At 35.6% G+C, this 72,089-nt stretch overlaps 1 long non-coding RNA gene across 8 annotated transcripts; it reads left to right on the top strand.

The window, feature by feature from the left end:
* The first annotated feature begins 16,292 nt into the window (after positions 1 to 16,292).
* LOC140626454 (uncharacterized) lies at positions 16,293 to 52,386 on the top strand. 8 transcript variants are annotated; one of them, XR_012025605.1, is made up of 9 exons: positions 16,302 to 16,377; positions 19,815 to 19,994; positions 21,138 to 21,196; positions 23,579 to 23,731; positions 24,535 to 24,689; positions 29,974 to 30,114; positions 32,496 to 32,656; positions 46,538 to 46,623; positions 49,060 to 49,375. It is a non-coding gene; the product is annotated as an uncharacterized lncRNA (long non-coding RNA). The 8 variants fall into 8 exon arrangements; XR_012025602.1 differs by lacking the exons at positions 21,138 to 21,196; positions 49,060 to 49,375 and adding an exon at positions 51,890 to 52,386; XR_012025603.1 differs by lacking the exons at positions 21,138 to 21,196; positions 49,060 to 49,375 and adding an exon at positions 49,602 to 49,715.
* Positions 52,387 to 72,089: the final 19,703 nt, after the last annotated feature.

Here is a 72,089-nt window from a genome sequence, read left to right as displayed (position 1 = left end):
GAGACTAGTTCTAAATGTCCAAGAGATACCCTGGGCCCTGAAACAGAAAAGCAACAGGAATATGCAAGATACTGGTGGATTCGATGTTTATCTCATCAAGATCTCAGAAATTGGTGCACTTCCCAGAAGAGTTCTCTTATGATAGGAATGACTCTCCAAACTTTAGGCCCTGACTGCTCTCTTTTAAAATATCTAGAATTTTTTTTTTTACCCTTTCCTGCCTTTCTAAGCATGTATCCAACAGGACAAATAGTCTTTATATTCTCACTGCTTAGGGAAACCCCAATACATACTCCAGTGTCTATCTTTTACAGGTGGCCACTTCTGCTCAGGAAGACTTTTATAAGGATTTATTTTTATGATTGATATTCAAAACTTTACATTTTGTTTTGTATTTGTCTTAAATATAGTGATTAACATGATATTTCGAAGTGCTCTTGATTCCAATTCCTGAGGCTTGCCTTGATGGTTCAGAATCTAGGAGTGTGAATTTGCATCACCTTCTACAACCCCTATTTCTTCTTGTTAACTTTTGATTTGATGGGAAAGATGAGGCAAGTTTGCAGCTTCTAAGTGATTTTTAAGTTTTAAAAATAGGCTACACTCAACTCAGGCTACTGAGCTTTTCAGAGGCTGATTGTAAAAATACCTATCTGGGCAAATAAGGTGAAAACAGAAACTTTTGTTCGGGTTAAGTCAGGTGAAAGAAGCTTGCCATAGATGCTAAGTTCCCTCCTTTTGCCTCCTTCCTGCACATTTCTCTGTCAGTCCCCAAACTGTCAATCCCACACAGTAATTTTGCTAGAATAATCCAGCCCTTTCCAAAGTGTCTTGCACCAAATACATTAATACAGTCCTGAAGAAAGAGGCTTCCTGGTCAACTAAGGAATAAGGAGGTCAGTGAAGGAATGAACAAGAACAAAGAGATAGCCTGATAAACCACTGAATGTCAACAAAAATCAGCGGGCTTATTTACTTCTGGTTTCCTCTCTGGCTTTGGCCAATTTTTCTTTACTGTGACTCTTCTTAGGGTAAGTATGGGGAGACAGATAATCCATATAAATTTTTTTCAAATTTAATTGGACATAGAACTTTTTTTTTCAAGATACATTGTACAGATGCAGTGCTGTGCTGGTTATTTTTGCGAAAACTTTAACCAACCCCTGCGTCACCCAGCATCTTATTTTGATTCCTCTACTAACACCTTACAGGTGTGTATTTTATTTCCCTTTTTTTTTCTCTTAAAGATTTTATTTATTTATTCATGAGAAACACAGAAAGAGAAGCAGAGACATCAGCAGAGGGAGAAGCAGGCACCCTGCAGGGAGCTGATGTGGGACTTGATCCTAGGACCCCGGGATCACGCCCTGAGCCAAAGACAGATGCTCAACCACTGAGCCACCCAGGTGCCCATATTTGATTTTCTTCTCTTTTTGTTCAGTAGCTTCTCTTAAGGGTAAGTGATGACTTGGCTCTCATTTTTACATACCTCTGGAATGATATATAGTGATTGCTGTCTGAGAATTCTAAATGGTATCAAAGAACAAGGTATGCCCACAGTTGACAACCTCTTAAGCCTGATTTACACAAGCACAGTATAGTGGATTACCAATATGGAGCTAAATCATTCATCCCATCCCTTTCCCTAAACCAAGATATGCAATTGATAGTGTTTCATTCTATTAAGAGACCATCACAATGTATTCACATGCATGCGCATAATTCACTTTTGTAGATCACTGGACTACTACTCATAATACCCCACTGGATAATCGTGCTAAAATCCATGATTGAAAAGCCTGGCTTATTTGTTAAGTGTTGATAAATTTAAAAAAATGCTATACTCCTTTTAAACGAACTAGAGAAAAATTATTATTTTTTTTTAAAGATTTTTATTTATTTATTCATGATAGTCACAGAGAGAGAGAGAGAGAGAGAGAGAGAGGCAGAGACACAGGCAGAGGGAGAAGCAGGCTCCATGCACCGGGAGCCCGATGTGGGATTCGATCCCGGGTCTCCAGGATCGCGCCCTGGGCCAAAGGCAGGCGCCAAACCGCTGCGCCACCCAGGGATCCCCTAGAGAAAAATTAGAGTTGACTTTCTTTTGCTTAATACTCAAGAAAATCAATCTTACTATCAAATTTGATACTATCTTATCAAATGCAAGGTCCTTTTGATCCGGTATTTCTCACTACATGGAAATCCGCTGGCCAGTGCTTACACTGGGGGAGTAGCTGTCTCTACCATTTCTTTGCTTAAAATAAGCATGTATGTGTAAGTACCTCATTTAAATGTATTTAAAGGAAACAAACTAACATGTTGCATTAATGGGAGGAGTTGGAGTTCTATCGCTAAGGAAGGGTGATAGGACCCAAGATGATAATGCTTATAAATCTTCACTTTATTGCAGGTTTAGGATACACTGGAGCTGCCAGGTTACACAAGGACGTGCATTAGAGCCAAAGACTGCCCCACAGCCAGGGGCAGGAAAAATCACCCAAACCTCCCATTGTCTTCCCCCTGTGACAGCGTTAGCAGAGGAGTGCGTTCCCTCTGGGATCACCAACCGCTGACCTGTGCATGGGATGTCTTGGAACCAAAAGGAAATTTTGGCCAGAGATTCTAATATCCTGCTCATCACACATACATCTTCTTTTTTTTTTTTTTGCATAATCAGGCCCAACAGCTGAACTCTCTGGGGATCTCACCGAGCCCAGCTGCAAATCATCAATCTTACTGTTATCAATAAACACTGCTGACAAGCTCACACAAACCACCCCTTGGACCCAGGCTTCCAAAGTGACACTATGAGTTAGTACTTTTCTTTCCTGAAGGGGAAGCGCCATGCCGGGACATGGGCAAAATAACTCAAGCCGAGTCTAGACCTGTTAGAATTAACCCTTGCAGAGAACACTTTTTGAAAACTTCTCATTTAGAGATATTCTGGTGTGGTGACATATGATTTGATATTCCTGTTGTTGTTGTTGTTGTTGTTTTTCATTTGCTTAATGAATTGGTTTTTAAAAACCACCTTATTTAGCACTTGCAGTATACCAATCACTGTTCTTAGGACTTTCCAAATATTGTCTCATTTCACATTCTCAGGTCACAAACCTAAATGATACGGCAGTGAAATGAAAGAATGAAGATTTTTTTTCAACATTATATTATCAATATTTCAAACATACAACCAAGTTGAAAGCTAATACACTTATATGTGCCACATGGTTTCTAACCAGTAACGGTTTACTGGAGCCATTCATCATGTACATAACAGTCTATCTCCCCACTGAACCATCACATTTTGATGCATTTCAAACTAAATTGTGGAAAGCATCCTCTTCAATATTCAACATATATTAAGTAAAGTTCAATATTTGTATACCATTTTAATGTTTTGATATAAATTTCCTAAAGTAAAATAAGGAAATCTTAGGTATATAGTCACTGACTTCTCACAACATCCTGAATAAGGCTCTGTAAGCCAAATCCTATCAATGAATACACTGAATCAGCCCCTGTCCCTTCATTTCAATTCTGTCCTCATCCCCTCAGTGGCAAGTGCCGTTCTGACTTTTGACAGCCACAGATCATTTTTGTCTACTTCATAACTTTATAGGAAAGGAATATACAACATGTGCTATTTATGTAAAGCTTCTTTTGTTCAGCATGTTTTTGAGACTAATAAATGTTTTACAGATTAATAAATTGCTTCTTTTTGTTGATAAGTGATATTTCATTGTATGAATATACAGAGGTCTATATTCGTTATTCTGCTGATGGACACCTATCTCTGTTCTAGTTTTTGTCTACGAGAAGTAAAGCTGCAATGGGCATTTTTTTACAAGTTGCTTTGCAAAGAATAATAGAATTTCTCTTGAGTCAATGAAATGGCCATGTCGCACAATGGTAGATTTGTGTTTAACATTCTAACTTCCAAACACTTTAGCAACATAACTGTACCATTTTACATTCTCACCACCCCACGTGTTAGAATCCTTTTTCCTTCAAATCCTCACCAACTCTGGATATTACTAATAATTTTAGTTTTAGCTCTGCTAGTGGCTTTGGAGAGGTATCTCATTGTGCTTTTCACTCTGATTTTCCTGATAAATAAGGAGTTCTCTCTTTTTCATATACTTAATGTTCATGTATTTGTTCAAGTATCTTGGGATTTTTTTATTGGGTCATTTGCTTTTAAAAAAATATTTTATTATTTATTTTACTGAAAGAGCATAAGCTGAGGGAGCAGCAGGCACAGGGAGAGAGAAGCAGACTGCCCAGTGAGCAGGGAGCCCAATGACTTGGGGATCCCAGGATCAAGACCTGGGCTGAAAGCAGACGCTTAACCGACTGAGCCACCCAGGTGCCTGGGTCATTTGCTTTTATTATTGAGTTGTTCAAGTTCTTCATATATCTTAGATGCCAGGCCTTTGTTAAAAATGTAATATGAAAATATTTCCTTCTGAGCCTCGGTGTCCATCGAAAGATGAGTGGATAAAGAAGATGTGGTTTATGTATACAATGGAATATTCCTCAGCTATTAGAAATGACAAATACCCACCATTTGCTTCAACGTGGATGGAACTGGAGGGTGTTATGCTGAGTGAAGTAAGTCAGTCGGAGAAGGACAAACATTATATGTTCTCATTCATTTGGGGAATATAAATAATAGTGTATGGGAATATAAGGGAAGGGAGAAGAAATGTGTGGGAAATATCAGAAAGGGAGACAGAACGTAAAGACTGCTAACTCTGGGAAACGAACTAGGGGTGGTGAAAGGGGAGGAGGGCGGGGGGTGGGAGTGAATGGGTGACGGGCACTGGGGGTTATTCTGTATGTTAGTAAATTGAACACCAATAAAAAATTAAAAAAAAATAAATAAAGACTTTGTTTACAGACCCCCCCCCAAAAAAAAAGAAAAAAGAAAATATTTCCTTCTGGTTGCTGATTTATCTATTTTTCAACAATATCTTTGATGAGCAGAAGTTTTAATTTTAATATAGTCTAATTTGTTAAATATTTAATCTTATGTTTTGCTTTCTGTAATCTGTCAAAGAAACATTTGGTTATCCCTAGGTCATGAAGATATTCTTCAGTGTTTTTCTTTTAAACTTTATGATTTCAGCTTTTATGTTTAAGTTGATGATCCACCTCATTTGAATATTTATGTATTGTGTGAAGTCGGAGTTGCTAATTTTAAAATATGGATTTTAGTAATCCAGCATGGCTTTTGGAAAAAATTCTGTTTATCCATTAAATTGTTGTGATATCCTCATTGAAAATCAAATGACTGCACATATTTTGATCTATTTCTGGGCTTCTCATTCTCATTTGTTAATTTAGTTTTTGCTACATAGGCCATTTCCACACCATCTTGTGTAGCAGTTTTATAGAAAATCTTGAAATCAGATAATATAATTCCTCTAACTTTGTTCTTCATTTTCAAGATTCTCTGGCTACTCCAGGTCTTCTGAATTTCCATATTAACTTTAAAATTAATTTATCAATTTCTAGAAAAATCTTTCTAAAAATTAAAAAAGTACATATATGTGATAAGGATTTCATTCAATCTATATAGATCAAGTAGTGTAAAATCGATATTTTAGTAATACTGATAATTTTAGTTCATGAACATAGAATGTGTCTTCATTTATTTTGGCTTTTATAATTTGTTCTCTGCAATATTTTATAGTTTTCATTAAGAATCCTTGCATGTGCCTTGTTTCAGTTATTCCTAAATATTTTATGAATTTGACTTCATTGTGAATATACTTTTTATATTTTCATTTTCTAAATATTTGCTGCTGGTATATATCAATATAGTATATATTTACTTACTGACCTTATGGTCTATGATATATTAATTCCTTGATTAACTTTTAAAGCTAATTTATAGATTCTTTAGAATTTTTCTACATAAACAATCATGTCATCAACAAATCGACTTTTATTTCTTCTGCTATCATCTTTATGCCTTTAGCTTATTTATTTACAATGGCTAGGATATTTAATTAAATGTTGGATGAAAATTATTATTATACTTTCCTTATTCCCAGGTTTACAGGAAATTTGTTTAATAATTCACTAGTAGGTTAAATATCACCAGAGGTTTTTTTATATAAGTTTTTTGTCAAATTAAAGAAATTACCTTTTATTTCTATTTTATGGAGAATTTCAAACACGGATTGTCGTAAGTTGACATTTGTTAAATTTTTATACTGATAATATGATGAACCATGTTGATTACTTTTATTTATTTATTTATTTACTTTTGGGATTACTTTCAAAGGTTAATTCTACCTAACATTTCTGAAATCAACTCCATTTGATCATGATGTACTATCATAGATGGATTCTATTTGATGACATTTCATTAGGGGACAAGTTTCTGAGGGTCATTGGCTACAATTTTGTTTTCTTGTAATGTCTTTTTCAAGTTTTGGTATTAGGCTTATTCCTTTTTCACAAAAACGTTTGGGAAATAATTGATCATTTTCAGTTGTTTGAAAGGGTTTGTTTAAGACTCATACTCTTTTAATGTTTAATAGAATTCACCAGTGAGAGAATCAGGTTCTCTGCAGTGTGTGATGCATGTGGAAGTGTGTGTGTGCCTGTGTCTGTGGAGATTTCATAAAGTTTTTCAAAATATTGCTTTATAATTATTTAATATTATTTATGTCATAAATACTACTTTATTTACAATTGCTTATTTATATTTTTTTTATAAAATATAATATCTTAGGATATATAATGAGAAACTCCTCTTTTATATCTAATGTTGATCAGCTATGCCTTCTCCTTTTTATTTCTCAAACAATTTGCTAGGTAGTTATAACTTTTGTTGATTTTTTTTTTTTAAAGCACCACTTTTGTCTTTCTTAGTTTCATCCTTGTTTGATTTTCTATTTTATTGACTTCTACTCTTATCTATATAACTTAGAATTTACTTTGCTCTTCTTTTTCCAGCTACTTAAAATGAAATTTAGGTCACGAATTTGTAGCTTTTTTTTCTTATCTATTATATGAATTTCAACCTATAAATCTTCTAAACATTACTTTAACCACATCCCATAAATGTTGATATGCCATATTTTCAGTGCTATTTAATTAAAAATGGTTCTGATTTATTTTTTGTCTTTAACCGTGGATTATTGAGAATTTTGCCATTTAATATCCAAATATTTAGAGTTTTATAGGTGTCTTGTTATTGGCTTTTGGTATTTCACTGTTAGAAAATAAACTTTTTGTGATTTCAATTGTTTTAATTATGTCCAGGTTTGTTTTATGGTCTAGCCTGTGATCTATCTCCATGAATATACTATGGGCATTTGAAAAGTCAAAGTTGTTGCTCTAGATCAGATTACTTATGTTTTATCTTTTTAGATTTTATTTTATTATATAGAAAAATAATAAAGATATTGTCTTTGTTTATTTTTCTTTAACCTGACTATTCTATCAACTGCTGAGAAAGAAGTGTTAAAAATCTTCAGCTCTGATTGTGAAATTGTTTACATCTCTTTTTAATTGAGTCTGTTTTTGCTTCAAGTATTTTGAACTCAGTGTTAGGCATTGAAGATTTGACACTTTTATTATTATATCTCATTTTATCTTTTATAACACTTTTACTTCAAGTTGCTATTAACTGATAATAATACTAATAAGGACAGTAACAGTTTTCTTTTTTTACCATTTGCTTGGTCTAACATTTCCATCCATACACTTTCAACCTGTCTGTTTTTCTTTATCAGTGGAATTTTTGTAGATGGTATGTTGTTGGAACATACTTTCTACCTATTATAATAATTTCCACCTTTTAATTAAAGAATTTTTACATTAATACTTAATATATTTTGAATTTAAGGTTAGATTTTTCTGTATGTCCCCTCTGTTTTTGTTCTTCTGTTTCTCTTTTCTTCTGACTTCTTTTAGATTTTTTGAATACTCTCTCTCTCTCTCTCTTTTTTTTTTTTTTTCTTTTTTTGAGATAGAGAGTGAGCATATGCTTGGGGGAAGGAGCAGAGGGAGAGACTGAATCTCAAGCAGGCTCCGTATTCAGTGCAGAGCCTATCATGGGGCTCGATCTCACGATCCTGAGATCATGACCTGAACTGAAATCAAAAGTTGAAAGCTTAATCAACTGAGTCGCCAGAAGCTCCTATTTGAATACTTTTAGAAATCCATTTTATATTATCTAATAGATATTGGGATATGACTCAGTATTATTTTTATCATGGCTAACACAGGCATTGCAATATACAACTTAACTTCTCATGCGTTTTTTAGAGTTAGCAGTGCGCTACTTCACACAGGCTGTAGTAAACCTGCAGCTGTACAGGTGCATCAAGCCACTCCTTGCCCCCTTATTTATGCTATAGTTGTCTTAAGTACTATACTTACAATCATTATGGACTCTGAGATACAATTATATCCACTATTTACATAAATTGAGAAGAAAATGTGTTTTAAATTGAACCAGATACATCATCTGACATTGGCTTTTCCTTCATGTAGATTTGAGTTTCAGGCTGGTATGATTTCTCTTCAGCATAAAGAACTTACTTTAGCATTTCTTAGGGTGCAAGTTTCTTAGCATCTAATTATCTTAGTTTTATTTATGTGCAAATGTCTTTAACTCATTGTCACTTTTGAAGGATAATTTCACTTGGTATAAAATTCTGGTTTTATTTCTCTTTTATTCCTCATGCTTTAAGATGTTGTACTACTGTCTTTTGGCCTCTATATTTTAAATTAGTAGTTGATAATATTTTGAACTACTGTTTATTTGTATGTAATGCCTTGCTATTTTCTATTTCCAAGATTTTAGTTTTAGTTTCTTAATATTTAATTTGTGATGTGCTTAGTGGTGGTTTTCAATATTTATCTTGAAATTTGCTGAGATTCTTGAATCTGTAAATCTAGGTTTTTCTTCACGTTGGGCAAATTCTCTTTCTAATTGCATTATCTGAGCATATTAGGATTTATATTCACTGATGAATCTTTCTCTTAAGAATTGGTTTTGCTTGGGGTGCCTGGGTGGCTCAGATGGTTAAGCATCTGCCTTCAGCTCAGGTCATGACCCCTGGGTCCTGGATCAAGCCCCACATCATCGGGCTTCCTGCTCAACGGAGAGTCTGCTTCTCCCTCTTTCTCAATGTATGTGTTCTCTCTCTCTCTCAAATAAATAAAATCTCTAAAAAGAGAGAGAGAGAAAAAAAAGGATTTCCTCTTCTTAGATAATTTTAAACTGTATCCTATCGTACCCTAGGCATTGTAATATACTGTATACATTTTAAATTTTTTATATTTCTCCAAAGGCTGCTTGCTTGTTTTTTATTTTTGTTTGTTTGTTTGTTTTAAACAAGCATTTTACTTATTTGGATTCAAACTGCAAAATCTCTTTTTTTTTCCCCTTTCTTTTTTGGTATGCCCTATGTTGGACTGACTGTGTCTGATAGTTCAAAGCTGTCAAAATGGAAAACTCAGCCTATGTTTCTTCCTTCTTCCATATGTTGACTCTCATCCAGAATCTGTACCCCTCCCCCACCTTTTTCACTATCCCATGCTTTTAGGTAGTTGGTTTTTCCTTTTTTCATATTTTTTCCTTGGGTTTATTATTATAATCTGTATTAAGGCCTTTTCATTAGGTGCATATTTGGATATACTGTAAAAAAAAAATTTCTGATCATAGATTTTTGACTTCAGAAGTATCTGAATTCAAATCTCATCCCTGCATTGTAGTTGAGTGCCCTGAGTAAGGAAGCTACTGAATGTTCCAGTTTTCTTATCTGCAAAATGAGAATATTCTTGTTTATTCCAATATTTGTGGTGAACATAAAATAATGTGCCTAAAGAAAGGCATGTAAACTTATGTCTGCTATATAATGGGTCCTCAACAATCAGTAGTTTTATCATCGTTACTATAGCTGATGGCTCTTTTGAAATAACTCTCCATTCTAAGTGTTGTCCTCGAAGCATTATTTCTTTTAATCAGTCCCGATCCTGTTTCAGAGTTGTATACTGTAAATACTGCAGACCTTCCACTTTCATTGCATTGGTATCTGTCTTCAACTAGAACTTCTCTCTTAGAATTTGACAAACGATAGTTTTCCACCTGGTTGGTTTTAATGAATATTCCAATGAACTTAGATATATGTCTCTCCCACCCTCCATTCTCCTTTATTTTATTACTTTTGGGAGAAGAACATTAGGAGACATGAAGGAATATCTTTGAAGTGTGGAGGATAGACACAATAGAGGTTCTGGTGTCAGGACAATTGACTATCATATCTTTAAAATGTACTCTTTTGCGATAATGTTCATTTCTTCTGAAAAAGCTTCAGTCCTATGTATGTAATTTATTCCCTATTTTTCCCAATAGGAGAGTCATTATACTGAGACACATAGTGGGGCACACATTTAATTCATTTTCTAAGAGCAAAAAGTATCCATTTTTGTGCTTAAAAATAGAAGTAGTTTGTCTTTCTGCACTGTATAACATAGTATTACAGTTGAAAAGATGTTAAGAATAATGATTAACTTATTCATTTGCTCATTTAAGAAGAATGTATATCAAAATATATTTTGTAAAATTCTTTACCAAGAGATACTTTGTAATATTTATTGAACACTTAGATAGACTGTTTCAGTCACTGGGGATACAATTATTTATAATGTAGTAATAAAAAGAAAAAAAAAACAAAAGCTATAATTACAGCCTTTCAATATGCATCTTGCATAATGTTTGGCTTGCTCTATCTACATATTTATATATCTATGTATCTATCTGCCCACGATTTTCTATGTCTACATACCCCATGTTTCTCATACTCAAAACCCTTGAGGTAAGTAATTTTTTATCCAAATTTTAATAATGAGAAAACTGACATAAAGAAGCTCATAAACTAGATGAAGCTCACACAACTAGAAGTGGCAGTACTGAGATTTAAACCTCAAAAATCTATAATTCTGATAAATTTGATAAATTGAAGTTTATGATTTTATGTCATAAAACTGAGATATATATTTTAAATCTTTGATGTTAATTACCCTAGAAGCCTTTTCATGTGAGTTTTTCATAGGGGTTTTCTATGTTATGCTGCTGAGAAATGAAAATTGCTTCCTAATGTGCAAAAAAAAAAAAAAGAAGAAGAAGAAGAAGAAAAAAAAGAAGAAATAGACAAAGCATCCTGGAATGTTCTTAAACAAAATGGTAGAGTCTCTCATATTCTCTTTTTATGCTAACCATACTATATGGTATTTATGTGATTATATTTCAGGAAAATGAACATCATAACACATAATAGGGTTCATAATAATGAAATCTCTTATAATAGATTTTGTTCTGTGTGTGTGTGTGTGTGTGAGAGAGAGAGAGAGAGAGAAGTGAGGCAAGAAAGAAAGAACAAGCCTTGAAAATTCCTCTAAACATAAATAAAATTTCTAAATTTGCTTTCTGATATTCCTATGATATTATGTTATAGTAATGCATATAGGTTCTTTTGTATTTTGACCATAAGTCATATGCTGAGAATACATTAGTACCTAGCATGGATCTAGATTCCATTTTTCTAAAACTAAGAAAGTTTCTATTAAAAACAGGCACTGGGAATAAGATCTATATATTTTAAGTAGTTGATTCTTAATCTTACTTAACTATAACCAAGAAAAAGAACTGGTGTAGTGATAAATATAGGGAATGCCAGATACTTATGAAATCTCTTCTCCTACACAATATATCTGATTTTACTTTAACTAAAGGAAGATATCTAAATCTTTAAAAAAATTTTCCCCACTTGACATTTCCTTTTCAATCTGAAACAGGAACATGATTGAAGCAATATTATAATTTGGAACGGATTTCTGTAACACTTTGTTCTTATGCAAAGAACATAAAACTGGCTCAATGTTTTCCAAGGTAAATACGTTTTAAATCTAGCAAAGCTCATGGGAACACAAATTATAATTGAAATTTGTCTAGGTCTAGTTGATTTTTCCAACTATATTAAATAAAGTGATTTTAAAAACCAGTTTCCTCTCTGCTCTTTAAAATAATAATTCAAAAACAAAATGAGAACTGATCTTAGAAACTTTAAGGGAAAGTGAGTTTCCAGTTTTCCACAATTAATCAAAGTTAACGAAGAGTAGCCATTTAGAGTTTCTAGAATCTGTTCCTGATCTTATAAGCCTAAAAATAGGGTAGGACTTGAGTAATATGAACCAAAATCACCTTCAGTTCTAAAATGCAATTATAATAGAAAATCATAAACTTTTCTGACATTTTAAATTCCCTTCTCCATGAATTTATGTATCCTGTATGAAACATGTCCATGGGTGGAGGAGGTCATACTAAGTATTTCAAAGAATTTCCACAGGTATTGATGACAAGATATTGGTAGATATTGAGAGGTAGCTAAGACCTTTCACTCTGAAAGAATTCCTGAGATGGACCTAGGAAAGTGGAATATTTAATAATATGATGAATATATCTATAAGCATTATATTTTCCCTAACCATCATTACACTTTTCCACAGGAGGAACCTGTGCTTTGGAAGATAGTTGGGAGCACTCAATGGGTATCTGAGCTTTGGGGTACACATTCCTTGCAATTTAGGCAATAAAGTTTGCACGTTCTTAGAGGAGCTATCAAGTTAGGTGTCTCACTTTTCCAAAAAGGCAATTTTAACTACTGGTGAAGATTTTCTCCATTGATTTTTAAATAGCTATATAACAACTCCATAATAATAATTTTTTGTGGTTTGCTCCAGTTATTATATTACTTTACTGTGTGTCTCATCTGTAAGTTCACCCTTCAGTACTGGCTCTATGTTAGTATATTAGACTATAGCATCCTACGTAAAACTTGGTCAGAAGAGGGCACAGTAGGGACATAGGAGGAAGAGGATTTCTCCCCCACCCCGGGGAAAAGTGAGCTTTGTTCTAGTGAGCTTTGTTCTGCTGCTACAGGACATGTGGGTGTGACATCAAGTAGTGCACTGCCCCGTCTATACACCCAGAGGGGCAGTCACTCAGGGATTTCATAACCTTGGCCTGGGCTTGGAAATGGCCTTGCTTTTAATCCCTCACCCCCCAGTACAGACACCTGGTGTTCCTGGTGCTCTGCTTGAGCGGTAGGCTGACTCCCATGAGAAACCTCCCACAAACCTTGACTTGCCACACCCCTGAGAGTTGTAGCAGCTTGTGCTCAGCTGCAATCCACAAATTGGTGTTTTATATCTCCTAGAATGGATGTCGAGTACTCTTGGTATCACATTCTCAACAGCACCCCAACTATGTTGGCATGCCTTCCCACAAGCTCAGCTTGCTTACATCCTATTTTCTTCCAGCTTTTAAATGACTGTGGATCAGCTCTGGCCTGGGAATACCAGTAAACTTCTCTACCAGCCATTGGACAGAAATCACACTTTCCCCAGTAAGACCTAAACCTCAGCCTAGGGAGGCAGCTCCACTTTCAACTTTGCCATCCGTGGGTACTCTTTCTCATCCCTAGAAGCCCTTTAGAGTTCTCTTCATATCTTTGTCGTAACTCTTCTTAATTCAATAATTCTTCATTTAACTTCCTCATTTCAAATTACTGAGTGATCTCTCTATCTCTTGATTAGGCCCTGACTAATAATGTTCTAAAAAAGATCTCTAGCTCCTATTCCTTAGAGGGGCACCATATTGTAGTGGAAATATCTCCTACATTGCCATTCACAACTCATACATTGGATCTATCACTTACCAGGAGAACCACCACTCATGGCCTCTCATGAACCTCTAGTACCCTCATTCTTACAATCTACAAAGGAGAGAAGACTGAACAATTTCATGCATGTACATGTCAGTGCAGTAATTATTATATGGTATGTGCTAAATGAATGATAGATAATATATTAGCTAAAGTTGAAAGAAATAAAATTCTAATGAGGTCTTTATACCATAAAGTTTGCTGTTGAGTCATATCTATAAGCATTATATTTTCCCTAACCATCATAGCTACTATGGATATGGGATTTCTTTTAAATTACAAACTCACTACAATTTATTAAGGCATTTTACAGATGCCAACAGAGACTAAATTGAAAAGCAAATGAGGGTAGCCCCAGTGGTGCAGCGGTTTAGTGCCACCTGCAGCCCAGGGCATGATCCTGGAGACCCTGGATTGAGTCCCACATCAGGCTCCCTGCATGGAGCTTGCTTCTCTCCCTCTGCCTGTGTCTCTGCCTCTCTCTCACTCTCTCTCTGCATCTCTATGAATAAATAAATAAAATCTTAAAAAAAAAAGCAAATGATTCTTAAATTTTCTTTTAACCATGGTAAGGATACTTATAGTAAAAACAGAATAATATCAACAGATAGTATCATTTAAAAAATAGATGGTTCTGGGAATTTTATGCTTTCCTTTGAATGAAGCCTGAAAATAATTTTTGGGCAATATTGAATGAAAATGACTATTACAGGGATCCCTGGGTGGTTCAGCAGTTGAGTGTCTGCCTTTGGCCCAGGGTGTGATCCTAGAGTCCTGGGATCAAGTCCCACATCGGGCTCCCTGCGTGGAGCCTGCTTCTCCCTCTGCTTATGTCTCTACCTCTCTCTTGCTCTGTCATGAATAAATAAATAAAATCTTTAAATAAAAGAAAAAAATGATGATCGCAAACAAAAATATCCTACAAACATAACTGACCAAACCTTGAAGAAGTCTCACAACTATTTATTGAAATATCTGAAATAAGACTGTTGCTTTTCTGAATCCAATTCAATTTGTTTTTAGACAGACTTGACATAGAGTGGTTATGAAATAGTGTTCCCTATTAAGGATAATTATAATGGGGCAGCCTGGGTGGCTCAGCGGTTTAGCGCTGCCTTCAGCCCAAGGTGTGATCCCGGAGTCCCGGGATTGAGTCCCACGTCGGGCTCCCTGCATGGAGCCTGTTTCTCCCTCTGCCTGTGTCTCTGTCTCTCTGTGTCTCTCATGAATAAATAAATAAAATACTTTAAAAAAATGATTATAATGTAAACTTCCACTTGGATCCTCCCATTTTTAAGAAGATTTTATGTATTTATTTGAGTGAGAGAGAGAAAGCATGAGCGAGGTTAGGGACAGAGGGACAAGCCAACTCCAGACTGAGCTTGGAGCCCAATGTGGGGCTTGATTACAGGACCCTGAGATCATTACCTGAGCCAAAGTCAAACACTTAACCAACTGAGCCACCCAGGATCCCTTTAGATCCTCTTTTTGAATAAATGACATTATTGTTTTAAACAATAAGTTATAGCTGAATTCATATCTAGATAAAGATACTAAAATATCAAGGTCCAAGAAAATGAAGATTCTACTTTAAAAAAAAAAAAACGTTTTATTGGGTATAACTAAAAGTGACTTCATATAATTCAGAAATGTGGATTATGAAACATATGACCAAATTAAATTTGGATAATTAGCCAGCTACCTAGTTGAAATATACTTGTTTATTCTACTGCCAACATTTCTGGCTCTAGGATCTATTGATTCTGAATATAGTGGTGGTTTTGTTCAATATTATTCTATATTTTCTGATTTTCTTACTCTATCTCCCAACTATGCTGCCCTGAATGACTATACTAAATATAAAAAGAGGTATTATAGAACTTAAAATTTTAGTGTAATAATTTTTCTATGCAAAGAAGCAGAGAAATGAAATGGTAAAAATAAAAACTACTGACTAGTTAAAAAACTTCCAATTCATTAATACATGTTTAATGTGAGAACATTTTATCCAATGAAAGATTTTAAATAAGACTGAGAAAAATACCAGGAAAAAATTAAAGAAGTAAACCTGCATGGACAAGAAGACAGACTGGGTGATTCTCCTTTGATTGATATCCCTGAAAGTAAAATTATGTAAATAAAGGAAAAGAACTTTGGGATGAAGGCCAACTACTCTTCATAGTCATTAAATCAACATAGTGAGTACTATGTGAGTGGCAGTTTGAAATAGTAAAAAGAACAGAGACTTTACAATAAGAAATGTCTGGGTTCATCCTCTTACTTGCTGAATCTTGTTGTTTTCCATCTGTGCAATGGGGGTAATACAAGCAATGTAAGTTTTCTGAAGGTTAAATGAAATAACATGTTCAAATTCTCTACTACTTCTTCTGCCCATGGCTCATATGCAAGACATTGTAACTACTAAATAAAAAAGAATAGTCAACAGTGTCCATCGAAAGATGAATGGATAAAGAAGATGTGGTTTATGTATATTACTCATAATGGAATATGAGTATTCCATTCCATATATTACTCCATAATGGAATATTACTCAGCCATTAGAAACGACAAATACCCACCATTTGCTTCAACATGGATGGAACTGGAGGGTATTATGCTGAGTGAAGTAAGTCAATTCGAGGACAAACATTATATGTTCTCATTCATTTGGGAAATATAAATAATAGTGAAAGGGAAAATAAGGGAAGGGAAAAGAAATGTGTGGGAAATATCAGAAAGGGAGACAGAACATAAAGACTCCTAACTCTGGGAAATGAACTAGGGGTGGTGGAAGGGGAGGAGGGTGGGGGGTGGGGGTGAGTGGGTGACGGGCACTGAGGGGGGCACTTGACGGGATGAGCACTAGGTGTTATTCTGTATGTTGGTAAATTGAACACCAATAAAAAATAAATTTATTAAAAAAAGAATAGTCAATAAATATAGAGTAGAATACCAAATCTAATACATTTTACGGGTTTCCAGATCAGAAGAAAAAAATAAAAGGCAGAATTACTATGATTAGAAACATTTGTCTCTACAACAAACATATCTGAATTTACTTTTTAAGTTGTCAAGTGCTAGAAAATGTTAGCTCTCATTATGAAGATATTTTATTGTCTTGTAGAATGTCCCCGTCAGAAGTCACCTGAAAATCCAAGTAAAATGGTGAAATACCCATTACTTTCATCTATCTGTGGCTTTAAAAAATAATGGAACTGCATGAGTATGACATGAGTCACAGTTCTCTCACAGAGAGGACTAGATTTGTTTAGAAATAAGTAAATAAATATGTCATGACTATCATTTCTTTTCTTTGAGTAGTTTTGGAATCATTTGAATTTTGACAGGTACATAATATGGTAGAGACAGAAGAAATCAAATGATGTTAATAACTCCTCTTCCCCAAATCCTAAAGCTCTTTCCAGCATTTGCTTGATAAGACTCCAAAATTATGCCTCAAATAGGGAATCTATGGCTTACAAAAAAAAACCTAGATTCATTCATTCATTCATTCATTCATTCATTTCAATAAACATTTATTAACTCTCCACCTTGTACTATAGATTGGAGATACATCGCTGGTAAAAGTCAAGCCCTTACCAAATAGAGCTTGCATTCCGGAGCTGGGGGTAAGGGGAGAAGATGGAGAGTGGGACAGAAAGTCCAGGATAAAACTCTCTCAAGCTTATGAACACTAATAGGAGAAGATATTGAGCAGCATTTTTCACTTGATCAGAAGCAACTGAATGAAATAAAATCTCTTTAAACCTCTAAGAACAGAGAAAACACTGGTGCATCTTCATTCCATCGCTTACCCTTATTAAGTCCAAGGCATGTATTTAGAGTTGAAAACCTCTTTACTATACAGTCTTTCTAACCTTTCAGCCCAGCTCAGTCAGGCTTTTTCTTTTTCTTTCTAAGATTTTATTTATTTATTCATGAGACATAGGCAGAAGGAGAAAAAGGCTCCCAGCTGTGAACCTGATGTAGGACTCGATCCCAGGACCCTGGGATCATGACCTGAGCCAAAGTCAGATGCTCAACCACTGAGCCACCCGGGTGCCACAGATGGACTTCTTTTTAATAAATATATTACAGGATTGCTAGCACATGTATTCTCTTATTGTCTTCCAATAATGTGGTAAAATAAGAAAGAATTGCCTTATAATAATATGTATTGTTCAACAGGGGTGATATGGGATTGGCACCAAGGAGTTCTTTTGTTAATCATTAAATGCCTCTTCCTACACTACAACATCTGGAAAAGGGTAGAAACTCTGAAGCAGCTTCATGGAAGGATACATCTCAATGAATGTGCTCCAGGAATACTTGCATATTTTTCACTGTTAAGAAGATAAGATCCCTGCTAGCAGAAAATTTCAATGTGTTAATACTACAAAATTCATATAGGTGTATCTTTCATATTCCAAGGATTTGAAATATTTAAAAATATTAGTCAGTAAAAATATATTGTTATATGAAATATTGGGAAGAGTGGTATTCTCAAAAGATTTGGTTGATCACAAAACCAGGGTATTTACTACCTTTTCTTGATTTTTCTATCCTGAAATAAAATCTTTACTGGGATATTTATCTGAAACTGAAGTCATTTGATGAAAATTTCCTTTTATGGTCAAAATAGCACAAAAGATGATTATGCAGAGTTGTATGGATGTAAGAGAGAGAATCTGAGGGCGACAGCTATATGTAAGCTAAAGATATTCTAGTCTAAGAATATTAATTAACAAGGCTCATCATTTTTTAGAGTGATGGGAGTTTAGTTTGGAGAGACAAAAAAATGTAAAAAATTCAGGATGTAAAGTGTATCATAAATATGAATATCTACATAAAATCATATGCACATGAGTGTAAAAGGGATCTTTAAACGAAATAATAGATTTTTTATATTTTTGTAGATATTATAGAGCCTTGACTATTAAAAACCAAAATTTTCATTTTTATGACAAAATTATTGTAGCTGTCCCAACTAGACTGCCCTCTAGATAATAAAGACTCAAATAAAACACAGAAAAGTAATTTTGTAGATAAAACACTAACATTTTTAGCCTTTATACCTTGAAATATTATCAAATGATGTGTTATTTTGAGAGCAACTTTGTCTATCTTTGGGTTAAAGCTAACACTATTCCTAGATCATCAAAGTTTACATGAAGCCATTGTCACAATGAATGGGATCATTTTTACTGTATTCACTATTCAAACGGTGACATATCATTCACAAGATTAGATAACCCTAGCCACATTGTATTCAGTTTCATGATTAAGTAGAATATTATAATTTGGCATCACTTGCAAATTACATGTTTAGATTCATTCAAAATAGTGAAGCATATAATTAAAGCTGCATGTTCTTTTTTGTAAGATTTTCCTCACTTATATGATGCAAACTTCGCTCGAGATGTGTTAGTACCAGTTAGATGGATTGTGCAATGACACATGGACATTGTCTCTACCTGAGGCATTTTAGTCACAAGCCACATTCTTCTATATTCATAATCTCTAGGACATTTTTTGAAATAAGATATTCTTCCTCTGCCTTACATTATACATATATCTCAAGATTCTACTAGTGTTCCTGGTAACTAGATTGGTGTTTCAAATATTTTTGATTTGGAAAAAAACAGACCAGTGTGTGTTGAAGTCATAAAATAAATGTAATTCTAGCAAATCTTATGTTTTTCCTGACTCACAAAAAACTGAAAATATGTCCTTTTAGGAAAATAAAATACCAAGGTGCAGCCTAACAAGATAAAAGTTAAGACAATTCTGTATTAATATTTGTTTTGTAGTTATTGGTGAAAGTTAGTGACAAATGTATATAGTTATTATTTTTCTTAATGTAAGAAAGTCTAAGACTGCAGTCACAAATGAACCCTGTGGTCTCAGTAGAACAGAACAGCGAGCATTGATATCTTGTTCTTATTGTAATAGATGTAGGTCCAACAATCAGCAACCATCTCCCCCTTAATCAGTGAGTCAGGTTTGTCACCCCTTCCACCATGTGACTCAGCCATCACTAGTTCTTTTTCTTCTGACTTTCAGAATTGCAGACAAGACTATAGGGAGATCATATTCCATACATGACAGTTATCTTCAGAAGTGGTTTATATCATTTATAACCACGTTCCATTGGCCTGAACTAGTGCCGTGGTCCCATTCTCTCAATACAAGGTCAGCTGAGAAACAAGTTTCCTATGGCCTCAGGAAGAAGAAATGGGATTGGTGAGCATCTGATTTGTCCCTGCCAAAGTGCATATCTATTTTAAAATTCAAAAAGTTGTAATCTATTGCACCCATTTAGTCTATCACAGAGTTGAGTTCGGGTTATTGATGCTTCAAGAAAAATTCAATACAAATAGGAAAATCTACATACAAATGTGTGTTTCTTTTTCTTTCTTTCTTTTTTTTTTTTGTGTGTGTGTGTTTCTTTTTCTTTTTCTTTCTTTCTTTCTTTTTTTTTTTGTGTGTGTGTGTGTGTGTGTGTGTTTCTAATGGCATTGGACTACAGGTAGACCTAGTCTATTCTTTTAAAATAACCACAAATGATTACCTGTATCAGTCTATCATTTCTTCTATCTTTTCAAATTACAAACACTAATTAGAAACATTCTTGAACATATTTTTTCATGCAGATTTTCAAAACTATTTTTAGGTTTATCATCTTGGTCTAATGATATGCACATATTAAAATTTTGAAGATATTGCTTATTTTCTTTACAAGTAAGTTACATCAATTAACATCCTCCCAACAAGTTACATTGATTAACGCCCACCAACATCCTCAAAATAGTCTAGATAACACTTTGTTTTATCAAATGGCTTCCTTAATAGATACAATTATGTATTTATATTTTACATTTGGATTGGCATTATAAAATTATGACCAATTTTAGCATTTCTCATGTGTACATTAACTATTGATCTCTTCTTAAAAATTATTCCTACGTGGTTTGCTTATTTTTGAATATTTATTATTTTGTCTACTGAGTACATGTGTATTCTCTTTCATCCTATACACATGCACATATGCATGTATTTATAACTGAATAATTTTATTCAATAGTTGATTTATTAATTTGTAAATAACCTTTATTAAAGATTATTGTTAGCCGTCTTTTTGTCCTATGTGTAATAATTTCTCTTATTTTATTATTTTAAGTATGATTTTGTTTATGGCTTCTTGACCTACAATAATGTTTAATTTTCTGAGAATTTATCAGTGTTTTCACTATATATAATTAGAATATTGTTACCTGATTAAAAAAAACAAACAACGTCCTTGCCCCAAGGTTTTTCTTTCAGTAACATGTAGCCTTGAAGTATTTTTATGATTTAATGTATTTTTTTTTTAAATTGACTATGGAGACATCAACACTGTATTATAGGATAAGGGAATTCTGGAGGCATCTTCTCACAATTTTAAGGTAACTTTTATTTTATTAAAAATATACCCATCTGCGTCTGTCTTGACTTTCTATTCTCCCTGCGGAGCTGTTCATTTACCATCACTAAACTGTTTTGGTTTTTATAAGTCTGCCATACATTTAATACCTGGCAGATGAGTCTCTGCTCACTAATATTACTGTTTGGGGTCTTGTTCACTGTTCTTTAAAATTTGTTATGAAAGAAAAACACTAAGGACAATTTTACTTACAATATCAATGTGTATATTAAACTGGGAATATCATATTTGGAATCAAAAACTGTTAAATTACATATTTTGTGTTGAATTGTTAGATGTAATTTTAAAAAAGACCATATTTTATGCAATCTGAATGTAAACTTTATAAAAGTATGTATGCAAATTTTATTGTATATTCTGCTTCAATATCTTACAAATATTTCCATCCAAAAATAAATTTATTTTTAAAGTCCAACTTCTAGGAGTGCCTTGGGTTGCTCAGTCAGTTAAGTGTCCAACTCTTGGTTTCAGCTTGTATAGTGATTGCAGGGTTGTGGGATGCAGCCCTGTGGCAGGCTCTGTACTCAGTACAGAATCTTCTTGAGATTCTTTCATCATCCTCCCTCCTCCTCTGCTCCTCCCCCTGCTTGTGGGCACTGTCTTTCTCTCTCCCTCTAAAATAAATAAATAAATAAATTAATTAATTAATTAATTAAATTTAAAGAAATTAAAAATAAAGTCCAACTTCTATTTCTTCAAAGTGATCACATCTTTTATGATCTTTCTAATAACTACTTGGGTTTTTATTATTTTTCCTAGCAAATATATTACAAGTGATTTCGTCCATTTTCTTTCTTTTGGGATAACATAAAAATCCTTTTTCCTTAAGAAAGATCATTGTTTTCCTTTTCAGGATATGTTTGTACTGTTCTATGTTATAGCTTTAGCTTAGTATTTCATGAACAAACTCATCATTTATTGGCTTTTATTAAAGATTTGTCAGCAAGCCATGTTTCTTCTGGCTAGCTCTCTTTGATAAAGGTACTATTGAATACAAAGACAACTTATTCCTATTCATCAGGAAGCTTCCTTATTTCCTTTAGATCTCCAGGTCCTCTTTATAGAAAGTCTCCTTCCTATTTCCATCTGCTTTCCCTTCTCTACCTCTTTTATTCATTTTCATTCTAGCAAGGGAATTATGGGCTCAGCATTTATTTTTTTTTTAAAGACACATTTTATTTTATTTTTTTTAAGTTTTTTAAAATTTATTTATGATAGTCACAGAGAGAGAGAGGCAGAGACATAGGCAGAGGGAGAAGCAGGCTCCATGCACCGGGAGCCCGATGTGGGATTCGATCCCGGGTCTCCAGGATTGCGCCTTGGGCCAAAGGCAGGCGCCAAACCGCTGCGCCACCCAGGGATCCCATGGGCTCAGCATTTAATGCTACAAAGTTATTTCTTCACTTTCATTAGGATATTTTTCTCCAAAAATAAGGAAAAGAAAGAATGTCATAGATTATTTTTCTCCTTCCTTTCCATAGAGGAAAGGTGGAGAGAAAAAAACATAATAATTGTTATAATAAATATGAAAATACTCTCATATGTAAATGTAAGGATACAAAAATAGGAAGTCTTTATGACAATAAGATTTAGCTTCATGAGAATTCTTTACTGTGGTTAGGGTTATAATCCTTGGTATCTCAGGCTCTGAACGTTAAGACAAAGAGTACATGACAACTTTTCAATGAGAAGCTGAGTGGAATTGAAATTGCTGAGATTAATATTGCTAGGAACATAAAAACCAAGTTTTTGTAGTTGTATCTCTACTGAAGATGCTGTATATATGTCTTGCTCCAGCTACAGTGAAGGTTGACAGATAATAACTCACAGCTATTCCATTCTCTAGAGAATCTCCCTGGACTGTTACACTGGGAGTCTGTGTTACCCTACAATTCTTTTGAAGGTGATGAGCTGATCCTGGCTGGGAACTGACAAGCTTGGCTATTATAAGAGTCCCATAACACTCTTGCCTGAAATTTGAACTAATACTGTGATATTTAGTTTCAGGAGATGTTTGTACTGTTCTATGAGCTTCCCATGGGATAAACCTCAAACTGGTCTCCAGCTAGGGCTATATTCTTGCTAGACTGCTTTCCTTGCCTAGTCTTGATACCTTGAATCTACTTTTCCTGAGATCCATCTCTGATTAAACACAAGGGAATCTATGAAAGACAGTTACTTTTAAGGCCTTCGATGGACCCATACCTTCATTAGTTATGTCTTCCTACGTTTACTTTAAGTTTGGCCTATTGTCTAGCTTTGGCTGATATAAACCATAATGCAAAGAGAAGTTTGAAAAGCCTTCATGCAATGGAATGTGTCTTCTTTGAATGCTTCTTTTTAGAACCCAGTTGCCCTCTGCAAGAAGCCCAAACCACATGGAGAAGTCAAGCGGAAGAGAAATGAGTCATCTTCAAAAGCTTCCCAGAGCTTGTGGTAGCCAGCTAGTACCAACTGCCACCAGGTGCAGGAGCCACCTTGGATTTCAAGTTATCAGGTGACATCACAGGAACAAAAAATCCACCCATCTAATCACAGAAACCCCAGAGGAAGATGAAAAATATTAAAATAGTCACTGTTCTGTGTATGGTATAAGAAAGTGGTCCAGTTTCATTCCTCTGCATGTGACTGTCCAATTTTCCCAACACCATTTGTTGAAAACACTGTCTTTTTCCAGTGGATATTCTTTATTTCTTTTCCTAATATTAGTTGACCATAGAGTTGAGGGTCCATTTCTGGGTTCTCTGTTCTGTTCCATTGATCTATTTGTCTGTTTTTATGCCAGTCCCATATTGTCTCTAATGATTACCGCTTTGTAATACAGTTTAAAGTCCAACATTGTGATGTTTATAGCTTTGGCTTTCTTTTTCAACATTATTTTTACTATTTCAGGTCTTTTCTGGTCCCATACACATTTAAGATTGTTTGTTCCAGCTCTATGAAAAATGCTAATGGGGGATCCCTGGGTGGCGCAGCGGTTTGGCGCCTGCCTTTGGCCCAGGGCACGATCCTGGAGACCCAGGATCGAGTCCCACGTCGGGCTCCCGGTTCATGGAGCCTACTTCTCCCTCTGCCTGTGTCTCTGCCTCTCTCTCTCTCTCTGTGACTATCATAAATAAATAAAATAAAATAAAAAAAAGAAAAATGCTAATGGTATTTTGATAGGGATTGCATTGAATGTGTAGATTGATTTGGGTAGCATAGATATTTTGACAATATTTGTTCTTCCAACCCATGAGCATGGAATGTGTTTTTTTGTGTCATCCTCAACTTCTTTCATAAGTGTTCTATATTTTTCAGAGTACAGATCAATAAAGATCTAGTCAGTAAATGGGCAGAAGACATGAACAGACATTTTTCCAATGAAGACATACAAATGGCCAACAGACACATGAAAAAATGCTCATCATCACTTGGTACCAGGAAAATACAAGTCAAAACCACAATGATATAAGGTACCACCTCACACTAGTGGAGGTAGTATGGTAAAAATGGTGAAAATTAACAACTTAGGAAGCAACAGATGTTGATGAGGATGCAGAGAAACAGGAAACCTCTTATACTGTAGGTGGGAATGCATACTGGTGCAGCCACTCTGGAAAACAGTATGGAGGTTCCTCATAAAGTTAAAAATAGAGCTACCCTATGACCCAGCAATTGCACCAGTAGGCATTTATCCAAAGGATATAAACACAGTGATTCAAAGTGGCCTATGCACCCCCATGTTTATAGTAGCTGTTGTCCACAATAGCCAAAATATATGGAGAATGTCCAGATGTCCACTGACATGAAGACATGCCATAATTATGAATACATGCTATTATGAATGAAGACATGCTATGTATTATTTATATATATATGTGGAATATATATATATATAAAGCATATATATTATATATGTGGGATATTACTCAACCATCAAAAAAAGAATGAAATCTTGCAATTTGTAATGACGTGGATGGAACTAGAGGATATTATGCTAAGCAAAATAAATCAGTCAGAGAAAGACAAATACCATGATTTTACTCATGTGGAATTTGAGAAACAAAACAGATGAACATGGGGAAGGGAAAGAAAAATAAAATAGGAAAACAGAGAGGGATACAAATCATAAGTGACTCCCAACTAAAGAAACAAACTGAAGGTTGCTGGAGAGGAGTGGGTGGGGGATTGGGTAACTGGTAGATGGCCATTAAGGAAGGCACTTGAAATAATGAGCACTCTGTGTTGTATGTAACCAATGAATCACTAAATTCTACCTCTGAGACTAATAATGCAGTATATGTTAATAAAATTGAATTCAAATAACAATCTAAAAAACAAAGAAATAAAATAAAATATCCACTGTTATGAGCCACTAAGCTTAAGAGTAACTTGTTACATAGTAATAAGCAACTGAAAAAGGAACCAACTTAAAAAAATCACCAAATTTGAACAAATGGGTTCATAGTGTAATATTTTCATTATGCTGTAGTAGAACCTGTTCAATTACTCCCACTTTATCCTGTAATAAATCCTCCTACTCACCAAAATCCATGTATATTCATTTCTCTTCTACACAGGGCTGGCTAGATGTCCTGATTTCTTTTTATCACTATTGCTTGCCAGTCATTTCAGTGAGTCATCGCAGGTTATGACACTTTTCACATTTAATTTCTAAAACTTGCAATTACTTTATTTATACTACAAAGCATCTTGGCCTGACTCTTAAAAGTGAGCACTAAGGTATATACTCATTTCAATGTAAAGTGGTTATCTAATGCCAATGTCTCACGGAGGGTGAGTACTAATGATTGTAGTTAGGGCGTGGTCAGCTTCACTTCTAAAATGGCACTTACTGGTCACATCTTTGTGTTTGGTTAAACAACAAAAACTTGGCACTTGGAACAATCTATATTTTTATTAGACTCTTTTTTTTTTTTTTTTTTTTTTTTAATTTTTATTTATTTACGATAGTCACAGAGAGAGAGAGAGAGAGAGAGACACAGGCAGAGGGAGAAGCAGGCTCCATGCACCGGGAGCCCGATGTGGGATTCGATCCCGGGTCTCCAGGATCGCGCCCTGGGCCAAAGGCAGGCGCCAAACCGCTGCGCCACCCAGGGATCCCCTATTTTTATTAGACTCTTACATTTCTTTTCTGGATTATAGAGTCATTATTATTCCTAAACATTTTTAAGATAGTAAGTCAGTCATACGTATATGTTCTTTTTCTTAATGAACTATTCAATACTAAAAAAAAAAAAAAAAATCATCCCTGTTACATTAAGAATTCTAATAGATTTATGAACATTTTAATATACAAATACATGCATCACTCTATAGCTATTTATATTTCAGAAACACACATGTGTGTATGTATGTGCATATAGAATGGTATACAATTAAATACATAAATATTAAGAGATGGATAAACATTTTTTGCTACTTCATACAACTATTTCTTTCCCACTATATCCAAATATATCTAATATGTTACCTGGTATTCGGGGAGTGAATATAGCTTGTAGAGCTCCAATAACATTAATAATCTACACATCTAAACACTGAACAACAAAGTGCTTAGGAACAGAGACTCACTATGAAATCCTTTCTTAACCAGAAGTTGACTAGTAAACAAGTCTTTAGACATGTTTCTTTCCCTCTGACAAAGCTTCTGTTACATTATCTTGTCAACTTGTATGAAGTTCAGATGGATCAATACTCCATAGGTCACTTCTAAGGAACACCTGGCCCTCCAGGAGGTGACATGTTAATTAACATAGATAGCATTCTTTTTCTTAATGTACAAATGCTTAAATTTTAGTGTCTTTTGGATTCTTTAGTCTCTGTTTTAATACTTTTGTGAACCTGAGGTTCAAACCAGCCAAGAAACCTAGGAAAATGTAATAATTTTGGAAATGTTGATATGACATTTTGGCTAAAGAAAAAATGCAAATTTTCCCTTTGATCTCACTTGACCTTTTTCCATTCCTAGCTCACCATATAAGTATGGTGTGTGTTTCTGAGTGTTAAAGTAGATATTCTGTAACTTGGTTCGGTTTTAGAAAATACAGCAAAAGGCCTTATCCAGTAGTAAACTTGCACCTTGATGATTTCTTAAGCCAGAATGTCAGGATTTGGCCAGTTTACAGATCTTCAGGGCTGAAGCAGTCCAGAATCAGTAAGCACAACTCATTGTGACAAAAAGTGCCTTTAGTGTAACCAGAAAGCGTTTGCCTCCCCGATTAGCAGCACCAGACAGAAAAAGGTCCTGACCTTCAATAAATTATTGCTTAAAATATTTTACTGCAGCTTTGATTGATAGAGATTTTGTAAATAATGCACACATCAGGGGGTCCTCGTCCACTTACTTTCACATGCATTTGCAATCATTTTTTTTTGTAAGTCAGAGCTAATTTTATTCCAAAAAAAATTGTGAACACTATTTCCAAGAGGGAAACACTTAATGCTAAGCATTTAAGTGAACACTTATTTACTTTTACAGACGTAATTTACTTTTGATTTGGAAGTTTTCACATTCCTCTCCCAACATAAGCAACAAATGTTAGAGATATAGAAATTAGAAAAAAAAAATGTTAGCCATCCATTTTTTCTTCAGCATAAAGGATATTGGTCCTTTGTGTTAATTTGTTCCTGTACTTATACTTTGTTACTTTGGGAAAGTTATCTAGATGTTATGATTACATGTTGGGTCCTTGTCCTATTTTTTTAAGATTCTTTTTAGAAGTCCAAAGCTAATCTTATTCCAAATAAAATGTGCAATTGATTGTTTTTAAAGAGGAAAGTAACTTTCATACACATACATAGTTACGTGTAATATGTCCATTGCTTACATAGCAAAGAGAAAACTTGTGAATAAGTATATATATAATAGGGAATTATAAGCCTTTTATCTATATATGTGTAAGTGTATTTTTGACTATTTTCCATTTTTATGCATAGTTATATACATGTAGAAATATATCTCAATCTGTAATCTAAACACAGTGATATATACACAGATATACATCTTTACAATATCAAAAGATGCAATGGTAGATGTTAAACAAAATATAATTTTTATTCTCTTCACAAATATGTAATCACAAGGAAATATTTTAAATATATTAAATTTTAATTAAAAAGCTATTTTTCTTCTTAAGATAGGAATGCTTGACTCCATATTAAAGTTCAACATCATTTTTGCCACTTTGAAACTTTAAAAAAGCTCTTCTCTACACTTAAAAATGGCAATTTCATTCACTTTTATTATGGCTTATGAAGATCAAAATTCATTTGATATAAGTAGGAATTCTGTGATGTGACATCTTATATTTTAGGAAGTCAACCTAGAAACAAAATACTTGGTTTTTTGGATTGAGATAAAACAGTGTTTAAGTTCCTTGACTTTCTCAATTAATTTAGAGCCATTGTGGCTCAACCGAATTTAAACCTATTTGGTTTTGCCCCATCACTTTTTTGTAAGATTTATATTTTTAGCAAACATCTTTCTCTATTTTTTTAACTCATTAAATTAATTAATTACAATATTCCACACTTAATTTCAGCACATAATTTCTAAGAAGGTTGTCCTTTAAGAAAGCAATGCCCTCACTTAACCCCACACTCCTTCTTTTTCCCTTGGAAATAAAAGTAATTAAATAAACCATTACTTATTTAAAAATCATATAATCCAAGGAAAATAGAATGTGAAGTTAAAACTGATGTTTAATGATGTTGATGCTATTAGCAAATTAAAAATCCTGAAAACCTTACTTAAACTTTCTGAGATTCAGTTTCCTCAGTTACAGTAATAACAGAATCCCCAAATGGTGATAATAATGTACAGTATTGTTTTAAAAATGTTACATTTCTTTATCCTTCAAAATTACCATCACTCTTCTGTTTCATAGGATTATAAAAGACTTTCTTTTGCCTTTTTTAAATTGGCAAATTTTTATTCTAATCCCTGAAACTCAAAGAAGTAATAGCATAGAGGATGCCGCTTTTCCTTTCTATCTATGCTGCTAAAGCAGGAAGTTGTAAGTTTTATTCATGATTAATATCACTAATAATTGATGATATGTGAACTAAAGGAATGCAGCTATATTAACAATGCATTAAAGAGCAATAGTGCTCCAGGTTAGAATGAGATATATACTCGTGAAATACTGGCAAAAGCTTTTATTTGAACAACACTTCTAAAAAATATTTTATCAATAAGTGCCATGGACCTTCAAAGAGTCTGTATCCTTTATCTTCCCCACTGTATCCATCATGATTCTACTTCAAGGAACATATCCTAATAAAATAATGATTAAAGATACAAAAGGTTCTGTAAAATGATATTTATGAGAATATTGCTCAGTATGCCCAAAACTTGGAAACAGAAGCTATCTAGCATAACTGGATTATTAAAATAAATGATGGTCCATCTATATGCCAGAAATTTACTTAGTCATTTAAAATGTTTTCCCTCCCAAAAAAGTAGAAGGGATAAATGCTCATGGTATTAGGGTTAAGTCTTTTTATTTTTTTAAAGATGTATTTATTCATTTGAGAGAGATATATAAAGAACTAACATACATTTGTTTCACCTTACAAAGAAGGAAGATGACCAAAACCACTATAGGCATTGACATTTTTTCTCTATTAATACGTGCTAATTCTAATGGCATTTGACATAAAAATTAATTTCTCCTAAGCTCAATATGCTACCAAGAATACATAATCCTCTATGTTTTGTTTTGTTCTGTTTAGTTTTTCACTGTGAATCATTTCCAGCCAATTCTAGACATAACTCCATGAAGGTCTTCCAACTTCGTCAGAGAAGCACAAATGAGCTTAATACTTTTCCAAAAGTCAATTAATAGCTACTTATCCTCGCTTTCCTCATATAAGGTAATAGAGGAATTTGAGATTTCAAGAGTGGCACAGTTTAGGGGATTTTTTTGAAAGATTTTTTTGTTGTTGTTTTTAATTTGAGAGAGAGAAAACAACAGACAGAGCAGGAGTGGGGGGGGGGGGGGAGAGGCAGAGGGAGAGGCAGATCTCCCACCGAGCAGGAAGTCTGATGTGGGGCTCCATCCCAGGACCCCAGGATCATGACCTGAGCTGAAGGCAGATGCTTAACCAACTGAGCCTCCAGGTGCCCCTTGCACAGTTTCGATGAGCAGAGTTCTGGTCTAAGCGAAGCTGGGAAACATGGATCTCACCTCTTGAAATCTTGGTCAGCCTTTTTTTGTAAAACATAGGAGCTGAGACTTCCTTCTCAGATGTAGACTTTCCTTTATTCATACTTTCCTTAGAATACTGTTTACCAGAATGTTGGATATTGGAATCACCCGAGGGTCTTGTTACACCTTCAGTGCCTGGCTTCCACTCCCACGTATTCTGATATCATTGCCCTGGGGTGCCACCTGGGCATCAGGAGTTTTTAAAGTTCCCCAAAAGATGCTAATGCACAGCAGAGTTTGAAGTTAGAAAAAGGAGCAATTAGGTGTGGACTCCCAACCATCCCAGTGTGATGTGGAAGGCAGAAGAAAGACAGTCTTTCAACAAAAAAGTAATTATTTAAAGCAACGGAATTCCTTTAAAATGTTCTATTCAACTCTGCAAAGTAAAACTGACTATTCCTTTTACAGATAATAAATGTCTATCTGAGAGGATACATGGGAAACTGTACTTAAATTAAAATAGAAAAAGGTGATATTTTCCCATTTGCTACTTTAAAATGGTCATTAGTGGAGTGCCTGGGTGGTTCAGTCAGTTAAGCATCTGCCTTCAGCTCAGGTCATAATCCTGAGGTCCTGGGATCGAGCCCCACATCGGGCTCCCTGCTCAGTGGGGAGCCTGCTTCTCCCTCTCCTCTCTGCTTATGCTCTTTCTCGCTGCCTTTGCTTCTGTCTCTCAAATAAATAAATGTTAAAAATATTTTTAAAAATTAAAAAAAAATAAACTAGAATACATTAACCAGGATATATGGGCAGGCGCTGTTACTGACATAGAAGATCTAAAAAAATGATGGATACAGATGGAAAATGTTGATGCTTTAATGAATGCAAAACTAAAAAAAAAAAAATTCAAACTTCAATTCTTTCTGGGATGACATGTAAAGATGATTAAGGCATGACTCTCCTTGGGAAAGAAAGAAGAAGAAATAGATGAACATAAAGATAAAAATAGTAATAAAATTAACAATAGGAAGAACAAACAGGCCTGTGCTAAGTACTCTACGTGCATTATCTCCTTTCATCTTGATGATAATCCTGTGAGTTAGGAATGATGAAATTAAGGTTCAGAGAGTTTGAATTGATCTGCTAAAGGTTACAAGGCTAAGTGTCAAAGAGGGGGTTTAAATACAGGTCTTTCTTAGTATAGAAACTGCAATGTAATGACCTAAGCTATAGGTAAGTCCATGTATGTCTTTACTGAGCACATATCATATGAAAAGCTCTCTGCCACGCTTGGCAGACACAGCGAGAGACAAGCCTATAGCATATAATCTAAGACAAGATTGTTAGTAATGAAGTGGAAGAAAGATTTTCCTAAATATCCTTCACAGATTATAGAAAGTTCATTTTCGAGTGGTAGAGAAAAGGTGCTTTTTCTGGGAGACAGAAAGAAAGAGAGATTGAGATTATTTATTCATATTCTGGACCCAGTTTATTTCTGGAAATATTTCAGTGTGTGGCTGAACAGAGTTCACCTTTCTTTTTTTTTTTTTTTTTTTCTTTTCAAATTTGTTCTGATGAGCCAACAATAGTAGCAGAGGTCAAATCCTATTCCTAATTGGCACTTCCTGACAAAATGCTTCTCTTAAAAAAATATAAATTCAGAACACTGATTAGGAAGTGAGGGATTGTGGTTTCCCTTCTCCTGGCTGTCACAAAGCTGCTTGTGTGGCTTGTGGCTTGGAAAGAGTTACCAACTTAGAGGGTCTTTATTCCACTATCTTTAAAAATAGAAAAGCACGTGGCTGATCTATTCCATTGCATGATGACTCCGCTCATTTGTTAAGATAGCTTTCACAGAAAATGATCCAAGATTATAATAATATTGTAAAATATGACGTGGGTGCCAAAAATATATATATAATTTACTTTTTGATACAAGGTTAATCTCAAAACTGGCCTTAGCAATCAAACCCACTCCATCTCCTCATTTTCACAATGAGAAATCAAGTCCACAGAAATGAAGGGACCAGCCCACACTCACAAGCTAGTTGATGTCACAGTGCACGGGCCTTCTGATAGTCTAATAGTTTTTTTTTTTTTTTTCAGCATACTCCTCTCCTGCTATGAAATCTTAAACTTCTCCATAGAAGCTCAAGGAATGAGCACTGGGAGATGAAAATAGCAGACAGGATTCTGAGATCCACGTTGGACCATGCTTGAAAAAAAATGCTTTGTCTTTAACTAGAACTCAGAATGAGTCTCTGAAGGCAAGTGAGATGCAACAAAGAAGGAAATCTGTCCAAAAGGGCACATTTACAACCCTAAACTCCCACTCAGATCACTACCAGACCCTTTAGGGTGCTTTTGCTTGCATATAACAGAAAACACGTTTAGTTTACTCAAAAAAGTAATATTAGAGAAAGTCGGGGCAGGTATAGAAAATGTAGTCTTATTTGAGAAGTAAGAGTAGAAATTGCATTTTTTTAAAAAGTAGAATTATGATACTAAATGTCTTCTTAGACACTATATATTTTTATTTCCATTTTCCACCCAAAAGAAAATCTGAATCAATTTGGGCTGTGAAGTATTTTGAGACTTTATTTATTCTTTATGCAATAAGCTTTCATTCCTGTTGTTTTCTTTTCCACATCTGCTCCACGTTTTTAAAAGAAAAAATTCTTTCCAGTAGCTGCACACAGTTAGGTAGTGGTCAACTAGCACGAGGTTCTAGCTAGGCACGTTATATCTTTTTTCCTTCCTCTGCATTGATTTCAACAACTCAGGTTTTATTTTAAGAATGCAAAAAGAAATCAATCATTAAGTCGTTTTAATTTCTGCGGTTGAATTCACAAAATTTGATGTTTAAAAAACTGAGGATGCATTTTGATGTTTCCTCATGTAAATGCATATATCATGTAAACACATTTGAATACAGTATATGGACTGTTGTTTCCTTTTTAATTATTAAACGTCTAATAATAGTTATATTTTGGGCTTCCATGTGCCAAAGTGCTTTCATGTGCAATATCCTGTAATTTCGAATCTTCTTCTTCTTCTTTTTTTTTTTTTTTCTTAATTTCGAATCTCTGTCAGCATTTCTGAGTCATTTTTCTCAGTCTCCAATCTGTCTTTCAACTACTCTGGTCTTTGTCTAACATCTGACTCATCTGCTTTCTGAATTCTTTCATGAGCTTTCACTGTAAGTTAAGAAATAGTGTGGTATATGTGTTATGCCCTATTTACCAACATTTTTATGCAAGTGGATTAATTTAAATGCTGGGCTATTGTGAAAAGGATGACATGAATTTTTCCTTTTCTTAAGGTTTTCAATATTTTTAAAAAATGGGAATTGTTGTAAGATAAAAAAAGAAGAAACTTAATCCTTGATGTTGCTTTTCGTAGGACTGGAAAAAGTTTCTCTGGCAAAAATCTGGTAATATTTTGTTTGAAATACAATTCAGCCCTATGCAAATATGGGTCCCTAAATGTATATTTCCTCATTAACACCAAGTCATGGAACTCCTCATGAAAATATGATTTTTTTTTTAATTTTGAAATTTTATTAATCGTTGCTCCCTGTGTCTCCCACTGCTCCCATAATCACCTTCCTTTGAAAAGTGAGGATGGACAGTTGACACACATTTTAGAAAACCCTGTGTTTTCTTAGGTCTGCTTGGGGCCTGTGGTCTTTGAAGTGATTTTCAGTGGTCTCTTACTAGTGTAAAAGTTTGGTCTCCTGTTAAATTGCCACCTGTGCTAAGGAGACTAATCCATTAGGGTCGACAGCTCTAAGAAGGTGCCATGGTGCCTGGGGCAATCTCTTGAGTTTCAGTTATAGCAGCTGCTGGGAGATGAGTTTGGGATGGTCCTTGTTACAGAAATTAGACGGATCAGGAAGTAAACAGAGGCGCCTTTCATCTGACCCAGCTCTGGGACCAGAGGGCGGGGTGTGGGGGGAATTCCTCTTCTAATTACTTTACGGGTCAGTTCCCTGAGTCTGATGTCAATGTCTGATACTCCTAATCTTAGGGGAAATTCTTGAAAAAGAGAAAGGAAAAAAAAAAATTATAAGCCATTGAATCTGTCAAATTTTCTCCTGAAAATGTCTCACCTTCTTGGGTTTGCAGCATTGCTACCCTTCCTGTGGCTTCTTTCTTGTCCTTCCAATGAGGGGCAGTTGTAAAAGAAACAGTGCAAATACAGGCCTCCGACCTACAAACTCTCCCCTGAATTTCAAGAGTGCCCCCCCTTCTATATCAGTTTACTTATTTTAGAAATTTATACTTAATTTCCTTGCACTCGATGACTTGGGACAGGGGCAAGGTCTAGCTGTTATGTTCCAACTTGGTAACATCTTCTTGATTTGATCTCTTGAAATTTCAGCCATGTTGAGCGGCTGCCTGAACCCTCAGTGAGCAAAATGGGAACTGTATATGCAATCACATGTCTATCGCCAGTCTGTGACTACCAGGTTCAAGAAAACTAGAGAAAAGGCAAAAAGTTTGGGCCTTCTTTGAGATAAAAGCATAATTCAAGGATCAGGTCAGGCAGAGAATCCTCAACTTCCAATTTCCTACTTGGTCTAATATCAATTATATGTTCACTGTTACACAATAGATTATCTTCTTTTTTAGTTATTTTTAGGACAGAGATTTACCAACCTTTTTAACCACACCAACAGTAAACTTTTTGTTCCATTTGAAAATCAAAACTTTCTGTTTCTACATAGGATATAGTTGGATATAGTTTCCTTAGAGAAAATGTAAAAAGTTCAGAGAGCAGTGAAAAAGGACACATTCTAATGTACTCAAATACAGTTTTATAATCATTTCTTTCGAAACAGATGAACATACGTGTTTCCAAAATGGAATCATAAGTACATGCTATATTAAAACCACATTTTTCTTAGCAATAACAAGAACATTTAAATGGTCAGTGATATTCCATTGTGTGGATGCCGGTGCCATAATATTGCACACACTGTTTACTGTGCAAGTTCCTCAAAGGGCAGGACAAGCTAGCTGCTATGCTTTTTGCTTTGACATTACTCAAAAAATAGAGAAAAGATGATGGTGATGATTAAAAGTTCTTTCTTTTGGTAGTCCACTTTCTAAAATGTATTTTTAATTCAATATCTTCTTTTTTTCCTGTGCCTTCTTCAGAAATGAAACTTTTTTGATATTTGATATTAATGACATTGATTAGGAAGGGAAAAAAACTCTGAACTAAGATAAATATCTACTTCCAATAGCAAAATGACCTCAAAGATGATTTTTCTGAATCAATATAATAGGGCTCTTATTAGAAGCAATAGGATTGGTTACAAATTTTGTGCTTCTGTGAAAAAGTATGAACTTTAAAAGTTTAATTTTTTTTTTATTTTTTAAGGAATTTATTTATTTATTTATGACAGACAGAGAGAGAGAGAGAGAGAGAGAGAAAGAGAGAGAGAGAGAGGCAGAGACATAGGCAGAGGAAGAAGCAGGCTCCCTGCAGGGAACCTGATGTGGGACTCGATCCCAGGACCCCGGGATCACAATCTGAGCCAAACATGGATGTTCAACCACTGAGCCACCCAGGTGTCCCAAAATAGAAATTTTTAAATGCTGCAAGATAGTTTTTTCAAAAGACAAGTGGATAATTTCAGAAATTGTAGAATATTTTAGTTCAAAATCCCTTGAAAAGTTAAAGCCCCTTTAAGAAATTGACCCTACATAGTCTTTAAAGATCTATTTCTTACCAAATTCCTCGTAAGTAACTTGCCAAATGAACGAAACTATTTTGTCCAGTTTGAAGTCAATATTCAGTCAACTCAAGGACTTTCACACTGAGCCCCCATCTCAGATGCCAGTTGCAAGCCCCATACTACTTGTGCTCCTGACTTACCAGCTAAGGACTGGAGATTCCAATGACCTTTTCCTCAGGTTCTTTTAATTTGCTAGAGAGGCTCAAAGGACTTAGGGAAATACTTATCACTTACCAATTTATTAAAGGATATGATAAAGGATCTGAACCAAAAGCCTGATGAAGAGATGCATAGGGCAAAGTATGGGAAAAAGGTGTGTAGCTTCCACGCTCTTAGAACCCATCACCTTCTCACCTCCATATTTACCAACCCGGAAGCTCTTTGAATCTAGTTTTTTTTTTTTTTTTAATTGTTGTGGGTTTGTTTGTTTGTTTATGAAGACTTCATTGCATGGTCATAATTGCTGATCAATCTCCAGCCCCTCCCTGGAAGTCAGGGTATGAGGCTGAAAGTTCCAAACCTCTAAGCACATGGTCGGTCTTTCTGATAACTAGCCCCTTGCCCTTGGGTAGAGTCCAAAAGTCACCTTCATTAACATAACAGAAGACATATTTATCACTCCCAACACTTAGGAAATTCGAAGGGTTTTGGGGAGCTGTGAGCCAGGAACTGTGGACAAAGACCAAATATATATATAAGAAATATATATATGAAATTGACCAAATATGTTTCTTATAAATCACAATATTGCACTGAGTTACATAAATGCCCAGCTATAGGACACACACACACACACACACACACAGAAATATACACAGATATATGCATAGATTCATACAGACACAATACCCAGACACATGCAAAAATACACATATGCATAGTCACAGAGAAAAGGACTGAAGAACAAAACTGAGATTTTTGCCGTGGTTATCTGTTGATAATGGGAAATGTTAAAATTCTTCTGTTTGTTCTTTTCTTTTGCTCACTCATATTTGATATTTCTTTGAAAGTTTGATTTCGGGGTGTGGTAAAAAGTACTTCATCTTAAGTACATTACTAATGAACATTTTTAAGCAGCTAATGGGGTAATATCACCTTTTTCTATTTTAATTTCCATCAGTGTAATAGAAATAATCGATAGGATCAGCTAGAGAATATAGGCAATTACTTAATGGAGTAAATTGTTTTTCTTTATATTTGCGTAAGGCGGGGCTAAGATGGTATAGGGGATAATAAAGCAAACATGGCAATATTCATGAAAACTGATCATTCAGGAAAAGTTCACTTGTTTTAAGATGCTGTTAACTTCTTCCACATGTAAGTCGTGGCGTGTCTCTGGTGTTTTCTCCATCTGTTTTTAGAAGGTACCCAATCTACCTCTATAAAAAATGAGCCTTCATTGTATCATAAATAAATTCCAAAAATATTCCCCAGTGGAGACAGGCAGAGTAGTAGATCTTAAGGGAAAAATATCTAGATATGGGTATACAGTTTAACAACACCCTATCCAAACAGGATTCTTCTATATTGTTAATTTCCTTCACTGGTTGAAATGAGATTTGGTGTCAGCATTCTCAGAATTTAATAATGAATGAATATTGTTATTTTATTCCTGGAAAGATTATGCATTCACTTTAACAGAGAAACATTTATTCTCTTTGATTATGACGGTCCTCATCAATTTTTCATTTCTCTCATAAGTGCTCATGATAAGGATAATGAAGTTGAGATGGGCAATTCATCAGTTTCTGATAAAGATTTGTTGAGGACTTCTATTATTCTAGAGACTCACCCTCATTTATCCAGTGCAACACTAATATTAATCCCTTTCCTTGCCTTAAATTTTTCTTCTCCTTTTAGAGGTTGATAAATGTGATAATGTACATAAAAGTGTTTCATAAACTCCGAAGTGCTACACAAATGTAAGGTATTATTACTTAAAATTATGATGTATGCTTGGCATAGAGAATGGTGCTTTTTGTTTAATAATGATGTGTACTTCTCAATTGCTTGGAGGATCAGCTGAAATGGCTCATTGATTGGTAAATTAATGCCACAGTCTCCTTTTTGTATAGGTTTCTGAAACAATCATTATTCCTGTCTTGAGGATTTCATGCGATACAGAAAAGATAGACACGTGGCTTTTTAACATTTCATGAAACTGCTTTGCCAGATGAAAGGGCACTACTTTTAGACGTGCCTCTGTACCCCTGTATACTACTCCTCTTTTAATCTTTTTGACATTGATGGTCCTTGAAATCCCCTACACATTCCTGTCCCTGAAGGAAACATTATTTTATGGAGCCCTGATCCCTAAGAGTATCTTGCTGTTCTCTTTCTTTCTCTCTCTCTTTTAAAATCAAAGTATATTTTAGTATGAAAAGTAAATAAAGTCTCCTGGACTTGACTTTTTTTTTTTTCCCCATGCTCTAAAATGTCTTTCTCTTCACGGCCCTTAGATATTATACGTTCATTTGCATCCTAAAAATCTTCAGTAGTATTCCATGGAATCACTTCTAAAACAGATCATTTCTACTGTGATTTTTGAAGTTTGGGTTATCCATTCTAATTTCTCTGCAAAAGTCATCCTCAGAATTAAATAAAATAAAAAAATAAAATAAAATAAAATAAAATAAAATAAAATAAAATAAAATAAAAAATAAAATAAAATAAAATAATAAAATAAAATAAAATAAAATAAAATAAAATAAAATAATAAAATAAATAAAATAAAATAAAATAAATAAAATAAAATAAAATAAAATAAAATAAAATAAAAATAAAAATAAAAAAGTCATCCTCAGCCAGGCTTTTATAATATACAAGTGAGTTTCTGAGCCCTTTACAGTTGTGTCAATAACTTGAAAACAAGATTGGGGAAGGAAACTTACTGTGTTAGGACAATGTTTGTCGGACACAACACCTTCTAGAACAAATCCTATGAAGTGATTAACAGCAGCATTCAGCTTAGTTTTAGTCTAAAGAAAAGCCAGTTGCAAAATAAGAGCCTGGGGTCTAATGGCAAATGTTGAAATGTTCCTTGTGAGTTTAACAGAGCAAGTTCAAGGCAGAAATTCTATGTAAGACCATCACAGTTCTGAAAAAGCACATAATGAAATAACTATAGACCTTTTAAAGACACTCCATAACAGAGGACGATGGTACTCTAGTGTTTGCTTATTCAGTGTTTTGAGATTTTACAGTACTTTGAACTAACTAGTATTTCAGCATTTGAATGTATGCCACAAATTCTAAAATGTTAGGAACAATGACTCCACAGGACTAGCAAACTTTCATCCCAGCCCGCAAGAAGAGAGTTTAGTAAAGGCAGTCCTATTTCATAGACTGAGTAAGGCCTTCTAATAACATGTCACTTGTAACCGGCTTTAGTTGCTGTCCTATGACATACATTTTTTTTTTTTACCAGTAATTTATTTCAAAAGTTTAAAGTCAAAGCCTACACTACCCACCAGCTCTTAAGGAGTTTATTTTCCTGATGCGCTTAAACAATTGTCAAAGAACATTTGATTCACTCTGAGCCTCTATAAAATTGGGCACGTTTTATATTTTCTTGGCACATGTATTTCTGAGAGGAGGAAGGGAGAATTTTATTTTTGTGAAAAAGAGCAAGTTTATCTTTGAGTGATGGAGTTGTGGGCGCATGTATAATTTGCAATGTGAAGACGGAAGAAATGGTGTGGGACCATGGTTGAAAGGTCCCACTGAAGCTAAAGAAAACTGTGGGCAACCTGGCTCAGGATCACAGAACCGTATTGTGAATTTCAGTGGACTTGCAGACCACAGATCTCAATGCACGCGTATATGCATGGATTATATGAGACATGTGGTATACGTTGCTGAAGGAATCTACCTCAATATCTCAGTGGCCTAACACAATAAACGTATATCCTGCTCATGTTGATTGCAGTGTGGTTGTTCGGTGACCTTTTTCATATTCCTTTAGCCACTCAAGCTCTTTCCATTTTGTGGCTTTGTCATCCTTGGAGCCTCAGAGTTCTTTGCTGGATACTCTGTGGCCAGCTGACAAGTGGAGAAAGAGGATTAGCTCAGAGAAACACAGAAGGTATACTTTGTGGTCCTTTCTAGAAGTGAGACCCTGAGTTCATTCCATTGGACAACATCAGTGACACAGCTCCATATAGAAGGTACTGGAAAAATGTACCACTTGGCCAGGAAGCTGCTTCACAGCAGCAAATTAACACTGAAAAGGCAGTGTTTCTCTTTTGAGGATGGGCAGCCACCTCTGCCCCAGCAAAGCTCTACGGGTTTTCCCCAGCATCACTAAATGTCCCAAGTATAAAAGTAGAAAAGATGTCTAGTTGACTTCATTTGTATGTAGGATTTTTTTCCAAGAGAGTACGTCAGAAGAGCAATGACAACAACAAACGGGTTCAACTAATAATAGCCAAGTCCCAAGGCATTGAGGAAAGAAATGAATCCATGAAAAGCCAACATAATCCTTGGAGAGAAACACAATCACGTTGAGGTTGGAAAAGTGTAGTCATGGAAGGATAAAGCTGGAACAGATGAAATGATTTATTCACTAAGTGGGTTCTTGGAGTTTAGATTGAGAGTTGGAATTAAACAAACAAAAAAACCTGAGGGTGAGGCTACAGGAGTTAGTAGTAAAAGGGGAATGGAAAGATACAGTAGTTGAGGGAAAAAAGGGACTGTGAGTCTAGGGTGCTAGGTAATGCATGTGAATTTTATTCCAAAGATAGGAAGATGTGATAGATCAATAATTAAAGTGTTCTTGAGTCTTCATACCTCCAATCCTGTACTTTGCTCTTCCCTTTTGAGTGTGGCATTCTACCCATGACTCGATTCTGAGCTGGGCCACACTATTAATTTTTAAGAAAACATGACACAAAGCAAAAGCTGAAAAAGAACTTGCGGTCTACACTTTCTCCTTCCTCTTCCAATGCCTTTGTCCTGAAAATACGCTTAGGCCAGCTTGCTGGTCCGATGAGACATTCTGAGCAGGGCTGAGTTGTCCCACTGAGGTCATTAGACACCAGCCAATAGCATTAAGAACTCAGTCAAGATCAACAGGGCAGTGTAGCCTACTCTGCTGTCTCCAGGTGAGTGAAGAAGAAACGCTTGTTTTTATATAGCACTGAAGTGTTGCAGCTGTGCAGCATTATGGTGACAGTAAATAACTTATACAGGCAACTGCTAAAAAGGAGCTCCACGGGGAACGTGAGACCGTGATTTGGAAATACAAGTAGATGGTGACGCCTTTTCAAATGCTCACTACAAACAGGATCCACTTCATGTATTGACCAGATTAATTGAAACTCATCTCTTTGGCTGCCACCTGCTCAGTTCTAGGCTTACTTCACATTCTGGCATCTATACTTGTTAATTTCAGTGATTTTTATTATTGCAGTTGTGTACTTTAAACATCTTGTAAAAATAAATAAATAAATAAATAAATAAATAAATAAATAAATAAAAAATAATTAATAATAAATAAATAAATATCTTGGAAATACAAGACACAGGAAATGCATAACAGCTAGTCACCCATTCTGAATGCTCAGAATGCCGTTGCCATCTTGTATTTTTCTCTTAGAAGAATGGGGCTTTGTAATTTTGGGTATCTTAGTCAAAGACTTTGTTTTCAATTCAAAGACCTTGGGACGCCTGGGTGGCTCAGTGGTTAAGCATCCGGCTTTGGCTCAGGTCGTGATCCTGGAGTCCTGGGATCGAGTCCCACATCAGGCTCCCTTCATGGAGCCCGCTTCTCCCTCTGCCTATGTCTCTGCCTCTCTCTCTCTGTGTCTCTCATGAATAAATAAAATAAAATTAAAAAAAAAAAAACAAAAATAAACAAAGACCTATGGCGGTTATTTCTGAGAAATAAATACACATCCCCAAGTTATTCCACAGAGTGTTTTCCAGATTTTGACCATATTTTAAACATATTTTTCAATACATTTATTATTTTTTATTTAACAGCTGTATTGAGGTATAATTTACCCACCTAAAAATGGGCCCATTGCAAGTGCTCAACTGAATTATTCCTAACAAATTATTCCTAACAAATTTAGAAAGTCATACAAGCATTAGCATATCTAGTTTTAGAATATTTCTGTCACCCTACAAAGTTCCCTTATGCCTTTTCAATCTCTGCACCACCTCCCCATCCCACCCCACCCCAAGCACCTGGCTGCTCCTGATCTGCTTTGTGTCACTATAACTTTGAATTTTCTGAAATTTCATACAAATGGAACCATGCAGTAGATATTCTTTTGTGTCTGGCTTCTTTAACTTAGCATAATGTCTTTGAGGTTCATTCTTGTTTGTTCGTTTTTTTAAGATTTATGTATTTATGTATTTATTTATTTATGAGAGAGAGAGAGAGAGAGAGAGAGGCAGAGGGAGGAGGGAGAAGCAGGCTCCATGCCAGGAGCCCGACGTGGGACTCGATCCCAGGACTCCATCCCGGGACTCCAGGATCGTGCCCTGGACCAAAGGCAGGCGCTAAACCGCTGAGCCACCCAGGGATCCCCTCATTCTTGTTTTAACATGTAATATAACTGTGATATATTGAGTTTTCATTTTCATTCAGTTTAAATACATTCTAATTTTTCTGTTTGTTTCTTCTTGGATGTAGCGATTATTTAGAAGCATAGTGTCTAATTTTTAAAATATGTAAGGATTTCCCAAACGTCTTTCTGTTGTTCATTTCTAATTTTGTTTTATTGTGATTAGGGAACATACTTTGAATAATTTTAATTCATTTTAAATTTGTTGAGAGTTGCTTTATAACCTAGCATTTGGTCTCATGTAGAGATTATTCTGTGTCTGTTTTTTTTTTTTTTTTAAGTATATTCTGCTGTTACTGGGTATAATGTTCTATAAATATGAGTTAGTTCACAGTGGTTTGACAGTGATGTTTAATTGTGCCATTTAATGTTTAGATCTAGCAGATAGTAAGGGTAGGATATTGAACTGATTCCAATGGTTAAATTATTGATTTCACCTTTCTTTCCTGTCAGTTTTGGATGCTCTTCATTTAGATGTATATGCATTTATGTATATTTGCACTATATATTCCTAACATGATACAATAATAATACATAAGACAATATCTTTTGTTTTAGAGTCTATTGTTTTTCTGGTATTGATGTAGTTACTCCAGTGCTCTTGTGGCTACCATTTGGATGCTATACATTTTTTTTTTCTGTATTTTTATAGTTAACCTATTTGTCCCTGATTCTAATGTGTTTCTCTTGTAGAGTGTTGGATCTAGATTTTTTTGATCCAGTCTTACAATGTGCACTTTTTGCTTAGAGTGTTTTGTTGACAGGTAGTGTGATAATTGATATAGTTAGTATTGTTGGCTAATTTGCATCTCTTTTCTACATGTCCAAATTTTGTTCCTCTTGTACTGCCTTCTTTTATGTTAAAAATGGATTTTTTTGTGTACAATTTTAGTTCCCTATTGATTTTTTTTGAGTTATTTTTATAGTAGTTGCTATAGAGATTACAATAAGCCTTTTACTTTTTTTAATACTCTACTTTAGGTTAATAGTGACCTAATTCCAGTAAAATAAAGTAACTTTGCTCCAGTATAACTCTTTCCCTTCCCATTTCTTACAGCTCTGATGGCCATATATAATACATGTGTATATGCTATAAAGCCATAAATGTAGTGCCATAATTATTGTTTATGATTTTGAAAGAAATTTTTAAGTAATAGGTTTTGATATGTAATGTAAATGATAGTAATAGGTTTTCTTATATCTACTGGTGTATTTTCCATCACCAATACTTTTTACATCTTTCCCTTGATTTGGGTTACCATTTGGTGTGATTCTCTTTCAGTTTGTAGAACTTGCTTCAGTTTTTCTTCTACAACAGTTCTGCTATGAATCAATTTTCTCAGCCATGGTTTATTTAGGAACGCCTTTATTTTTCCTTCACTTTTGAAAGACAGTCTTATTGGACAAAGATTTTTTGGTTGACAAACTGGTTTGGTTTGGTTTTGTCTTATGTTCAAGACTTCAAATTTGCCATTCTGCTACCTTCAGGCCTCCACTGTTTATGATAAAAGGTCAACTTTTATTTATAGTGTTCTGCAAACAAGTCAGTTTTCTCTTGATACTTTTTTTAAAAATTTTATTTATTTATGATAGTCACAGAGAGAGAGAGAGGCAGAGACACAGGCAGAGGGAGAAGCAGGCTCCATGCACTGGGAGCCAGATGTGGGATTCGATCCCTGGTCTCCAGGATCGCACCCTGGGCCAAAGGCAGGTGCTAAACCGCTGCGCCACCCAGGGATCCCTCTCTTGATACTTTTAAGATTTTTACCTTTCTCTTGGTCTTTCAACAGTTTAACCACGATGAGGTAGATGTAGGTCTCTGAATTTATCCTGTTTGGTTTATTTTGAATTTGGTTTATTTGAATTTATATAGTAATTTTTTCATCCAATGTTGGAAATTATAAGCATTTATTTTTTCAGTACTTTTTCCTCCTCCTTTCTTTCTTTCCTTGGTAGACTGATAGTCGTCCTAAAAGTCTCTGATTCTCAGTTCATTTTTCTGCAGTCCTTTTCCTCTCTGGTTTTCTTGTGGATGATATCTGCTATTCTATCTTTTGGCTTACTTGTTCTTGCTTCTGTTATGCCAAACCTGCCATTGAGCTCATGTAAATTTTTCCGTTCAATTATTGTACTTTCAACTCCAGAACTTCCCCATGGTTCTTTTCAGAGTTTCCATTTGTTATTGTAATCCCTACTTCTTGATTCATTATCATCATGTTTTTCTTTAATTTTTTTAACATGTTTACATGTCACAGCTCTTTTGAAGACTTTTCTACTAAAACCAGCAATTTTATCCACTCTTAGAGAGTTTTGTTACTTGTTTTTCCTGTGTGTGGTTCACACTTTCCTGTTGGTTGGCTGCTCTTTTGGCTGAAAACACTGAAATATTAGGTTATTTATTTATTTATTTTTAAAATTTTTTATTTATTTACTCATGAGAGATACAGAAAGAGAGGCAGAGACATAGGCAGAGAGAGAAGCAGGCTCCCTGTGGGAAGACTGATATGGTACTTTATTCCAGGATCCCTGGATCATGACCTGAGCCAAACGCAGACACTCAACCACTGAGCCACCCACATGCCCCAATATTAGGTAATTTATTATAGTGACTTTGGATTCTGATTATTTTCCCAGGTTGGCTGTTATTATCTCTGTTTTTATTTATTTATTTATTTATTTATTTATTTATTTATTTATTTATTTATTTTTAATAACTTGCCTGGACTCTATCTGTGTGCTCGGTCTACTCTTACAGTGTGTGGCCACTGTGTCTCTGTTCAGTGTCTTGTTTTTTTTTTTTTTTTTTAATTATCATTTTTATGTTTTAGTCTTATATCCTAAGGATCACACCTGTGCCTGCATAGTTTGGTGGTTTGGAAATCATTTAGGCAGATCTTGTCCTCAAACACAACACACCAACAAAGGCTTGCATCCTTTCCTGAAAGATTTGTGTGCGATACAGGGAGTGCATTTAAATGTCATGCAGCCTCCTAGTCAGGCATACACATGTGCAGAGCTTACTTAGTCTCTCTATGGCTCTCTGACATGTAAGATGTCCTTGTTAAATGCCTGGCTAGTAGCATTCTGCTGCTCATCCCAGCATAACTCCACCTTCTCGTTTACCCTTCTTGTTTCCTACTGAGTTTGCTGCTTTTATTGACAATGTCCCGGGGTGTTGGATTTCTGCCCTGTGCCAAATCAGATTAGCCTCCTCTAGCAACAGAGCTGCTCATTTTTACAACCAGTCCCGCCTTCATAGCACTACAAACTTAACTGAACTGGGGAAAGAGGAAAATGGAACACCTCCCAGCAAGGATCCCCTGGTAACAATAGACTTTACTCTTTGTATCTGGAGCTCAAGGGCCTCTATTTTTGTTTGCTACTGGCCATTTTCTAGAGCTGTGAAGCAGTTGTTTTTGATAATGTTGTCCAATTCCAGATTTGTTTAAGGTAGAGGGGAATTGTCAACATTTCTTCACACTAGCAGTCCTTGGGTTTGTCCACATTTTAAGACATACTAACCTGGAACCTTCTACATATAGAACATTACATACTTGCTGTGATAACATTCAGTGTGAAACCAGTCTGACATCTGACTTTAAACCCTCCTTCTGCTTGCTATCAAATAATAGGATAATTATGTTATATATTTGAAATGATCAATGGCCAAGTGATAATTTGAGTGAGAGCCTTCTAGTGCTACAAAGGCTATAAAACAGATTCCCTAGCCACCTTGATAGGGCCACACAAAATCCAGGACAAAACCTCTTAGCCCTGTGGGCATTAAAATAGGTTCACTTTTGCTTTTTGTTTTGTTTTTGTTTTTAAAGGCTGTGAATGGAGAAAAAAGATCGACTGAATGTTGTGAAAAAATTGATTTGTGGAGTCTCATGAGAGAAGAGGTTGCTGCACAGAGGTGAGGAGACATTATCTTTTGACCTTATGGTATTGAAAGGTGGAGCTTGTGAGAACCAGGAGCTTCTTGTTAAATGGACTGACTGTAAGTTTTCTGAATTCCTTTAAGACAGAGGAGGAGGACTTTTATATGAAGAACAGAAGGATAGAGGTGCTTGCTGACAGATGGTGGCTCTAGAGGACATTGTCAGACATGATAGAGCAAGGGAGTTTGGCAGAAAAACCCGAGGAGAAGTGAGAATTCTCCAAACAATAATATAACCTGAGGGCCTGACATTTGGGAATGAGGGCAAAACAACAAAAAATTTCTCCTATCCAAAACCAGGGACACATAATTAAAGAAAAAAAAAAAAAAAGCCAGTGTTTACTTAAAAGCTAAGCGTACCTTTAAGAGAATCAGAAGATAACTATAAATTAGTAACTAACCTTGTCATCATTATCATCATATTCTTACTATATTAAATGAATCATTGTTTGAGAGTATTAAAAAAAAAAAAAAAAAAAAACCCAGCATGACTAACAAAGTTTGCACTCACGTTTCAATGTATATTGTTAATGTGGAAACACAAATGTATACCTGGAGAGGCTTCCTTCTAAGGTGATACCTCTCTACCACCTGTCTGACAATTCATTGTAGCCCTGGGGCATTTTTTGGAGTTAGCTATTTGTAGTAAAAGGGAACTAATGAATAGTGCAAATGCCACTAAAAAAAAATTAGAGTGCCTTTATCAGAAGGCACAGATGTTAACTTATCAGATGCAAGGAAAAGAAACTCTTGCTAATTGGATCCTATTCTCCCTCTGTCAGTTTCATTTAAGGAGACATTTAAATGGACACAGCTGGAATTTGGAAGTTCTCCTTAAACAAGACTACATAAAGCCAAGCTGGTTTAGAGTACTTCTGTGTCTACTTCCTATTTCTTTTTTTTTTCCCCCTAGTTTGGCTCATCTGTTGGCTTGAAGATGTTAGGAAAACTGGAGTAAGGTATTAAGCAAACAGAAAAAGGTTTCCCAAAGTTAGGAAGGTAGAGGGAATTGACAGCAAGAATGTAAGTTGTTGAATTTCCAATCTTGAACTGATTCAAATGAGGCAAGACATATTTCCAACCGAATCTCAATTTGCAACTGATTTTGAAAGATCCATAAGACTTCAGAGTGAAAGTGACTTTAGGTACTAGTTAGTCCAGGGGCACCTGGGTGGCGGAGCGGTTGAGGGTCTTGGCTTTGGCTCAGGTCATGATCCCAGGGTCCTGGGATCAAGTTCTGCATTGGGCTCCTTGCAGGGAGCCTGCTTCTCCCTCTGCCTGTGTCTCTGCCTCTCTCTCTGGGTCTCTCATGAATAAATAAATACAATCTTCAAAAAATAGATACTATTTTTTAATAAATAAAATAGTCTACTATTTTTAATAAATAAAATAGTCTACTATTTTTTAAAAAACTAGAAAGTCGAAGCTCAGAGAGTCAAAATGGCCAGATGAAAACTGTGAAGTCCTATCTACCATAGATCCTCACTAGGATCAAGCTTCCCTGAATCTCAAGTTAGTGCTACTTTCAACATATCACCTTTTCTTCCAAATCACATGAGATTAAGACATTATTGATTCTGATACAAATTCTAGAGTGTGTGTGTGTGGGAGGGGGAGTGTCTCACTCCGGCAAGCAACTCTTCAACACCAGTGAGTGTCCTAGAACTCAATTCGGATGCCGTCTACCTGGAGCTAGCATCAGATCCCACAGGTTAAGGACTCCATACGGCAAAGCTTAAGCAAAACACAAAGCTTAATATTGGCTGGCCTTTAAACAGAAACATTTTAAAATTCTACATGCAGTGCATATGTCCGCTATATACTTCTCTATCTCTATACTGATATTAGAGATGAGAAAAAGCAAATTGAATGAGACATGTTTTCCAGGTGAAAACAAAGAAATTGTAGGAATACTCCATTGAGTCACAGAGAGATGACCCTAAGTGACTTTGCTGTTCTGTTTCCCTAAATCAAATAACTTATGGTTACCCCAGCCTGTTCATCTTATTGCATACTCAATATGCTGTATATCATACTGGACTCTTCAGGGACACAGGTAAGTATGGCAGGAGGTTTTCAAAGTGTTTGTGGCCCATCTGCAATTTATTTCATGTTTTCCTTGGCAAACTCTGATTTCCCCGCTCTGGGCACACACATAGAATATAAACTTCATGAGAGGAGTTCAACCTAGCAGACTGCCTAGCAAGGTATCTGACACATGGAAGTTACTGCCTCCTTCCTTGGATTCATGTTCTCCAGTTTTTGTGTTCATTTTGTGATTTAAAAATACTGTATTCACCATATGTGATAGGCACCTGTTCATTTTTTTTTTTGGACAATAATCCCCATCCCTTTATTCTTGTTTAATTATTTTTTATTTTATTTTTTTAAATTATTTTGGTGTCAAACCAGGATCTCGTCGGAAAAAAATATAGTAGGAAGAATTTTGAAATTAAAAGCTAACACTCCTGGTGTAAAAAGAAAAAAAGTTTACTCCAACAATAAAAAACTTTTGAGCATTCTACTCCCATCACTTTTAAGAGCTCGTGATTCAATAAATACTAAGTAGCTAGAACTTGGACAGAATCCTCAGAAGTAACGGTCTTCTTTAATAACCTCGGTGATGATGCACAGATGACTAATGGAAACAGCTACTTCCACATCTCCAGAGATCTAAATGTGAACCTGGCTGAGTAGTTGGACAAATAAATCTGGAATAGCAAAAAAAAAAAAAAAAAAAAAAAAAAAAAAAACAGACTCTGGGGTTTTGTTATGGTTCTGAGAACAGTGGTCACTGAGGGTGATGGCTTCTGTGTCAAATGTGGAGAAATGTGCTTTCCAGGCCAACTTAAAGTAGTTTTGTGTAGCAGTCGGTAAATTTCCACGATGACACAAAAGCTGGAAAGTGTGCATTAACTAGTATTCTCCTGAACTGCATTGTTTATGGCTTTTAGCAGTTTCAAATGAGGGTTTGGATATGGAATTCACTGCTTCCCTGGATGGACTGTACAACCCAAAGAATGCACCTCAGCTTCCCTCCGCCAGCTTTTTAATGAGGTATTATTGACACATATGAAAATATAAATTGTACGATATGATGATTAGACATGTATATATTATAAAATGAAAATCACCATAAGACTAATATCTCCATCTCTTTACATAATTATGATTTCCATGTGTGCGTGCATGTGTGTGTGTGTGTGTGTGTGTGTGTGTGTGTGTGAGAAGACATTTAAGATTACTCTCTTAACAACTCCTAAGTACAGGCATGTTTTGTTGATACTGCATGCTTGGTTCTAGACCACTGCAATAAAGCGATTGTTAAAATAAAGCAAGTCAAATAATCTTTTGGTTTTCTGGTGCATACAGAAGGTGTGTTCACACTGCACTGTAATTGAGTAAGTGTGCAATAGCATTATGTCTAAAAAATACATAGACTTTAATTAATAAATACATTATTGCTACAAAATGCTAACCGTCATCTAAGCCTTCATCGAATCCTATCACTGATCACAGATCACTATGGCAAATACAATAATAATGAAAAAGGAGGTGGGGAGAGGGGTGACTTTGTGTTTACCTGCAGAGGTAGTGTGCAGTCTACAGTTCAACCCGAGTCTTCTGACACTTTGCCTGCCAGGAAAGCTACAGTGAATGTGGAAATGTGAGTCAGAGTTCTCACCAAATTTTCTGGGAGCAGAGAGCCACACATTGAAAAATATCTATGGGATAAATGAAACACTTAGAATTGAAATAGTATTATTTGATCATATAATTTAGAAAATATCATTTGGAGGTCTTCGGGAAAATGTCCACCAGACACTCCGTCCATATTGCAATAAGGTTGTTCAGGTGTTGTTCTCTTGAGTTGCTGGAGTCCTTTATGTGTGTTTGTATATTAAGCCCCTTTCAGGTAGATGATCTGCAAGTATCTTCTCCCATTCTACTGTTGCCCTTTTATTTTGCTTCATGTTTCTTTTGCTGTGCAGAAGCTTTTTTATTTGATGTGGTCACACTTGTTTATTTTCGCTTGTGTTCCTTGCACTTTTTGTTTCTTGATTCATTAGAGCCTATTAGGGGACTGGTGTCACAGGATCCACCTGGGTCATTGGAGCTGGCAGGTGCCAGGATGAGGGAGGGGCCTGGGTTATGGGGAGTCCCGAGGGTTCTGAGAGTTGGCTTGGTGCTGGTTCTGGGGTCACAGGGAAGTCTGACACTCACTGTCTCCTCTTTCTCTCACGGAGCAGGTGTCTCTCCCGGCCAGGTTGCCCAGGTGTGGGGAAGGGCTATGGGAGTTGTGTGACTCTAACTTTCCTACCTTCCTCAATGAGTCCTTCTGTGCTTCATTCAAGTGCTGTAACCCAGCACCTGCAATCCGTGGCTTTTGTGAAGACATTTTTATGCATAGACACTTGTTCAAATTGATGTTTCCAAGGAGAACAAGCAGTAGAACAAGCTACCATTTTGCGACATCAGTCAGGATTTTTTAATGCTATTAGACTGAGTTACTAATATTTCTGGAGTGCTACTTCTAAATAATAACATTTCTGATAATAACATGTTCTAAATAATATCTAAATTGTATCATTTCAATAATAATATTTTCTAAATGGTATTATCTAAATTATAAGATCAAATAATACTATTTCAATTCTAAGTGTTTCATTTATCCCATAGATATTTTTCAATGTGTGGCTCTCTGCTACCAGAAAATTTGGTGAGAACTCTGACTCACATTTCCACATCTACTGTAGCTTTCCTGGCAGGCAAAGTGTCAGAAGACTCAGGTTGAACTGTAGACCGCATAATATCTCTGTAGATGAACACAAAGTCACCCCTCCACCCCTCCTTCAGTGTTTGGAACAATGAAATCAACATTCCAGAGCTGGTTTCCTTTAAGACACATTTAAAACTAGTAAGCATACATCTTGAGTAAATATTATGGTTTTACATACAATGGAAAAATAAATAAATGAAGCTGAGCACCAAGGAAAGCATTTCTATTGAACGGTAGTCATTAGAACTCCCAAGCTGTCCATTCAGGGGTTCCATGTTGGGGAAGGACAGGGAGACTGGAAGAGGTGGATTTGGGACAGCTTTGTATTTCTCAGATGAAGTCTCTGCATGGGAGACTTGAGGGAGACCAGAGATGGGGTCACTGAAGCGAATGATCTATCTTATAAATTAGACTTCAACTAGTGTAAAAGCTGCTGAAATGAGGGACCAATTGTTTTGGTAGCCTGTCGGAAATCATTTCCACCCTGACAAGATGCCAGCAGTGTGGTGTGATCTCCCAGCCTTCAGCTCTCATGCTGGGAGAGAAGCAGAGCGGCACAGGAGAAAATCCTCATCATGGAGAAGCACTGCAGCCAGATCCTAAGGCCCAGCATTGCCATTCGCTCCACTCACCACCTCCCTCCCTCCCCTACCCTCCCTTTCCCCCTCCCTTCTCCACCCTCCCTCGGTGGGTATAGAATTCAGTCTTTATGGAATCAGAATGAGTTGATATAAGCAATAGGAACAAAAAAACAACATCAAAAGAAATTACACCGCCATCAAACTATCTCATAATATCATTAGTGACCTAAATTAAAGCAAGATAATTGCCCCAGCAGACAACAAGCAGCCATGAAGAATACTAATAACAAGGAAAGCACATTCCCACACTCTGCCAGGAGCCAAGCTCGACAGCAGTCCTGCAATTTTTGTGCCGATTGACTGACAAATATCTTTTCTCAAGCTTAGAAAAATAAAACCCATGAAACTCACCTGCCTGGTTTTTTGTTGTTGTTGTTGTTGTTGTTGTTGTTGTTGTTGTTTTGTTTTGTTTTCTGTTTCTTGTTTTTAGCATCCTTCTTGTTAAAGTGGCAGATGCAGAAATGGGACCCTTGAAAGCTCTGCTGGGTTTTGTGCAAGTCAGTGTCGTATAAAGTCCGAGAAATGCTAAATAAGCCATGGCTTTGGTAAGAGAACAAAAACAACGTGATTCCTGACATATAGGTCAATGGCGTATTGGCTGTGTTTCACTTCATTTTCTGTAATAAATTGGGTAAGTCGTTCCGCCTCAATTTTGTTAACCCTCTAATAATACAATTTTCACAATTATGTTTCACACCAGCAACTTGTAGACATCCTAAGGTTAAAAATAGATAACAATTGGGGTGTCTGGGTGGCTCCATTGGTTAAACATCTGACTTGGCTCAGGTCATGATCTTAGGGTACTGGGATGGAGCCCCTAGTGGGGCTCCCTGTTCATCGGGGAATCTACTTCTCCTTTGCCCTCTGACCCTCCCTCCTGCTCATGCTCCTTCTCAAATAAATAAATAAAATATTCTTTAAAAAATAGACAAACACTGAAATAACCCTACTCTTCTTCCCTCATACCTTTCCAGAGTCAAAAATGACATGAATAAGTTTGAATAAAATGTTTAGCTGCAACTGTACAGATTGGGATAAACTGGTTCCCTCAGTAGGATATGAGAAGTCCTCATGAGTTACACTTGGTGGGGTTCCCTCTTAACAAACCCAGCAAGATCCTTGAGCCACTATTTGAGTGATATGCAGATAAATAGCATCCACTTCAGTTCTGCCTGTGAAGGAAATGAAGATAGGGTGCAAATTAAGGTCTATTAACAACTTGAAAACTTTAATTTCTTAGGCTTTTCATTTAAAAGAGGATGAAGAAAAATAAAATAAAATAAGATAAATGAATAAATAAAAGAGGATGAAGAATGCAAATATTTTCCATTTGCTTCCTTAGGAGTGCAAAAGAAAGAGGTCCTGTCCAGCAGGCCTCTGCCTACCTTGTTCTCACTGACACTTAAAAGATAACCAGATGAGATCTTCTTCTTCCAGGGGTTGTGTGTGGGCAGACCACTGCACTTCTTCAGGACAGTCAAGATCTAGAAACTTCTACATCCTCGAGTACTCACATAGTGCTTGACAAATCAAAATGTTCTATAAATGCTTTGTGGAGTGAAAACTAGCAACATGCCCTGTACCCACACCTGTGTTATGTTGTCTTCATTTTGGTGAATTCTGTTGAAAGCAAGACTTCATATTATTTCCAGATTCCTGGTGCTGACTTTTCTTCTCCTCTTGTACCTTTTTATGGTCATTATTCCACATCCTCCCAGGAAACAGCTTTGGTGCAACTGAAGACAGATGTGATAGAGCACAAAGGGCTCTGGTTCTGGTCAGGAAGCCTGGACACTACTATGTGGCTTTGGGGAACTACACAGCAGGACTGGGTCTCCCTATATGTATTTTGAAAGTGTAAATACCATCTTCCATATGGAGTTGACAGGAAGTTTAAAGAGCTAATGCATATGCTTAGAAAGGTTCTTATTAACTATTCACTAAGTATCAATTATACTTGGATATGACTGATATATGTTATTAATGTCAATATAAAAAGTAGAGTTCATGGGGGCACCTGGGTGGCTCTGTTGGTTAAGGGTCCGACTCTTGATTTTAACTCAGGTCATGATCTCAGGGTCCCAGAATCCAGCCCCATGTCAGGCTTCACACTCAAAGGGCAATCTGTTTTTCCCTCTACCCCTCCCCCTGAAGGTTCTCATGCTCTCCTTCTCCCTCTTTATCTATCTCAAATACATAAATAAAATAGATAAAATCGTTTTGAAAACTAGAGTTCATTCTAGACATCATATAGCTCACCAGCCTCAGTTAAGCTTTAGAAAATAGCCCCAAACGATCCAATAAATTTCCTGTCTGTACAACAAATTAGTAAGAGACATAAGACAACCCTTGTCCCTTAAGCTCTAATCACTACCTTTTTTCCATATACTTTGGTCTCATTATCCAGTTTCTGTCAGATTCATTTTGTTGTAGCAAAATTTCTGTACCAATGTGAGGTATATATCTTTAATGCACTACATAGTGCCTTGACTCTAGGAGGTGACCAATATTTCTTATTTTTTTAAAGTCAATGAATAAGTAAAACCTTTCGAAATGGTCAACAAGATCAATGGTTCCAACCTGGGGACAATTTTCCACACCCTGCACCCCACCTCCAGCCAAGACACTTGCTAGTTCAAGCTCAAGTCTTTCAGAGCTTAAAAGAGAGAGGGTACTAAGGGCATGTGATGGATAAAGGCTAGAGATGCTGTCCACATCCCCTACTGCAAGGATACCTTCCACAGTAAAGAATTATTCTATCCATATTATCAACATTGCTATGGGGAAGAAAACTTGAACTGGATCCACATTCAAGATTCCCAAGTTATTCCTCTCTTAGTTATAAAAATAATTTATTCCTAATTTTTCCTTCATAATCATCTTGAATTCATTTTCTCTAAGTGATATATAAAGTCAGTTGTTACAAGTGGCAAATAAATAAAAACTGGAAAAATAGTTTGGTTGTATTTGCTTCTTTTTGATTACTCAAAATTACTTGGTTCAAGCTTAGGAAAATTAGGTCCATTTATTTCTTGATACAGTAGTTCCCAAAAGTTAGTGAGCACCAGAAACATTTGGATGTCTTGTTAAAATACTATTGCGAGTCCTACTTGAAGAGTTTCTGATTCAGGGAGTCTGACACGGGGATGGAGAATTTGTATTTCTAGTTAATTCCCAGAAGATGATTGTGCTGGTTGGGGATGTCACCATGAGACTCACTGTGTTAATGTCCTAATTTTACCATTAGGTTGGGTGTGTTCTGTTTTGTTTTAAATTCTCCCTGCTTTGTTTTGAATGCAATGAGCAAACCAATAGCCATTTTATTTTGATGAAAACATTTGATCAAATTGGAGTCAAAAATGAACCAAAAACATTCTATTCCTTAGACTGTTTTGTTTAGCGTACCAGCCCATATTAATAAAGTCTTCTGAGAATACCATAGATATCTGGAGATGACATTCTTTTGTAACTCTTCTCCTGCACTCCCTAGTCTTTCTTATGTCTAAAATGTGTTACCATTGATTCAATGACAGGTCAGACATTTAGACAACTGCCAGTCTGATGTTAACAGAGTTAACTACAAAAGAAATATCCATGTAGGTTCTGTTTATTACTTTTGCAATTAGATTTGCATACCATTGACACCTGCTCCCAAGCCTACAATTGTGATATAGAGAAGGTAAGATAAAAAATGAGGCCAGATCTACAGCAAGTTTCCTACTCGGCCTACTTTTTCCTCTCTCGCTTACATGTGTTTTCCTACCCTGTGAATCAGATGAAAACCAGGAAAAACAAGAGTAGGCAATAATAGTGCTTACTCTAGTTGGAAATTCCTAGTCCACAAAAGCAGGCCTGGTTTTGATTACATCTAGTAATCAAGCTGTATACAGTATGACTTGACTTAATGTCTCAGGAAATGTTAATCCACACATTGGAAATCTTAATTCCAAAGATTGTACCATCCATTGACTTGGACAAGATATCACAGTTCATCATATTTTTTTAATTACGTTACTATTTTTGAGATATGAAAGACTCCTTAGGATAATCGAGTAGTTGGTTAATAATTGGGTAATATTTGTTTTTTAGACATGGCTAAGAGGACAGTATTATAAAAGTGAAAACAACATTTTAATGCTGCTGGATTGAGTGACATAGCAGTGAGTTCTGTTATACATCAATTATAAAGTCCAGCTGAAATTAACTTGGCATTTCAAAAGATAGTAAATTAAATGTCCCTGGACTTTATCCTTTTGAACTCTGTGCTTGAGTCTTGAATTCTGCAAGAGAGGAGGACATAGAGTTCATTACTTTGCTATGATTTTGGGGTAGAGAGAAATGACTGTTTTGTGCTTAGCACTTTCAAGCTTATATTAGTACAATTCCCAATTGTTGAAATCTGTTTTAGAATTCAGGGAATACTTCACTGATATTAAGCCACTATTTTTACATATAAGCATGCATACACACACAGACATACCCCATTATCTGCTAAAATGTATGACCGAGAATATAAATAGTCATTTATTCCAAATACTTAATTCTGATGTTTTAATTCAGTGTTAAGTAAGGTCATAATCCAGAGCATGTGTTAGATTCATTCACTTGTTTATTTCTTCTTTTACTCATGATATATAATATACGTTAGATGATAGCTACTGCTGTAGGTATGGCTACCCAGATTCCTACTGGCAAATTTATCAACTGGAATTAAATGTTTCAAATGATAGCTTTTTATATAGAGTGAATGAAATAACACAAAATTTAAAGTAATAAGCCTGACTTCAAAAGTTGTATCTGACCCAATGAATTGATTGAAAATTCATACCAATGGAAAATTATGCAAACATTTTGCAGGACTACCATTCTGGAGTTAGTAGTAAGTAAGTAAGCATTCTTACTTTACATATCATAATCTGCTAGAAAATATGGCCTGTGGAAAGTTTATTGATTTTAAAAACTGGATTAAAAATAACCAGACAAAAATCCTGAATAGTCCAGCAAAAATCCCAGACTACTTAAAACATTTCAGCAGTATTTTCTCATTTACAAAGGATCTTGTAAAATCATAGACTTTAATGCTAAAAATGAATTAAAAAATCACTGTCAAGAGAAAAATTTGAAGTTATGATATCCTTTGAGGTAACCAGAAACTTTCTGGGGTTTGCAAAACTCAGGTTGGAAACACTTCACTAGGATAATACTTCAACATAAATTCGAAAACAGAAATAAAACTAAACCTTTCATTTAATAATAGCTCTGTGCCAAACCCTCTAATAGGCTCTGTAGAAAATCGAAAAAAGATTAAGAAACCCTGCTCCCAATCACTTAAAGGCGGATGGGTATTCTTTCTTAAATGGCCTTTATAACATCTATTTAGATGTCTGTGTCCTAAAAGGAGAATGCCATATTAACATCAATGTCTCACTGAGGAACAAAAAGGAAAAGTTTAGAAAGAACATATCTTTAGAGAATGCATTTTTTCGATCCAATGAAAGACAGATAACTTGACTTTGACCATAACTTTGCCTAAGTATGAAAACTCCTTGACTTTGAAGTGAAATAAGTCAGTCAAAGAAAGCAAATACCATATGATTTTACTCACATGTGGAATATAAGGGGGAAAAATGAACAAAGAAAAAAAACACAAAGAAGCAGACTCTTAAATATGGAGAGCAAACTGCTGTTTACTAGAGGGAGGTGGATGAAGGATGGCTGAAATAGGTGGAGGGGATTAAGGAGTGCACCTGTTGTGATGAGCACTGAGTAATATACAGAACTGTTGGATCATTATATTGTACACATGAAATTGATATATATATATATATTGTGTGTTTATTACACTGGAATTTAAAAAATAATTTTTGACCTCTAGTACTTAACTTTATCTCACCAAGCAAAAAAAAAAAAAAGAAGTATTTGAATATGTTTTAAGAATTAATAGTAAAATGAAAATAAACTCATATTGTATATGACAAATATGACAAATTTCTCAAATATGAATAAATAGGGCAGCCTAGGATTGATGGTAAGATGCCTCTTTCTAACTGAACAAATTTGAGTGAGATCAGAAATGGGGGAGGGGTGTTGCATAGGAAGACTGCTCTAAAAGCATTACCCCTGGTGTTGCTCACCTGTTCAGGTGATTTGGGGGAATGTGATTTGACAATTTTAATACCTCTTGTTGAACAATTGATGTTTTTAAGAGTCACTAAGATCTCATTTTTTTTAAAAAAATATTTTATTTATTTGAGAGACAGAGAGAGAGAGAGAGAAAGGAAAGAGAGAATGACCTGGTGGGGAGAGGCAGAGGGGGAGACAGAACCTCAAGCAGACTTGCCACTGAGCGTGGAGCCCAACAGGGTGTGTGATTTCACGACCCTGAGATCATGACCTGAGCTGAAACCATGAGTTGCTTGCTTAACCAACAACCACCCAGGTGCCCCCTGACATCCCATTTTGATGAATCTTATTTAGAAATGATATTTAAGGGCAGCCCCAGTGGCCCAGTGGTTTAGCACCATCTTCAGCCTGGGGTGTGATCCTGGAGACCCAGGATGGAGTCCCATGTCAGGCTCCCTGCATGGAGCCTGCTTCTACCTCTGCCTGTGTCTCTGCCTCTCTCTATCTCTCTGTGTCTGTCATGAATAAATAAATAAAATCTTTAAAAAGGAAGAGAAATGATATTTAAGTTTCCAGAATGGAGGAAGCATTGGTGGATATTTCATTTCCTCCTGAGTGGAGTCATTACTCAGAGACAGTCTTAGCAGATACAGGTAAGACACAAGCAGCTTTGATGTTTGCTCTCTTCCCCAGGAGACCAGTGGGCAAGACAGAGTGGGAAACCAGACAGAAAAGATAAGCACTACACATTCTCCTCCAGGCAGCCCATACTCTTGCAGAAAATGGGACAATGACTGGGTACCCATGTTTAAGAAGTGACATCAAGCAGTAGATCATGGAGAGTGAATAGTGAATGCTCTATTGATTGGGGACACCTTTGTAGCCTTTCCTCTTAGAGGATAGCTGGATGTAGTCCTGTCACTTATGCAAGGTGACTAGGTATTTAGGTATGGGGCTGTTCACTCATGATTAACCTACCATCTATTTTTAAATGATGAATTGTAAGTCATACCCACTCTTCCTCAAAAGTAGCCCTGGTGCATCAATGTCAACTGTTATACTGTGACCAAGTTTCAACATCAAGCTTATAGCTACCCCTACATATTACAAAGCCCATTGAAATCAGAAAGCCTCCTTGAGTCTCTAGACATGTTGATCCAAGTGCATCAGGCTACATGGGATGTGTTATGCATCACAAGTAATAAAACCCTCTAGAAGCTTGAGAAGAAAAATTATCTCAGATAGGATACTTTCCAAAAGAGTGTGAAGACACCACTGGGTTTTACCTTGTCTCCGTAGAAGCTATTCTTCTCTAGAATCCTTTAGGTAAGTATTTCAGAAATGTGTAACCTAATATAGATAATGAGTCTCTAGATTTTTGGAGTCAAGACTGTTGTCCTCTCAACTCTGTTTTCTTTGGTACCCTCACTCTCTTACTTATTGAAATACTGAAGATGCCCCCAGAATGATACAGATGACTGATTCCCACTATGTGTTTAAAGGGAACTATCTCTTGGGGCACCCAGGTGATTCAGTCCATTGAGCGATGGACTCTTGGTTTTGGCTCAGGTCATGATCTCGGTCGTAAGACTGAGCTTTGTTTGCATTGGGCTCTGCACTCAGTGAGGTGTCTGCTGGAGATGCTGTCTACCTCTGCCTCTGCCACTCTTCCTGTTCACTCTCTCTCTCTCTCTCTCTCAAAATAAATAAAATCTAAAAAAAAAAAAAAAAAAAAAAAAAGACACTGTCTTCCAGTGAAGAGCCACAGCTAACCACTCTGGCTCGGCATCATGTTATTGCTTATATATGCATATTTATGTATACATATATTCTCTTTTCCTCCCAACTCTCCTTGCACCAAACAAAAGACACAAGAGTGTTTATTTTAGTCTTTGTTTTAAATGTGATCTCTAACTATAAAGGAATTAAGGAATATTTCTATACACAACACCATCCACAGTACACCAGCCAATTTGAGGAATGGATTCCCAATGAAATGGGAAATAACCAGTTATTTTCATAGCAAGCATAACAAGTCAGGTTAAGTTGTATTCACCTACAAGCTTTTGTAAAGCTATAAGCTGAACTCCTGATACTCTCTTTGGTACAAATTATTATTTTCTTCTACACACACATTCTGCTTTTTCTGCTCTTAGAAATTCCTTTGAGATAAACAAATGATCCATATGCTGAAAAGGTAAATGGATTGTGCACATGAATGATGCCATGGTTGTTAATTTGCCATAGGATAGCAACATTAAAAATGAGGATTGCCATTTGCATGGGAGACATTGTGATTTTTTTTTAAAGTGAGGGGAGTTTTCAATCTTTGGAAAATGATTCTTTACTTAGAATGTAATGGCTAAGAGTATAAAACCCAATGTTTCCAGCCTTTCCTCTCACGTCAAATCACGAAGTCATGTGAATTTTGCCTTTGGTTTCAAGCAGGTCATTTAATTGTCTGCCCCTTCTTCCTGCCTGGCTGAATTTAAACAAACCTATCTCTAAAATGTATACAAATCAAACTCAGGGGAGACCTGAAACATCTCAGTTGCCTTTTATTTAAGTCAACATTTCTACTCAAAAAAATTAGTGAATCACAAATTACTGCGCTTGGAAAATTATGCACATTTTGTTTAATTGTGTATAAATGAACCTAGAGGGAGCATAATTCTGTAATTTTCAAGTCAGGAATGGAGGTGAACAGGTTTCTAGGCATTTGACTAATATACTACTTATGCTAGTGGCAAGCATTATCTCTACCGTGACGGAACCATAATGCAGCTTTTATCCCATTGAACATTTCATTAGTTGCCATATTGGAAACTTTTCTTATCTAAGAAAATTTCTAAATGTGGACTATAGTTAATCTCTTAGTGCAAGCCAAACAAGCCATACAAAGAATCAGAAATGAGAAATCACTAGTTATGCTATGTTGAAAGATAGACCCCCTACTGAGAAATTCTATCTAGAGTCCTTGCCAACTATCTTCTAAATGATATAGATAAATGTTCGAGTGAAACTTTCTCCTCAGAAAGAACTTGATTGAGCTTTATAAAACTGTGTAGAGCACATAGCAAGTCTGTACACATTGCAGGAGTTTGATAAATATTGAAATAGGAAGTTATGTCCTTTAGAACTATGGTGACATCTATTTTTCTAAGCAATTTAATACATTTTCATTCTGAGTGACTCAAGCCAATCAGTAAGACATAATTTATAAAATAGCCTCTTATTTTAAATAAAAAGGGCCCTAAATTTGAGTGTGGATTGATTTGTTTTCTAATTGGTGGTTGTGATACTGTGATATAATAGGAGATGGGTGTTTGATCTTTCTTCATGGTTCTTGGCCTAAGAGCCTCTAAAACCCTTGCAATTTCCTGATGGGGAAGAGGACCATCTTTTGTTATTCAAATTAAGCCCCTGTCGACTACCCTTGAGTTTATGCTAATGAGGTGACCTTGGTGGGCCCCTAGATAGCTTCAGGATGGAGGCTGATTGCTAAAGGAACTAACCCTGTGATTTAGAGGTTTGAGACTTTTAACCCCATCTCAGAACTCCAGGGGCTGAGGGGCTAGAGACTGACTTATCACCATCAATGGAGAGTGCTGTAATAAAACATAACAAGTAATATAACTTTCATTAAAAAGCCAAAAAGATGAGGTTCAGAGGTTTTCCATATTGATGAACATGTAGAGATGCTGGGAGGGTTGTGTACCCAGGTAGGGCATGGGAGCTCCATTTGTCTGCCAAAATACTGTGCCCTGCACATTTCTTCCATTTGGCTACTCTTGAGATATATCCTTCAAGATAATCCAATGATAGCAAGTAAAGTGCTTTCCTGAGTTCTGTGAGCCATTGCAGCAAATTACTGAACCTGAGGAGGGGATTCTGGGAACCCTCCATCTAGAGCTGATTCGTCAGAAGTACAGGAGGCCTGGGAACTTGGTAAGGATGTCTTAAATGAGGGTGGGGGCAGTCTTGTGGGACTGAGCTCTTAACTCGTGGGGTCTCTTCTTACTCCAGGTAGGTAGTTAGAGAAAATAAATTGAATCCCTGGACACCTAATTGATGACCAGAGAGTTAGAGAACTGGTTGTCAGTGTGGAAAAGTCAACACATTTGGTGTCAGAAGTGTTGTAACAACAGATCATAGAAACTGCCTCTAAATAGCTTCAAATTACATAGAAGTAACATCTTGAACTCCTTATGTGTTCAAGTTGCCAATGATTCTTAGGAGAGAAATAAGACATCGAAAACAGTACTTTTAGTACTATATACAATCGCTACTTTCCCCCCAAGACAGATAGAATGTAGACTCCAGAATTTGTACCAGCTTTGTAAGTGTCCTATCCATCAATAACCTGGCAACTGTCGAGCAGCAAAACAGAAGGTTTCTAAAGGAGGCTGGGTACACACAGAGCCCTAGCATGGTCTCTCCTGAAATACATCCATCAGTATAGATGGAGAGAATATGGATGATTCTTACATTACACTCCAAATGGGAGAAAAAGTAAGCAGTTGTACTATGGAATGTGAAATTTTTGTAAAAGCAAAGACAGATTTACAAATCCAAAAAAGTGAGTAATTTTCTTATTGTAGTTTATTCTATCACACATGCTTAAATAGCTCCACACATACAATGTGCCAATAGTAGATATTGTTTTATTCTTCCTTATTAACTATTTCTATTCTTTTGGTTCAACAAATATTGCATGTCTACTACATGCTGAGCATCTCTTTTAAAACATATGTTGTATTAGATTATTCAGGTATGAGGCCAACTGATCAGGAGAAGGCTGTCACTAGAAAAAGTAGTTGGTTACTCCTGGGTCTCAAGAGAAAGAGGGACATGCCTGGTTTGGGGGGAGAGTGCTACAAAGGGAAGCAGCAGGGCCAGTCAGGAGGCAGAGGGTATAAGATACTGTGGCAGAACCTTTGTTGTGACTTCTGTGAGAAAGGATGGGTGACACAGAATAAGCAGATTTAGGATTGGCTAGTTTGACAGTGGACAACATTGTTAACTTACTTTTGAGTATGATGTTAGCTGTGGACTTATATATGACCTTAATTACATTGATATATGTTCTTTCCATACCCAGCTAATAGAAATTTTATCAAGAAGAATGTAGACTTTTGTCAAATGCTCTCCTGCTCTTAGGAATCACTTCTTAATAAAGATCCTGCACACAAGTCTTGATCTCAGGCTCTTTGTGTGTGTGTGTTGTGGAGGAGAGGTAGTTGAAGATAGAACACAGGGTTTATCAGTGGTTCCAATACATTGTTGTGGGGTTTTTGCACCATGATAAACTTGTGAGTTAGATAATAGTATGATCTTTGTAAAAGAGGAATTGAAGTTTACAATGTTGCCCAACATTTTTTGCCTCAACTGAAGCAGAGCTGTGTTCTAAAAATACAATTTACTGTCATCCTTCTTGGGTATGGTTGCATATCCACTAATTCAATGATCCATTCATTCTATATCCAGAAATATTTAATAAGTGGCCAATAAGTGTCAGACACTGTCCTACATATAGAGGTATAAAAGTGGGGGTGGGGAAGTTAAAGCAATCTCTTCTTCCTTGGAGCTTATATTCCATCAGTGGGATACAAACAGTAATTTAAAAAAAACACTAAAATAATACTGTGGGCTAGTTGGTTCAATATCTATTCCAATGACTTCTAGTGCATTTTCCTAGTGAAAAAGACCAAAGTTACATTCTAGATTCACTTGAAGACATGTTGCTAATGTGACTTCAGGTTTTATAAGAAACAAGATCTGAAGACAGCAAGTGAGACTAAGTATGGGGCATCCATTTCACTGGTGCAAATCACAGCACAGCTGCATGGTCCTTGAGCTGGAAGTTTTAATATGTTTTCTATATTCATCAGGTGGCTGGCAGCTTCCCGGTTGTGACAAGGGCAACAGACTCTTTGGTGGCCTAGTAGTAGTTGTTGTGGTATGCCCTTATATAACCCTCAAAGCAATAACTATTGTGACTTAATTTGGAATTGATTTAAGTTTCTACATATTTTGAGCTCCTACTTAATGTGACAGAAATCTTGAGTGAAGAAGTGAACGTCAGAAAAGTAGTCTGACGTCCAAGATGAACGATACAAAATCCCTGCCTTCGTGAGAGTTTACAGGCCAACTGTAATGATTCAAGAGCATATATGTGACAAACAGAAGCTCAAGAACTCAGCCCTGGAGGAGCACCCATGGAGGAATGATTGCTTGCTTCTCTGTGCTCCTGAACATCTCCATCACCCCTCCTGACTGATCCCTTCACAATGGTCTTCCTACTAAAAACAACAGATAGGAAATTCTGACACATGATTGGTGCATTAGAGCATCACCATTTCTCTTGCATATGCCACGCCTAATCATGTATGCCAATCATTAAAATACCATCTCTAGTAAGCCCTGGAGAGAAGCAGACCATTACTTTGACTCAAGTCTTGAGGATACATCATTCTGACATTATATCTTAATATTTGGCATGATGTCCTATTTTCCTTCCTGTCAATCAGTGCTCCCAGGACATCTGATATGGGTTGAACTGTGGAAGGTTCATATTAGATTATTCTTCCGCTTGCCCTGTGCCGCCTGACAGGCCCCTTCCAACTGGGTTCTGGTATGATGAGCTCTCCCTAGCCTTAGGAGCTAACAATCTGGAGATGCTCCTACAGCTATTGTCAAAGATTATAGAGGTTTCCACCTACTCACACTATGGAGTTAATTTGCCTTCATGACCTGTCAGCCCCTAGAGATCACCCCAGCTGTGACATGGATCTAAGAATGACAACAACTCCCAGGCAGCTTAGCTGCATCACTCCATCTTCTCTTAATGGACTTGAGGAAGATGAGTCCTGCTCTCACCATGGCCATTTATGTCCAGAAAGATCAACCACGTATTTTTTTTAAAGACAAAGAAGCAATTGTTAAAATGATATCTTGTCTACATTATTTTAGTGACAGTTCAGTTGCTGGAAATCTTAGGTAATAAAATGTTCAGTATTTTTTACTGAAGTATAATTGACATGCAATACATACTTTATCCTATTTGTTTCAGGTATATATCATAGTGATTTGATACTTTTATACACTATGAAATGATCCCCACGATAAGTCCAGTTATTGTCATCTTGCACAGTTATTATAATATTATTGATTATATTCCCTATGTCTTATATTATATCCCTAAGACTTGTTTATTTTATAGGTGGAAGTGTGTGCTTCTTAATTTCCTTCACGTATTTCACGTGCTCCCCATCCCTTCCCTATCCTGGAAACCAACAGTTTGTTTCCTGTATCTAGGAGTCTATTTCTGTTTTGATTTGTTTGTATATTTGTCTTGTTCTTCCTTATTTTTAGATTCCACCTATAATGAAATCATACAGTTATTGTCTTTCTCAGCCTTATATCACTTGGCATAACCCTCTAGGTTCATCTATATTACAAATGGTCAGATTTCACTCTTTTTTATGGCTAGGTAGCATTTTTTTATGTGTGTATGCATGTATATCACTTTCTTTACTCATCCATCTCTTCATGGACACTTAGGTTGCTTCCGTATCTTGGCTATGAACAAAGGGGTATATTTATCTATTCTAATTGGTGTTTTTGCTTTCTCTGGATAAATACCCAGAAGTGGAACTACTGGATCATATGGTATTTATATTTTAATTTTTTTTGAGGAGCCTCTACTATTTTTCACAACAGCCACACCAATTTACATTCTCACTAACACTGCACGAGCTTTTCCTTTTCTCTATATCATCACCAACTTTTGTTATTTTTTTGTCTTTTTGATAAAAGTCAATACGATGAGAGGTGATATCTCACTGTGGTTTTGATTTCCATTTCCCTGATGACGAATGATTGTGAACATCTTTTCATGTGCCTGTTGACCATCTGTGTGTCTCTTTGAAAAACTGTCTACCTTTTCCCATTTTTAAATTGGGTTGTCCTGTTTTTGGTGATATTGGTTGTAAAAATTCTTTATATATTTCAGATATTAACACCTTATTGGATGAATGATTTGTAAATATCTTCTTCCATTCAGTTGGTTTCTTTTCCATTTTTTAAAATAATGATGTTCAGTAATTTTTTTTCTAATAGGGAAAGGGACACAGCATGAAAGAAATGGGGAAGAAGATGCAAAATTTTCTTCTGGGAAACTTTCAGTGGTGATCTATGGGATAGTTACTGACAGTTTATTATCTATCAAACCTTTTCCCATACATTATCTCAATGAATTACCCTGATAATCAATGATACAGTTATTACCTCCATTTTTAAAAGAGAGAAGTACTGAGAAGGTATAACACTGGCCTGGGACTTTAAAGCAAATGGTGAAGCTGGGCAGGGTATCATGGAGACTTTCAGGCTCCATTTCCTCCTAAGTTCTCGGTTTTTATCTCAGACTAAACATCTAAATACAGAAGGAGAAGATTCTATGGCTTACATTTATAGGTTGTCAGGTTCTGTGGGTCGGTCAGGGTCACCAAACTTCACAAATTCAAAATTGAGCTTTAGATTGTTGGCTCCTTTTAAAAATCTGACTTTAAGACTTTAAATCTACAGATTTTCATTGAAATCATGCTAATCTAAACATTACTTTTATTTTTTTAAAGATTTTATTTATTCATTCATGAGAGACACAGAGAGAGATAGAGGCAGAGACACAAATAGAGGGAGAAGCGGGCTCCATGCAGGAAGCCCAATGTGGGACTCGATCCTGGGACCACGGGATCATGCCCTGAGCCAAAGATAGACGCTCAAACACTGAACTACCCAAGAATTCCTAAACATCACTTTTAGAATGCTATTTACAGTAATTCTTTTAGCTCAATAACACTTACTAAAATGATACATATAATGGGATCTTATATAAAAAGTGTGTTACTTTAATTATGGTTTTAAAAACTCTGTTTTTTTACAGTCTTTTTTACTCAAGGGTAGCAAGAGACATACCCCATGGTTTCATAAAAGACAGGAAAAGAATCCTTTCAGGATTGATATGGTAGGTGAAAATTGATCTTTATTGAATGTGTCAAAATATGGATGGATGAATGGGTAAATAATTAAATCTCTGATTTGCCTCTTGAGCTAGGTTTGAAAACAGTTTAATGTCTTGTCTTTATTTGGCTTTCAGAAAAGAAGTATTAGAATTTGCTAACATATCTATAGAAGTAGTCCAACATATATAGACAACAGCTCTACATTCTTTTAGAATATTTGAGCAAGAGTATACTGATGCTTGAAAGTAATTGAGGGCTTAAAACTTTATAAGGGAAAAAATTAATTTATAAATTTTATATATAGTAAGTTATAAATGTCACTGTGATCTAAACTAAACCCAGATATATATAATATAATTATTTAATATAGTATATATTTAATATAAAGATATATTTAATATATAAATAGTATATATTTTAATGTAGTATTAAATATTTAATATTGTATATATTTAATATATAACATATATAATTAAATAATGTTAAATTAGAAAAAGTAAGTGGACTCTATGTTAATAAGACCATAGCTCTATTTCTTTTAAAGGGTTAATATATAATAAAACCAGATCGTCTTGGAGGACAAATTCAGTTTTGTAGTTTTTCATTTTGGTTCTTTGTTTAATGGTTTGTACAACAGGAAACAGATGTCCCCAACTAAACAAATAATTAATTTGTTTGTAGAGAATTGTGAAATGTTTCAGCCTTTTGTCTGAATAATCTTTTAATTATATAAGTTCATGAGTAGAGTGCACAATTTTATGTTTTTACATGTCTTTCACATTTTACCTATACATTTCTAATTGTTAATGATCCTATATGAGATAATGAGTATCATTCATGTGGTTATATTATTGCTAAAAATAATGATGTTGATTATTTTTTAAATGCCTATTTATTGAAAGTTCTGAAACATCATGTACAAGCTTATTAATTACATATATAAAATATACTATATTTTATATATATTGTTTATGATGCCTCTAAAATCCACCTGTTGAAAGCCAGGCTCAAAGAGATTAATAACTTGTCAAATGACATACCACTAAGAGATGACAGAGCTAATATTCCAATATTATATCATGCTTTTTATCCCTATACACCAGTCAGCAGAGACCTTATGTACTAAATGTATATGCTAACAATGAACATAAAAATAACTAAAATTCATATTGCATTTTAATATGCAGATTAACATTTCTAAAGTAAAGATTAATAGAGTTTTATTTTTTAATGCAAACATATATTTCTGGATGAGTAATCTCATTTATGGGAACTCTGGTATCAGTAGCACATGGAATTACAACACATTTATGAAAGATGAGATAGTACAGTTTGAGACATATATTTCACGTTAAAAGCAAACAAAGTTATATGTTAGAATAAAATTGCTCACTAATTATAAGTCAAAAAGTACCGGTAACTTTCCTGATGTCATTCTATAATTTTTATTGTGTTACAATGACAAGTATAGTAAGAGAGTTGTTTTATTGGAATTCTGGTTTGTTTTTTGTTTTGTTTTGTTTTGTTTTAGATTTTATTTATTTATTCATGAGAGACACACACACAGAGAGGCAGAGACACAGGCAGAGGGAGAAGCAGGCTCCATGCAGGGATCCCGACGTGGGACTCCATCCTGGGTCAACAAGATCATGCCCTGGGCTGAAACCACTAAGCCACCGGGGCTGTCCCAGAAATTCTGTTTTTATTTGCATTTTCATTGTTTTTTTTTAATAAATTTATTTTTTATTGGTGTTCAATTTACCAACATACAGAATAACACCCAGTGCTCACCCCGTCAAGTGCCCCCCAGTGCCCATCACCCATTCACCCCCACCCCCGGCCCTCCTCCCCTTCCACCACCCCTAGTTCGTTTCCCAGAGTTAGGAGTCTTTATGTTGTCTCACTTTCTGATATTTCCCACACATTTCTTCTCCCTTCCCTTATATTCCCTTTCACTATTATTTATATTACCCAAATGAATGAGACCATATAATGTTTGTCCTTCTCAGATTGACTTACTTCACTCAGCATAATACCCTCCAGGTCCATCCACGTTGAAGCAAATGGTGGGTATTTGTCGTTTCTAATGGCTGAGGAATATTCCATTGTATACATAGACCACATCTTCTTTATCCATTCTCTTTCGATGGACACCGAGGCTCCTTCCACAGTTTGGCTATTGTGGCCATTGCTGCTAGAAACATCGGGGTGCAGGTGTCCCAAGGTTTCATTGCATCTGAATCATTGGGGTAAATCCCCAACAGTGCAATTGCTGGGTCGTAGGGCAGGCCTATTTTTAACTCTTTGAGGAACCTCCACACAGTTTTCCAGAGTGGCTGCACCAGTTCACATTCCCACCAACAGTGTAAGAGGGTTCCCTTTTCTCCACATCCTCTCCAACATTTTTGGTTTCCTGCCTTGTTAATTTTCCCCATTCTCACTGGTGTGAGGTGGTATCTCATTGTGGTTTTGATTTGTATTTCCCTGATGGCAAGTGATGCAGAGCATTTTCTCATGTGCATGTTGGCCCTGTCTATGTCTGGGGGCATCACAATGCCAGATTTCAGGTTGTACTACAAAGCTGTGGTCATCAAGACAGTGTGGAACTGGCACAAAAACAGACACATAGATCAATGGAACAGAATAGAGAATCCAGAAGTGGACCCTCAACTTTATGGTCAACTAATATTCGATAAAGGAGGAAAGACTATCCATTGGAAGAAAGTCTCTTCAATAAATGGTGCTGGGAAAATTGGACATCCACAAGCAGAAAAATGAAGCTAGACCACTCTCTTGCACCATACACAAAGATAAACTCAAAATGGATGAAAGATCTAAATGTGAGACAAGATTCCATCAAAATCCAGAGGAGAACACAGGCAACACCCTTTTTGAACTTGGCCACAGTAACTTCTTGCAAGATACATCCACGAAGGCAAAAGAAACAAAAGCAAAAATGAACTATTGGGACTTCATCAAGATAAGAAGCTTTTGTACAGCAAAGGATACAGTCAACAAAACTAAAAGACAACCTACAGAATGGGAGAAGATATTTGCAAATGACGTATCAGATAAAGGGCTAGTTTCCAAGATCTATAAAGAACTTATTAAACTCAACACCAAAGAAACAAACAATCCAGTCATGAAATGGGCAAAAGACATGAAGAGAAATCTCACAGAGGAAGACATAGACATGCATTTTCATTGTTAATGCAATTTTGGGTTTGTACTGCATCTTATGTGTATAAATGATGTTATGGCCATGAAGATATACCAGGCATGGGAATAGTTAATGAAGAAAAAATTCATTCCACTACTTTCTGGACAGCAACAACAAACTTTGAAACTAGACCAAGAAGGCAAAAAATTGGCCTTGGAAGTGAAAAACACCTAACCAAATAGTTAGGGGTAATAGAATAAACTGGAATGAGGAGAGTGGGTAGCTACATTATTATTATTATTATTATTATTATTATTATTATTTTGCATCGCAAGAAAAAAAACTTTTTGTAATTATATTAAGAGATGGAATTTAACTAAATTTATTGTGGTAATCATTTCATAATATATGGATGCCAACTTGTTATGTGGTACAACTTAGACATGTACAATGCTAAATGTCAAATATATCTCAATAAACTGAAAAAAAAAAAATAAAATGATAGGCTTGCCCCTGATGTTTTGAGTTCTAAGATGGTGATCCTAAGCACGATGGGAGTAGCAGCTTCACCAAACTGTGATCCCTGCAATCAGGAAGCCCTGGGAGAATGGAGAAGGTGAAGAGAGATTTCTGCATTCAGGACTCTGACCTTTCAATGTTCCTTACATTTTTTCTTTGTTTTTGTTTTTTGTTTGTTTGTTTGTTTTGTTTTTTTTAATAGATGATGACATGTCCTTTTGGTGTTTTATGGGAGGCACATGTTGGAAAATGAGTTCTAGGCTTGTCTCTACATTGACAAGTATCTTCTAATAATAGTCTTGTTTTCCTATAAACATGTATGCTATTTAAATATGTTCATTTTTTATTGAGAACATTTTTGTCAAAACATGTTTTGAGTATATATATTTAGTTTCAACAATTCCTGATTTAACAAGTATTTGTTTTAATATAAATGTGATGTGAATACATTTGGGAATACTTCTACACATTACTACTAAAAAGAAATTTCTTTAGTATTTAGTATTTAATCATATCAGTTATTATTAATATATTCAAAAAATGTTTTATGAGTACTACATTCATATCTTTTTGGGCAAAATAGCACCTGAGTAGCTCAGTCTGTTAAAAGACCAGCTTTTGATTTCAGCTCAGGTCATGATCTCAGGGCCATGAGACTGAGCTCAGTGAAGAGTCTGCCAGAGATTCTCTGTCTGACCCTTCCCCTTATTCATGTGCTCTCTCTCTCTAAAAAGAAAAAAAAAAAAAAAAAGATTTTGTTGTACCTAATATTCTAGTGACCCTAAAGGAATGAAGTTTGTTGAAGATTATATTTAACACTTTCAACCTAGAAGTTGACATAGTAATTCTACATATTCAAAGCAAGGTTATGCTTGCGAAAAATACATTTTGATATTGATTTCTTGAATAAAGTTTTAATCTAAAATTTATTTGAAGTATCTACCAAATGAAAAGATTTTAAAGAAAAGAAATAATAATGGCTGAACATGGGCCAAAGTGGCGATTCAACTGCCTTTAACAACTTTGTTACCAATATCCAACAAACAAAACATTTAAAACAGTGCTCGCTTACCAAACAAACTCTTTAACTATGTGAGAGTAGCCATTTTTTAAAACACTTTGAAAACATTTTAAATAACTATTAAATGCTAAGCATGCTTGTGTTTATTTGAATGGACACAATAATGTAAGTAGGC

This window comes from Canis lupus, chromosome 37 (assembly GCF_048164855.1).
Source record: "Canis lupus baileyi chromosome 37, mCanLup2.hap1, whole genome shotgun sequence".
Taxonomy (NCBI): Eukaryota; Metazoa; Chordata; class Mammalia; order Carnivora; family Canidae; genus Canis; species Canis lupus.
Note: the sequence above shows the minus strand (reverse complement) of the source record. Positions and strands in the feature narration are given on the sequence as shown.